The 55,410-nt window shown below is 43.9% G+C and overlaps 2 protein-coding genes across 2 annotated transcripts; both read left to right on the top strand.

Moving 5' to 3' along the window:
- Positions 1-7,566: 7,566 nt before the first annotated feature.
- LOC116678666 (uncharacterized) lies at positions 7,567-10,150 on the top strand (the record flags this gene model as incomplete). The annotated part of the gene is made up of 4 exons (XM_032508435.1): positions 7,567-7,686; positions 8,293-8,409; positions 8,506-8,647; positions 9,763-10,150. Coding segments are annotated over 4 exons (714 nt in total), but the record flags the coding sequence as incomplete, so codon positions are not given.
- Positions 10,151-17,533: 7,383 nt separating this feature from the next.
- LOC116678665 (NACHT, LRR and PYD domains-containing protein 12-like) lies at positions 17,534-54,252 on the top strand. Its single transcript, XM_032508434.1, is given in 16 exon segments — positions 17,534-17,644; positions 19,202-19,345; positions 22,184-22,327; positions 22,935-23,038; positions 23,817-23,831; positions 23,834-23,998; positions 24,001-24,153; positions 24,156-24,248; positions 24,251-25,619; positions 26,099-26,272; positions 32,963-33,136; positions 33,891-34,064; positions 44,293-44,466; positions 50,878-51,051; positions 52,859-53,032; positions 54,036-54,252. Coding segments are annotated over 15 exon segments (3,399 nt in total). The 5' UTR covers positions 17,534-17,644; positions 19,202-19,220; the 3' UTR covers positions 54,223-54,252.
- The last annotated feature ends 1,158 nt before the right edge of the window (positions 54,253-55,410 follow it).

The following is a 55,410-nucleotide window of genomic DNA, read 5'->3' as shown; positions in this document are numbered from 1 at the left end:
GTGTAAAGACTTCAGAACTGGAGTGATGTGATCCAGTCTCTTGGTCTTAGTGAGGACTGGAGTGATGTGATCCAGTCTCTTGGTCTTAGTGAGACTGGAGGGATGTGATCCAGTCTCTTGGTCTTAGTGAGGACTGGAGTAATGTGATCCAGTCTCTTGGTCTCAGTGAGGACTGGAGTGATGAGGTCCATCTCTTGGTCTTAGTGAGGACTGGAGTGATGTGATCCCTCTCTTGTCTTAGTGAGGACTGGAGTGATATGATCCAGTCTCTTGGTCTTAGTGAGGACTGGAGTGATGTGATCCCAGTCTCTTGGTCTAGTGAGGACCCGAGCAGCAGCGTTCTGAATCAGCTGCAGCTGTCTGATTGATTTTTTAGACCTGTAAAGACCCTGTTACAGTAGTCAAGTCTACTGAAGATGACAGCGGACCAGTTTTTTCCAAGTCCTGTTGACACATAAGTCCTTTAACCCTTGATATACTTAAGGTGATAGTAGGCTGACTTTGTTATTGTCTTAATGTGGCTGTTAAAATTCAGGTCTGAGTCCATGACTACCCCAGATTTCTGGCTTTGTCTGTTGTTTTTAAAATTGTTTGTTTGAAGCTGAGTGCAGACTTTTAATCGTTCCTCTTTTTTTCCAAAAACAACTACCTCAGTTTTTTCCTTCATTTAATTTCAGAAAGTTCTGGCACATCCAGTGTCGTAATTTTGTTTGATCCTTGTCAGTTTTGTATGCTATAGTCCCCTGGCGATAAGGTTATGTAAATTTGTGTGTCGTCAGCATAACTATGGTAAGTTATTTTGTTTTTCTCCATAATCTGAGCCAGTGGAAGCATGTAGATGTTAAACAGAAGAGGCCCCAGAATGGAGCCCATCTCTCACATACACATACACAGACATGTAGATGAAAACAAAGAGACTAAAGCATGTTTTCAAATGCAGCTGTTTAAAGGATCAATAAAGTATTTTTGAATTAGAAATTGATTTTCATCGTCATCATTTATTCTTTATTCAGATTGTGGAGCTGCAGTTTGTCAGAGACCAGCTGTGCTTCTCTGGTCTCAGGTCTGAAGTCCAACCCCTCCCATCTGAGAGAGCTGGCCTGAGTACCAACGAGCTGCAGGATTCAGGACTGGAGCTGCTGTGTGGTTTTCTGGAGAGTCCAGACTGTAGACTGGAGACTCTGAGGTCAGTTCCCTGACTCGGTTACTATTAGAGATCTAAATATCTTTAATTAACAACTGAAACTAATTCATGTCCACACACAACTTCCATCTACCAAGTAGTAATGTTCTGTAGTTCCTATGTTGATGGTTCTTGTAGTCCATTCAGTCTGCAGTCCCAGAAGACTTGTGCTTATTAACTGTTAAGCCATTACTCTGATTTCTGTTTGATCCTCTTCAATGCATGTCATTTATAATCATGCTGACACCTATATTCAATATACGGATCATAATTACTGTTGATGATGATGATGATGATGATGATGATGATGATGATGCGATGATGAGGTCAGGGGGGGTAACTCTATATGTAGACCTCACCTGGGACAGATGAGGTGTGTGTGACTGAGAGCAATATGGCAATTTACTTCACACACAAACACACTGACACACGACAGACCACACACACATACTCACACACACCCAAACAGACACACACAAAGATACAGACACACAGACACAGACAGACACACACCACACTACAGAAACACGTACACGACACACAGACATTCACACGCACACATATACACACACACACACAGACACACCTACAGAAACGCATACACACACACACACGGGCATGTAGATGAAAAGCAAGAGACCAAAGCATGTTTCTAAATGCAGCTGTTTAAAGGATCAATAAAGTTTTTGTTCAGTTAGAAATTGATTTTCATCATCATTATTGATTCTTTATTCAGATTGGAGAGCTGCACGTTGTCAGAGACCAGCTGTGCTTCTCTGGTCTCAGCTCTGAAGTCCAACCCCTCCCATCTGAGAGAGCTGAACCTGTGGGACAACAAGCTGCATGATTCAGGACTTAAGCTGTTATGTGGTTTTCTGGAGAGTCCAGACTGTAGACTGGAGACTCTGAGGTCAGTAGAGGGTTGGACTCAGTCCATGCTGGTCTCAGCAGTATTGAACTAGTTAGTATCAGTTAGTATCAGACTTAGATAGATAGCCTTTATTATTAGACTCATGGTCCATAAAATACAACAGCAACAACAGAAAACATACAGAAACACAAGACAGACACCAATTAAATAAGACAACTATACCAGTAATCCCATAAGGGGGACTGGTATCGCAAAGCACTGAACCTCGGGTCAATCAGATGTGAAATGACAGAGTTACAAGAAGAATTCAAGCGACCGATACATTTATACATCAAATTCCTCAGTAAAGCGGAGAAGGTAATAACTCCTGCTTGACAAAACAATTCACTTGCACTACACCACCTGCACTACACCACTTGCACTACACCACCTGGGTTTCCCAATTAGAATGCGCAAACAGTCATTATAAGCGACCCGCAGCTTATTGTAGCTCGCCTTTTTAAACTTGACCCACATGGGGGCAGTGTAACACGCTGTACAATATGCTTTAAAGAGGTTAATCTTGACACTAACAGAACACCAGGAAAACTTCCTGGCAAGTATGTTAGCCTGCATATATAACATGCGACGCTGCCTATACATGTCCTCATCATCTGACATTTGATCTGTTATGATGTGACCCAAATACTTAATTTGCATCCAACAGTTAGCACATGCCCCGCAAGATGGAAAGATGGAAAAATTAGGTCCTTATCCTCTTTCACTCTACAGATCATAACCAGACTCTTTTGCCATTATATTTCACGTCATATTCAACCCCATAATTGGAACATATATTTAACAGCTCTTGAAACCCTGCACTGCTAGGGGAGACAACAGTCAAGTCATCTGCATACATGAGATGGTTCACTAGCATGTTACCCATCATGCATCCTGTCTTACACTGTCTAAGCTGGTCAGACAGGTCATCCATGTAAATATTAAAGAGGGCCGGTGATAATATCCCCCCCTGACGGACGCCATTACCAACACCAAACGGAGTGGAGAAGACATCCCCCCATTTGATCTGTATGCTCTGATTGGAATACCAAAAAGCCAGGATCCTGATTATACCATTTGGTACTCCTCTTTGGCTCAGTTTTAAAAACAGCTTGTGGTGGTTAACTCAGTCAAAAGCCTTGGAGGCATCAATAAAACCAATAAAAACAGAGGATTTTTGTCTTCTGTAGTGTCCCACCATTTCCTTAAGTGCATAGATACATAGATCAGTGCCATGCTTGGCTTTGAAACCAAACTGGTTATCTGAACTATACAAATAAACACACACCTATCTAATAAAATTCTTTCCAAGACTTTTGATAATACACTAGCTAAAGCAATAGGTCTATAATTATCCACACTCCCCACCTTTCCTGCTTTGTCCTTAATGACAGGCACCAGAGAGTCTGGTAACACCCCATGAGACATTAACCAGTAAAACAAATGTCAAGAAGAACTGCAACCCTCGGGCTGGCCCACTTCAGGTGCTCTGCAGTAATATGATCAGATCCGCTAGCTTTATTATCAGCTAGCTGTGTAAAAGCTAGATGGATCTCATTGGCTGTAACTCCAACTTTTTCACTATAGACGACATGGCCAACTTCATATGGTTCACTTTTAACACAATTAAATAGGTCAAAGACTTAGACTTAGCTTTATTAATCCCTTTGGGATGACTCCCTCAAGGAAATTAAAGTTACCAGCATCCGATACAGCATGAGAAGGAGAAAAAAGACAAGAATACAACACAAACACAAGATCATAATGATACCCAGGACAATACACAGTACATGTGGTCACATGAAGGGATTTTTGGTCAAAAAGACAATCAGTTTAAATCCAATTTAGGTGGATTCGGTGGCATTGTCCGAATCAGTGTCCGTCAATCTCTCTAATTCTCAGCGACATCTGTGCGTCAAATTCATGTATTGTTTTCAAAAGCTCTTCTACCTTCACTGTCAATCCGGTGATTGCACGAAGCAGATCCACCGACTGAACCCCGATGGAGTCCACCGACTGAGCCCCGATGGAGTCCACCGACTGGGCCCCGATGGAGTCCACCAACTGGGCCTTGGAGTCCACCGACTGAGCCCCGATAGAGTCCATCCTCCTCTGCGCTTCCACAGTCTGAGATGTTACGACACAGTTCACCGTTCTGATCAGCCCTCTGATGTAAAACCTTCAGCTTCTCGTTCAATACATTCAAACCCTCTTTAAGTTCCCTGACAGCCTTGGGGCAATTTTACTGGCGGCTGTCTTACCAATTTTACAATGATTTAGGGAGATTTCAAATCCCAGGACCAGAGAACCTCCCAACAGAATTCCAATTATCCACAAATCTTCTACATCCAAGCAGACCGCTTGCAAAATTTTCCCAAGAATCGCGAGCGTAGCCTGCAGCTTATGTTCCACCGGGAAAGGTCGTCTCCCCCAGTGAAGCATGCTTGGCTGAAAAAATCTTGTCAATAGCGCTGAGTGATCAGTTAATCAAATCCATTTCAAAAGTTCCCAGGAAAACAGCAGGCAGCGGGGACAGAGAAAGAAAGTCTCCACACAACAAGTAGACAAAAACAGGAGATAGTAGGGGAGCGTAGGAGAGCAGGACTGCACTCGAGGAAGTAAAGGAGCTAGAAAACCGGAGAGCTACTGGAGAGGCAGCCGTCTTCCACAGCGCCTACATGATTAACGCACAGATCCAGTATTTCCTGTAGACCTCCAACCTTCTCAGTGAAGCTGTGAGAGGAGAGAGAGGACAGTCAGCCAATCAGATGAGCCAGAAGCTTGTTGTGATCATGTGTTTGAGTTGATGTGAAGACGACTGTTGTTGTTGTGTTGATGTCTGCAGGAAATAAATCTGGATTCCAGCTGACAGCATGACATCATGATCAGAGACATCAACCTGTCCAACCATCAAATCTGATCTCAGTGTTTCTTCTCTCATTTCAACACTAAACAGCTGATCACTTCATCTTAGTCACAGCTCTGAGATCAGTCTGACTGAAGGAAATAAGTTAAAGGTTCATCTGATGAGGATTTAGTGGACCTCTCCCCAGAAGATAACTGCTTTATTCATTTTTATCCCTTCAGGGTGGAGGACAGAGTCTACAGGGCTGCACCTGCCAGACAGGAAGCAGGTGAGTAAATATCTCAAAGAAACATAACGGGGCTGTTAAAGCAGGACCAGAACTGGAGACTAGCTGCTGGAGCTTTAAGGTTCTGGTTGGTCCAGTAACCACAGCAGGTCTGCTGCTTTCTTCTTCTCTGTCTTCAGTCTCTCATTTCTGTTGAATGTTATTGGAGAAACTCAGTCTTGACTTTGTACCGACCCACTTTGGACGTGGTCTGGACTTAACCATGATTTAATATCTCCATTGGGACTTTATTGAAAGTTGTCAGTAGATAGCAACAGGAACCATGAGGAGAAAGACCTGCTCCAAAGGGCTCTGATGGACCTCTGCTAGACCTTTATTAATGTGGGTCACCAGGATTTCCCAAAGGGAGTTTACCCTCTGCTGTGTCCTCTTGTCTCCCAGATCCGTCTCCATCAAAGACAGACCCTGATGTGTGTGAGGACAGCAGAGAGGACCAGCTGTCTCCTGATGGTCCAGAGAGGTTGAAGCAGCAGCAGCTTGTGTGTGGAGAGGCTCTCCATCCAGATGTCAGTCTTTCACTTTAACATTTAATTCATCTGGCAGTGGTCAGACTGGGGGGGGGGGGTCCTCAGTGTGACCCCCTCCAGGGTTTACTGTTCCTTTACCTTCTCCTCTCTCTCTTCTCTTCCTCTTCATCATCAACTCAGTCAATCTCTTCTCTTCTTCCTCATCTCTGAAACCACGAGCTGCTGTCAGACAGTCCTGCAGGCTTCATCTGTGCACGTATACTGAGGAAATAGTGCACGTGGAGTAGAAAGGGAAGTGGTGGATACAGAGGAAATAGTGCACGTGGAGTAGAACGGGAAGTGGTGGATACAGAGGAAATAGTGCACGTGGAGTAGAAAGGGAAGTGGTGGATACAGAGGAAATAGTGCACGTGGAGTAGAAAGGGAAGTGGTGAGGATCCTGTCACATAGACAGGACTGTGAGAGTTGGGGGGGCAGTTTCTAATCAACTCTTCTTCTTCTTCTTCCAGGAAATGTCCCCCTTCACAGCTGAGCTGCTGACTGAGTCTGGAGAGACTTCATACAGGTAACCCAGTCCTCCAATGCCCAGTCCTTCATCATTCAGCAGCTCCACTTTAATCTAATGTCCCCTTTATCTCTTTATACTGGATCAGGAGACTCCAGCAGAACTGCCCCCCCCCCCCCACGTCACCTGTCCCTGCTTCCAGTGCTTACCCTCCACTTTTAAAGCTCGTTCCCTTCTTCCTCCTGCAGCTGCTGCTTCTCTCTCATCCAGAGAGACTTTCTGAGTCAGCAGTGATCCCATTTCTAGTTTTAGGACTTTTTACCAGGACTAAAGCTGGAGGAGTTTTTGTGTTTGTGTTGCCGGGCAGATTACGCCTGACTTTAGCCCCAATCAGTTGCTGCCAACGTGTTTTAGAGCCTGGGTGGATGCTGACACGCTGTTTTAGATCAGCTGAAGGATCCCTGATCTGTGTGTCAGACGGTCGGATGATCGCAGGTTGTTAGTTCAGGAAGGAAGACTGAAACGTGGACAACTCTCCGTACGAGATGAATAAAACACAGAGCACGCTTTAACTCAGCTCACTGTTGGACCCACAGAGGGAGAGCTGGCTTGTGATTGGCCCTTCTGTGTCCCACAGGTTCAGGTGTCCTGGTCCAGGTGTGTTCCGGTGTGCTCTGACCGGACTGGTGTTTGTTATGTCCCAGGAGGCGGAGCTGCGGTACAACATTGTCCCATGGGATGAGAGCCTCCTCCATCAGCTGGCAGGATGGCTGCAGGGCCGCTGTTTGACATCAAGTGTTCAGAGGATGGAGCAGTCTGTCAGCTCCACCTCCCCCACTGTGACACCAAGGAAGGTAAGACAGGAAGTAGTACTACTGCACAGATGTGTACTCATGGGTACTAGTTATACACAAGACTTAACACGCTCTCCAGACAGATCACATGTGGAACTAATTAAAAAATAAGGTACAGGTGGGGGGGGGGGGGGGGGGGGGGGGGTCCAGAGTGAATGACCATGGGTTCCAGTAGAACCAGATGAAGGGTAGAGGTGTGTGTGTGGGGGGTCCAGTAAACCAGATAAAGGGTAGAGGTGTGTGTGTCTGTGTATGTATGGGGGGGGGGGGGGTGGGTCCAGTAGAACCAGATGAAGGGTAGATGAAGCTTGGACCAGTACCAGAAAGGTTAACAGGTCTCTGCCCCCCCAGCGCTGCTTGTTGACGGCCTGCTGTCTGTCGTCCACATCTCTGATGATGGGATGAGCATCTTGGAGCCGCTGAAGATTACAGACACTCATGTGGTCCTGAAGGTCCCCCACCTCTCTCTCTTGGGCCTCGTCTGGATTTCTTTAAAAATTTGTGAACCTCTCGCTGCCGATAGAGACCCAAGTTCTGCTGTTCCTCCGATCTTCGTACACTGCTGGTCCAGTACTCAATGTGTTGCTGCTGCCTGGCAACGTCCCTTTAAATGAGGTAACGCTGTCTGATGTTCTCCCCGTCCGCCTCAACGCTTTACTTTATCTTCCTCACGCTGTGGTAAACATCAGTCTGAGAGCTAGCGTTGTCCTCAGGCTAGTTAATTAGCTGCTATGTGTCTCAGGCTAGTTAATTAGCCACTATGTGTCTCAGGCTAGTTAATTAGCCGCTATGTGGCTTAGCCTAGTTAATTAGCCGCTATGTGGCTCAGGCTAGTTAATTAGCCGTTATGTGTCTCAGGCTAGTTAATAAGCCGCTACGTGGCGATGGTTAGTTAGTTAGCCGCTATGTGTCTCAGGCTAGTTAATTAGCCTCTATGTGGCTCAAGCTAGTTAATTAGCCACTATGTGTCTAAGGCTAGTTAATTAGCTGCTATATGGCTCCGGCTAGTTAATTAGCCGCTATGTGGCTCAGGCTAGTTAATTAGCCGCTACGTGGCGATGCTGTACAGGAGTCTTCCAGCCTTCCAAATGAAAACATGATGAACCAGGACCAACCCTTTTAATAATGGACCTCCAGTCTGATTGATGTGTTTTTATTCTGGACGTTGTGGACTCTTGTTGTTTTGCGGACTAAACTAAACCAGTAAATGTCCTGTTGAAGGTCAAAGAGCAATACGAAGACGCCGAGCACATCCCCATCCCTTCCTACTGTGATGTCAGATCTGGTCAGAGTTACAGTGTCCACTGTGAGCCTGGTGTCCACAGGATCCAGCCTGAAGTGAGTCCAGGGTCTTGTGGTGCTAACACCGTCCTCATGTTGAAGACATGTTCCCATCAGCCAGATCTAAAACTGTCTCGTGTCTTCTGGTTTCAGAGAGCTCCATTTCACTTAAGGTATGGACCAAATTACCATCCAACGTTTCAAGTTCTCCTGGAGACGATCCCAGAGGACGTGACTTTAATATTCCAGGACAGCGAGAGGACAGAAGTCCTGAAGTGTGACGTGCGTCTGAGAGGTGAGGGTTGACCCCCCTGCAGCAGAACTCCACTTGATGTCCCCGTTAGACCGCAGTCATACCAACCAATAGATATGGAAGCTCTGATATGCATTCAGAGACCTTCACATCTCGGTCATTATTCAAGCTGTTGGAATTCCTTCAAACCAATCAGAATCAATGTGGGCGGGGCTAAGCTCCGGACAGAGCCACTGTGCCGCTGCTCATTAGTCTCAGGAAGGAAGTTGTTTTGGTGGAACATGTCTCGTTCAGAAGTAGTTTTAGTTGTCAATAGAGACTCTGATTGGACAGATAGTCTAGCTAGCTGTCTGGATTTACCCTGCAGAGACCTGAGGACCAGGTAACCATAGTCCTCAGATTGGACAGATAGTCTAGCTAGCTGTCTGGATTCACCCTGCAGAGATCTGAGGACCAGGTAACCATAGTCCTCAGATTGGACAGATAGTCTAGCTAGCTGTCTGGATTTACCCTGCAGAGACCTGAGGACCAGGTAACCATAGTCCTCAGATTGGACAGATAGTCTAGCTAGCTGTCTGGATTCACCCTGCAGAGATCTGAGGACCAGGTAACCATAGTCCTCAGATTGGACAGATAGTCTAGCTAGCTGTCTGGATTTACCCTGCAGAGATCTGAGGACCAGGTAACCATAGTCCTCAGATTGGACAGATAGTCTAGCTAGCTGTCTGGATTTACCCTGCAGAGATCTGAGGACCAGGTAACTATTGCTCTGAATACTGCTCCATGGAAGAATAAATGAAGTAAAAATATGTTTTGAAATGAGCAGTGAGTAATGAATTGCTTCAAGGGGTCAAATAAAATACAACTCTTCTAGTGGGAAACAGGGAAGAAATGAGTGTATAAAGAAGGACAAAAGTGAGAGAGCCGGTGAACCCAACTGTGGACCAGGTAACTATAGCCCTTGGAAATCTGCCGCAGGTTAGAGTCCCAACACAGAGACAGAGGACGGGGACGGAGGTTAGACACAGAGACAGGTTAGAAAGACAAGTCTCCATCTAGGTAAACAGATGAAATATGAAATATGGATCTCTCCCTTTAGGTTTCTGATTACTTCTTAAAGGAGAACACAACCTAACAGTATTTCCCCATTTCTCCAGGTCCAGATGGTCCAGATCCACGGAGGAATGTCCCAGCAGAGGACACATTCTCCACAGAGAACAGTTATCCCCCAGAAGACATGCTGTTGCTGGTTCGGGCCCAGTTGGTGACTCGAGTGTCTGATCCAGTTCTGAACCAGCTTCTGGATCACCTCCTTCAGCGAGGTGTTCTAACTGACGGTGAAATGGACTCAGCCAGACCACGAGGCCGAGCAGACAAAGCCCGAGACGTGGTGGACACGGTGAGAAGAAAAGGACGTGAGGCCAGCTCGGTTCTGGTCTCTGCTCTCTGTGAGGTGGACCCGGTCCTCTCCAGAGAGCTGGGATTAATGTGAAGTACCAGACTGTGGAGAGCTGTGATGAACGTCTACAATAAGGGACTGGTCCACGGCGTCTCTTCGGAAGTCTGCTGGAAATAAGTGGACCTGGACTCTGAAAGAGATGGAGTCCAGTACAGACCGGATGGAGTTCTTGGTTTCAGCCACTTGACGGAGACACAACATCCCTGATGGACCAATAAGAAGCAGAATCAGAGACCTGAGGTCATTTTTACAGCTCATTGTCTGTCTGTTTTTATTTTCCATAAAAACTTGTAAAACATCAACCCTGGTGTCTCCAGTCAGGACATCAACATCATGTCTTTCAGGACAAACATCAACCCTGGTGTCTCCAGTCAGGACACCAACATCATGTCTTTCAGGACAATCTGGGCTGCAGTCCGGTCACTGGATGGTAAAATGGTTGGAGGACCTTAAAGACAAATTAAGAAATAAAGGGAACATGAATCTTCCAGATATGTATTGATATCATACCCAGAGCAGGACCAGCTGAGCCAGTCTCTCTAAAACCCGTCTCATATGTCCTGGGAGTCCCCCTGGGAAGACATAATCATCAGAACTTATACAGACGACCAAATACAGTGGGTACGGAAAGTATTCAGACCCCTTTAAATTTTTCACTCTTTGTTTCATTGCAGCCATTTTCCAAAATCAAAAAAGTTCATTTTATTTCTCAGTAATGTACACTCAGCACCCCATCTTGGACAGAAAAAAACAGAAATGTAGAAATTTTTGCAAATTTATTAAAAAGAAAAACTGAAATATCACATGGTCATAAGTATTCAGACCCTTTGCCGTGACCCTCATATGTAACTCAGGTGCTGTCTATTTCTTCTGATCATCCTTGAGATGGTTCTACACCTTCATTGGAGTCCAGCTGTGTTTGATTATACTGATTGGACTTGATTAGGAAAGCCACACACCTGTCTATATAAGACCTTACAGCTCACAGTGCATGTCAGAGCAAATGACAATCATGAGGTCAAAGGAACTGCCTGAAGAGCTCAGAGACAGAATTGTGGCAAGGCACAGATCTGGTCAAGGTTACAAAAAAATTTCTGCTGCACTTAAGATTCCTAAGAGCACAGTGGCCTCCATAATCCTCAATGGAAGACGTTTGGACGACCAGAACCCTTCCTAGAGCTGGCCGTCCGGCCAAACTGAGCTATCGGGGGAGAAGAGCCTTGGTGAGAGAGGCAAAGAAGAACCCAATGGTCACTGTGGCTGAGCTCCAGAGATGCAGTCGGAGATGGGAGAAAGTTGTAGTAAGTCAACCATCACTGCAGCAATCCACCAGTCGGGGCTTTATGGCAGAGTGGCCCGACGGAAGCCTCTCCTCAGTGCAAGACACATGAAAGCCCGCATGGAGTTTGCTAAAAAACACCTGAAGGACTCCAAGATGGTGATAAATAAAATCCTCTGGTCTGATGAGACCAAGATAGAACTTTTTGGCCTTAATTCTAAGCGGTATGTGTGGAGAAAACCAGGCACTGCTCATCACCTGTCCAATACAGTCTCAACAGTGAAGCATGGTGGTGGCAGCATCATACTGTGGGGGTGTTTTTTCAGCTGCAGGGACAGGACGACTGGTTGCAATCGAGGGAAAGATGAATGCGGCCAAGTACAGGGATATCCTGGACGAAAACCTTTTCCAGAGTGCTCTGGACCTCAGACTGGGCCGAAGGTTTACCTTCCAACAAGACAATGACCCTAAGCACACCGCTAAAATAACGAAGGAGTGGCTTCACAACACTCCGTGCTGTTCTTGAATGGCCCAGCCAGAGCCCTGACTTAACCCAATTGAGCATCTCTGGAGAGACCTGAAAATGACTGTCCACCAACGTTTACCATCCAACCTGACAGAACTGGAGAGGATCTGCAAGGAGGAATGGCAGAGGATACCCAAATCCAGATGTGAAAAACTTGTTGCATCTTTCCCAAAACGACTCATGGCTGTATTAGATCAAAAGGGTGCTTCTACTAAATACTGAACAAAGGGTCTGAATACTTATGACCATGTGATATTTCAGTTTTTGTTTTTTAATAAATATGCAAAAATTTCTAAATTTCTGTTTTTTTCTGTCAAGATGGGTTTGCTGAGTGTACATTACTGAGAATAAAATGAACTTTTTTGATTTTTGGAAAAAGGCTGCAATGAACAAAGAGTGAAAAATTTAAGGGGTCTGAATACTTTCCGTACCCACTGTACATTTTCTCAAAAGAAGTCCAGACACTTTTGCCCTCAGGATATTTGCTAATGCCAATAATCAACATAATAATGTCATATTTATTGATATTACACAGCAACGCTACACAATCATGTGTGAGTCTAAAACAGTTCTCCTATGTGCAATAATAAACATAAATAACATTATAATTCATCAAAACCTTTTCTCGACTCTAACGTTTTCATAAATTGAAGCATTAAATCTTCATAAACACGTTCATGCAGCTCATCATTAGAAAGCTTAAAGTCTCGTGATTCCATTAAGCTAAACACACAAAGCATAAGGTGACTTATAGCAGTTATAATCATAATCATGGCCGAGTTTAGACGGATAGAAAGCTGAATAGTTTGGTTTTTATGGGCTGTGATTGGTTCTGTCTTTGCCCCCCGTCTGCCACAGAGGAACTGAGCACACCGGCAGATTCTCTCTCTAAGGATTTGATTGACAGGTCGTGTCAGCCAATCCATCTAGTGTAACCCGAGCTTGCCCTAATAGAAGCCAATCATGTTGCAGGGTTCAGGGAGGACCAACGTGGGAAAGATTGACAGCTATTCCTTCCAGTTAAAACTAGATGTTATGAAACCGGCCTACCTGTTTAGCCAATAGGAAGACGAGTTGATTGATACCAAAGTTGACCAGAAAATGTTAACCCTGTGATGGCTCCAGCTGTGTCAAAGTAAAAATAAGAACTCAGTTATAACATTTATAACCATTTCATCAATTTATAATTACTTATTTCTATAAATTTATGTATGTAGTTATTTCAGGTATGTGTGTGAGTGATGTGGATGTGTTTTTTTATTTAAGAAGCTTTGTATTTTGCACTTTTTGGGCTTTTTTTCTGAAAGGAAATAAGAAATAAGAAAAATGCACAGACATATCTGTAGAAATAAATTCATATAAAATCAATTTTTTGAGTAAATTTTTTCTGGATTTTTTCTGTTTTAAGTTGAGACATGTGGCTCAGATACTATGTTAGTATACAGCCCATGTACTATGCTTACAGTAGTGTTTTTTATTAATTTTTCAGATGATTTACTTGGACGGAAATTGAGATTCTCTGTTCTAACCTCTGTAGCTCTGTGTCAGTAAGGCCTAGTGTCACACTGCCACTAGAGACTAAAGGTTGAGAGAGTTCCCAACGACCTCAGGGTCATCAGAGGTCAAAGGATGGTCTAGTAGAACTGTATCACTTTTATTTTGGTAAACATTTAGGCAAGAAAAGCATGGATTTACAAGAGGGTGTAAAGATTTCTGACTCATCCCTAATAGAACTGCCCTTGGTTTTACAAACTAAAAACTTCAAAATAATATTCCCAGTTCTGTTCCTGATCCATCTTTGTTCATGTCTGTGGGATTCTGTCCGGGTCCAGGTGTTGGCAGAGTTCACCGAATCCACAACGTTTACCGGCCAATCAGTTCTACAACGAGCTGGACAGACACACACCTAGACTCATCAGCTGTTCAGAGACAAGACCACCAAGACCACCAGGCCACCAGGCCACCAAGGCCACAAAGACCACAAAGGCGACAAAGACCACCAAGACCACCAAGACCACCAAGACTAGCAAGATAGCGGAGGAGCTAGCCAACCTCGTGAGGATTTATGACCTTCAGGTGAATTTTTAACTTTCTGATTCAGAACCAGATTAAGATTGTTTGCAGACCTCTGTAAGAGGCCATAGTGTGAGAGTCCTCTGTGCCCCGAGGTTAAGAGATTATGAACACATGACCACATGAACACATGACCACATGAACACATGACCACATGAACACATGAACACATGACCACATGAACACATGAACACATGAACACATGACCACATGAACACATGAACACATGACCACATGAACACATGACCACATGAACACATGACCACATGAACACATGAACACATGACCACATGAATATTAACCCCAACCAGCCCGTCAGACACCGCCTACCAAGAGCCTAGGTCTGGGTCTGGGTCTAGGTCTGGGTCTGGTTCTCGGTCTGGGTCTGGGCCTGGGTCTGGGTCTGGGTCTGTCCAAGGTTTCTGCCTAAAAGGAAGTTTTTCCTCTCCACTGTGGCCCTGTTGCTGCTCTGGAGGAAACTACTAGACCTGTTGGGTCCTTGTAAATTCTGGAGTGTGGTCTAGACCTGCTCTATCTGTAAAGGGTCTCGAGATAACGCTTGTTATGAATTGATACTATAAATAAAATTGAATTGAATTGAACACATGAACACAACATCATCATCTCATCAGAGACAGACGTCTGGACGAGATGTGTTCTATCAGAAAGAGGTACCTGAAGAACACACTTCATCAGTCCAAATAACTACTAAAATCCCTGATTATTTACATGGAGTCTGGTGGGTTTAGCGAACGCAATTTTGCGGACTTATGTTTTAAAAGGATCTTAATCTTTAACAGGAAGGTCGACCTCCTTAGAAATCCTTTCATGATGTTGTCAGACACTTAGAATATTAATCTGAGTCTGTCAGCAGCAAAACAAACACTTTATGAATATTATTAGAACTATTATATTAAAACTTTTTTATCTTAAATATTAGAACTTTCTGTCTTAAATATTAGAACTTTTTATCTTAAATATTTGATCTTTGTATCTTAAATATTAAGACTTTCTATCTTGAACCATCCCCTCTGAGGTGTAGTGTAGTGGAGTATGAAGTAGCAGCAGGGGGGTCTAGGATCAGACCTTGGGGGGGGGACAGCTCTAGGTCTAGTGTCCCCGTTTTAAGTTTTACAAAAATCTAAACGTGACGTGTGGGCACCCAGGTAGCTCAGTGGATAGAGCGGGTGCCCATATCCAGAGGCTTGCTCCTCAACGCAGCGGGCCAGGGTACGAATCCGGCCTGTGGCCCTTTGCTGCATGTCTCCCCCCCTTTCACATCTTCAGTTGTCCTCTCCAATAAAGGGATAAAACCCCAAAAAATAAACATGATATGTTTTGGCGGGAGACACGCTTCTGAGCTGAAGACGTCCCCGGATGTTGTCTAAGAAATCTGGTCCCCTTAACGTAATCAAACTCCCTGACAGAGTTTTAGATCCGACCGTCTTTTCATTTTGAATTAAACATCTCTGTCTTTTATATTTTATATCTTCCTTTGAGGAAGTGGTTGAATGTTTCACCTCACTCAGATCAGCTGGTCTGGAACTGAAGAAGTAGAAACTAAAAGTATGCTAACAGATGAGCAACATATGAGCATGTGTAAAGAACATATTAAAAACATGTATGTTGGTTGCAGTCTGAGTGCTGAGGGACCGTAACGTCTCTAGACCATCAGCGGGATCGGGATCCTGGAGGGGCCCAACTCATTCTGGTTTTATTTGGGTTTTATAGTCAGACGGTCCAGACCTCACTGACACTTGTTTTTAATTCATAATCCTATATTTCTAAAAGCTTAGGAAGTAAATGTAGTGAAGTGCTGCTGTGTACTACTTAGTTTTAAACGAGATCTTTGATTGGTGCATTTTAAAAAGCACATTGTTTTTAATAATAAAAACCTTAAATTGTCCCTTTCATGTTTTCTAACATGATCAGCTGATCATAATTGTGTAGCAATATTACAGTTTAGAATTATTTTGACTTCATGTCCCATGTTATTGAAAAATGTTGAACATTTTGAGTGAATCCCTGATTATAAGTTGAGGAATATCAATAATTATAAGACAAAGTAAAAATAATTTAAGGCAACTGTAAATGTAATTTTTATTTCATGTAAACTTAAAACTTTTAAAAACATCAGTAAAATATTTTAGTTTTATCTGTTACAAATAATTTAGAGTTTTGTGAACTTATTAGTGTTTACGCTGTGTTTTTGTGATGTTAGCAGCTGAAATATGGTGATATGATTAAAATGTCTATTAATATCTCGGCTCCAGCCTTCTACCCTCCTCCCTCGTTCTTTGACCCGTCTCTCGTCTTCTCGTCGACCGTCAACTTCTTGTCCTTCGTGTTAAAATTAAAAAATAACTTTTTCTGTCGTTTTTGGTGCTTTCTTAAATGTTTTCAATGCTTTTTTTAATCCATGATCAATGAACCTAAGTTTAATAACATTATACCTAATTTTGAAGTTATGAAAAAGCAGAATTGTTGAATATTGAATTATTTAGACTAATATTTAAGATCTAGCTCGTGGACCTCAGACTGGTTCGTGTCAACATGTCCATCCAACGTATTTTGGGACATTTTGGTCGTGTTTCTGATGTAAAAAGGTAGAAGGAGACCCGAGGACAACACAAACGTTGACCCTTCTTCCCTCGGTCTCTGACCCGTTATTCAGGACTTTGTCTTTCTTCCAACAATCAGTGAAGAAGGTTCTGGAGAGGCGTCTGGGTTTAGACAGAACTGGGGGGTCATTTATTAGGACGCTGTCCAACCAGACAAACCAAGGAGGACAGCAGCTGGATCATGTGCTGCCAGTAACAACAGGAAAGGATCTGAACCAGGATCCTGACTGAACGTGGACCTCTACCAGTCTGGGATCCTCCTGTGATGGTCTCTATTAGTCCCAGTCACTCCCAATGACTGCTTCCTGTCCTCTGATGGGACGGACCATTCAGAGACATGAGGAGGACTCACCATGACTTCTTAAACAAGTGGAACACTAGAGGTGATGAGAGGGAATGAAGTCGGCTGAGAATGTGGGACACACGAGGAGTTCAACTTCAACTTTATGAACATCAAGACAGAAGAAGACAGAAGAAGACAGGTGGACGGTGGACGGGAAGACCAGACCAGGGAAACAAATATTCATTTATTTAATCTACTCAAAGTTTGATATGATGTATGAATGAAATGTGTGGATCCAGACTGTAGACGGAATATCACATGTGACAACAAGGTGGCGGCATAGAGCTACTTTAAAAAAGCTGACATTCATAAAAACCAGAAAATAACAAATCATACCCTGAATACAATTTGTATAAAATGTAAGTGTGGATGCTTTTTTCTGTTGGATATATCTACATTTTTTTTTTTTATTTAAAAATTGACTTGAAACATGATGACAGATAACAATAAATACACGGACATGATGCAGGTCAAACTCTGTATCTGTGTGTTTGGTCTGCTGCATTAGGGTTAAAAACTGATCTGTGGTACATAAGTGACCCCACCCCCCCCACCCCACTGAGGGGAAGTCATGTGATTTCCTGTAACCAGAGAGGGGAGGAGCCACAGTGAGCGGGTGATCCAGGTCCAGGAGAACAGGGAGGAGACCCTGAAGGTGGAGGAGTTGAGTCAGAGTAGACTCCATTAGAGAGGAGAGGAGGAGGAGGAGGAGGAGGAGGAAGAGGAGGAAGAGGAAGGGTGAGTGGCCAACAGTTATTATTCTACTCTTAAAGTCTCTGACACCGTGTGTGTGTGTGTATGTTTGTCTTTGTGTCTGTCTGTCTGTGTGTGTGCGATCAGGTGATTTACTTCTTACTTGCAATGAACATAAAACCCTGTGGGGCTGTCCACATGGCTACCTGTCTTAAAGGGGCTGTCCACATGGCTACCTGTCTTAAAGGGGCTGTCCACATGGCTACCTGTCTTAAAGGGGCAGTCCACATGGCTACCTGTCTTAAAGGGGCTGTCCACATGGCTACCTGTCTTAAAGGGGCTGTCCACATGGCTACCTGTCTTAAAGGGGCTGTCCACATGGCTACCTGTCTTAAAGGGGCTGTCCACATGGCTACCTGTCTTAAAGGGGCTGTCCACATGGCTACCTGTCTTAAAGGGGCTGTCCACATGGCTACCTGTCTTAAAGGGGCTGTCCACAGGGCTACCTGTCTTAAAGGGGCTGTCCACATGGCTACCTGTCTTAAAGGGGCTGTCCACATGGCTACCTGTCTTAAAGGGGCTGTCCACATGGCTACCTGTCTTAAAGGGGCTGCCCACATGGCTACCTGTCTTAAAGGGGCTGTCCACATGGCTACCTGTCTTAAAGGGGCTGTCCACATGGCTACCTGTCTTAAAGGGGCTGTCCACAGGGCTACCTGTCTTAAAGGGGCAGTCCACATGGCTACCTGTCTTAAAGGGGCAGTCCACATGGCTACCTGTCTTAAAGGGGCAGTCCACATGGCTACCTGTCTTAAAGGGGCTTTCCACAGGGCTACCTGTCTTAAAGGGGCTGTCCACATGGCTACCTGTCTTAAAGGGGCTGTCCACATGGCTACCTGTCTTAAAGGGGCTGTCCACAGGGCTACCTGTCTTAAAGGGGCTGTCCACATGGCTACCTGTCTTAAAGGGGCTGTCCACAGGGCTACCTGTCTTAAAGGGGCTGTACACAGGGCTACCTGTCTTAAAGGGGCTGTCCACATGGCTACCTGTCTTAAAGGGGCTGTCCACATGGCTACCTGTCTTAAAGGGGAAGGGTCGGACGGTATTAATCATGTAAAAGGAGAACAATGGAAGTTTACTTTTCTATCAAGCAGCAAAAAAGTTTTAGTGTCAACATCGTAACGTCCTGCGATGTCACTACCGCGCACATCATATTGTTCAGCCCTAGTGTGTGTGTGTTACACCCGTGACTTGTTCAAACTTGTGTAATTGTGTGCGGCAGCAAAAAGGGAATGATTAAAACACACACACACACACACACACACACACACACACAGAGACACACACAGACACACACAGACACACTCCCACTGAGATGAAGTCGTGTGATTTCCAGTAAATGGAGAACAGAAAGAGAGGAACAGCCACTCAACAGAACCCCGTTGGGCTGGTGATTTAAGCTAACGTAACAGCATGTGGTTAGGAACTTCCTGTCGGTTACTTCCTGTTCTGGACTCTGAAGAGGAAGAACTCCAAAAGACACACATTTAAAGGTAACTGTGTTTGTGTGTGTGTGTGTGTGTGTGTGTGTGTGTGTACCAGACTGACTTCAGACCAGAAGATGAGTGGTTTGGAGGAAGAGGGGGATGGAGCAGAGTCTGGAGTATCCAGCTGTCTGTCTATGAAGACCCGGTCCAGAGGTCCTCCTCCAGACCTCAGTGATGAACCTGGACCCTCAGACACAAAGTAAGAGACTGCTACCAACTCCTTTAAAGACTCTGGTTCAGGTTTTCCTGATGAGGTCCTGTGTTTAGGACCCGACCCCCGACCCCAGTCGAGGACCCATTTTCTATTGCCATTTATATTCTTTTTCGATTTTGACTATTTTCAGGTGTCTATATCCTTAACTTTAGTGAATGTCCGTCCCTGTCCTCTGTCTCTATGTTGGGACTCTAACCTACGGCTAATTTCTGAGGACTATGGTTACCTGGTCCTCAGGTCTCTGCAGGGTAAAACCGGACAGCTAGCTAGACTACCTGTCCAATCTGAGGACTATGGTTACCTGGTCCTCAGGTCTCTGCAGGGTAAATCCAGACAGCTAGCTAGACTATCTGTCCAATCTGAGGACTATGGTTACCTGGTCCTCAGATCTCTGCAGGGTAAATCCAGACAGCTAGCTAGACTATCTGTCCAATCTGAGGACTATGGTTACCTGGTCCTCAGGTCTCTGCAGGGTAAATCCAGACAGCTAGCTAGACTATCTGTCCAATCTGAGGACTTTGGTTACCTGGTCCTCAGATCTCTGCAGGGTAAATCCAGACAGCTAGCTAGACTATCTGTCCAATCTGAGGACTATGGTTACCTGGTCCTCAGGTCTCTGCAGGGTAAATCCAGACAGCTAGCTAGACTATCTGTCCAATATGAGTCTCTGTTGACGACTAAAACTACTTCTGAACGTACACATGTTCCACCAGAACTTCCTTCCTGAGAATATTTAGCAGCGGCACTGTGGCTCCGTCCGGAGCTTAGCCCCGCCCAAGATGATTCTGATTGGTTTAAAGAGATGCCGATAAACCAGGGCACCCAGAAGGCTGTGTGGCGTAGCCAGACCTTCCTCCAGAGTGCTGTGGAAGAGGGTCTGGCTCAGCGAGACTGTACTTTAACAAACTGGTACAGATTGAAGCCGATTGTCTAAAGACTTTCACAAATCTGAAATGTGAAGCTTTTAAATCATTTAATGTTTCATCATACGAGCGTAGCATGTTGATGTTCCCTCGCCAAACAGGAAGTTGTTTGTAACCACTGCCCCAAACTGCTCCGGCTTCATTAACCCTCTGAGCCCGAGACACTCGCCCACGAGTAAAAACGTACCTCTGATTCATAGTTTAATAATTTTTGAACCATACGAGCGATTTACTTACTTTCGGTTGCGTTTGAATCCTGACGTTTTCGGCTTTACGGAGGTCTTTTCCGGGTCTTTCTAGCCTCTACAGGGGGTTTTCTATCCAGCCTGGAACTTCAGCCTCTTTGGGCTTTAAATCCATACTGTTATATCCAAGATTGGTCCACTTTATGTCCATAATTCATCGCGTTTTGGCTCATCTCTGCCGCTAGCTCGCTCCTCCGTCTCTCTCTGTCTGTCCTGTCTATTTTTCAGGAAGTGCATGCCCATATATGGGAGATAAAGTCACCCTCTTGTATGGAAGGCCAGAGGGGACAAAAATGCCTATAGACTCTACTGAAGGCCAAATAATGCAATATTTAGACACATATTTGCTTGTATAACATTACTGTGGGTGTAATATCAATAAATATGACATTATTATGTTATTATTGGCATAAGTAAATGTCATGAGAGCAAAACGTCTTGACTTTCTTTGAAAAAATGCATGTATTTTGTCAACTGTATAAGTTATGATGATTATTTCTTCACAGTGTGACTCCCAAGACATATGAGAAGTGTTTTAGAGGTTTTACTTATATGTCTGTGATATCAATACATATCTGGAAGATTCATTCATTTATTTATTTATTTATTTATCTTTAAGGCCCTACAACCATTTTTAACATGCAAGTGACCTCACTGCAACCCAAATATTCCAATAACCCAGTTTGTCCTGAAAAAAATGATGTTCATATCTTGACTGTAGACAACAGGGTTGATGTTTTTCAAGTTTTTTTATAAAATGAATCCAGACGGAAATTAAACTGTAAAAATGGCCTCAGGGCCCAGAGGGTTAAGGTCCTGGCCTGAGACATCTACATATTATTATTGTAATATAATAGTAGCGCCCCCTACTGGCCGCAGAAAGTTCCAGTGGTTAGACCTTCTAGAGGCTGGACCAGATCCTCCTCAGCAGGGTTCAGGAAGCCTTCAGACGCTGATGCTGCTTCTTTTTCAACAAGGGGAATTTTGTTGAAACGCGTTGCAACTTCCATGTTTCATCATGAGAGAGAAAGTTGTTGGAACTGGAACGGACATTGTCCGCTCTGCCCTAAATCTTTCATACAGGATGACAGTCCCGGCCGGAAGAGGTCTACATGGCTCTCAGGCTTGGCAGTGGTAAATTGGCTCAATAGGGCCCCCTACAACATATGAAAGAAGTAGCCCCAGCATTGTGATTCACCTAGATGTGTGGGATTTAGTAGGCATGTCGATCAGGTCCAGACTCACAGAAAAGCCTGTTGGAGCTGTACCCTAAACCCAGAGATGCTCACAGGTCTCTGAGCTCGAGTCCATGTCCAGTCTCAGGTGTCTGGTTGTTCTAATGGGTGCTGTGTCACTGGCTGTTATCCATCCAGGCTGCTCATAACACGGCCTAGCTATATTTAAGGAATTCAAAGCATGGAATCTGTTATTCTGACTCATTCATACTCTTCAACCTTATGCGTTATCATGTTATTCCCATTGCATGCTGGGATAAAGTCAGGATGTGAGAAAGAATCAGGAACATGTTGCAGTTCCAACATGGAGAGAAGATGGAAAGCAGCGTGTTGGTAGGAGAAACTAAAACAGGGACTCTAAAGTCCAGATACTCTCTCAGGTTGTCCTGAGACTCTGAACCTGTACCCTGTTCCTCTCAGACTGACTTCAGATCAGAAGATGAGTGATTTGGAGGAAGAGGAGGACGGAGCAGAGTCTGGAGGATCCGGCTGTTGGTCTATGAAGACCTGGTCCAAAGAACAACCTCCAGACCTCAGTGATGAACCTGGACCCTCAGACACAAAGTAAGAGACTGCTACCAACTCATTTAATGACTCTGGTTCAGGTTTTCCTGCCTATGGCATGTATTGATTGTTCTGATTTCTTTAAGTTCTATGGAGTCTCCGGACCATATGTGGTCCCTGAAAGCCAAGAACAGACCTCCATGGGCAGCACTGATCTAAAAGTTCTCAGCAGATTAGTCTAGCATCGCCAGACGGTGAATCAGAGAAATTAAAGCTTTTCTCCGATTCATTGGTAGAAATGCAGCTGTAGCAGGTATCTCACTAGCACTAATGTTCTCCACACTTACTGAGACACAACAAATGAAATCCATCTAAAAAAAAAGCCTGAAAGTCTGAAGTTAGACCAGAAGAACAGGAAGTTGTTGTTCTATGCAGATGATCAAATGAACGTGAGCTATTTCAATCAGCTGATACATGGTTAAACAAAGCCTGACATGAATGGACTGGGATGTTGATCCAGGCAATCTTCATCATGCATTTGATAGAAAACAGGTTTCAGAACCCAGGACCAGTCTGGACCTGGACCTGAGACATCACTGTTACATGCTGGTCTTTCACCATATTCACTTGTTTCAGCAACAATAGTGATGAAGACATGTCTCCACAGAGAGAGGAAGAGAAGTGATGATTCTGAGGAGGAGCAGCCGTCCAGATCCAGATCCAGAACCAGAGCTGGACTGCAGACAGCCAATCAGAGCAGCTCTACGCAGAGTAAGTCTGTCCATCTGTCCGCTGATGTCTTTATGTCTCAACACACCACTGCTGTTGGAGTACGGAGACATTTGTTGAGACATTTAACATTATAAATATTCCAGTTTTTACAGTCGAACAGCGCAGACATTTAACATCTGGTGGGGGGGGGTGTAGTGAAGGACAGAGTGGATTATGGACTACTAGGTACTGGAATGTGTCAGTGATGGTGAACCGGTCCTCGTTAGTACTGACATAATCCGTGTGGGAGCCATTTGGTTTCATGTGTATTATTTGCTGTTGTTAGTCCTCCCCCCCACCAGGGGTTGCCATGGTGCCGTCAATGTGGCTGTGGCTCAGGTGATTTAATCAATGTCCAACAGGGCCCAGGTGTTGGGGGAGAAGGGACCAATATTGTCTGAGAATGGAAAGAGGAATGAAGGGATCTGTGTTTGGTGTTTCCACATCTGAATGGACTCTATGTCTGAAACCTGCCTGAGTTTAAAAGACATGCTGACCCCCGATGGTTGGCATCGGACCACATAGTGCACGAGTCTTAAATAGATCCATGATCTACCCAGCACCCGTAGGGGACTGGTCTGATAAGCAAAGGGTCCCTACAATCCGGTTGGTACCCTTAAAAAGGAAGTCAGTAAATCCGGTACCCAGTCCTAATTTTAAGTCCAACTGAACTTTAACTGCATGTTTTAATATTAATACAGTATAAAGTCCTAAAAGAATCAGCAGCTTGTTCTCTCTCTCTCTTCTTGTTCTGTCTCTCACCTCTGTCCTTTTTTAGTGGACGTTGGTCGTCAGAACAGAAGTCCAGGCTGAAGGAGACATTTGAACATGTGACTGAAGGAGGTGAAACAGGAAGTAGAACCCTCCTCAGCAGGATCTACACGGTCCTCTACCTCTCAGAGGGACTGAGTGAAGAGGTTAATACCCAACATGAGGTGAGGCAGCTGGAGACAGCTTCCAAGAGAAGAGCCTCCATCACTCTCCGATCCAGTGCTGCGACATCTTTAAAGCCTCACCTGGCCAACAGAAACCCATCAGAGTGGTTGTGACGAGCGGCGTCGCTGGCGTTGGAAAAACCTTCTCAGTGCAGAAGTTCTGTCTGGACTGGGCCGAGGGGTGGAGAACCAAGATATCAGTCTGGTGATCCCTCTTTCCTTCAGGGAGCTGAACCTGATCAAAGATGAGCAGTACAGTCTTCTGGAGCTGCTCCGTGTTTCCATCCAACATTACAGGAGGTCCCAGCAGACCAGCTCGCTGCCTCCAGACTTCTCTTCATCTTTGACGGCCTGGATGAAAGCAGACTTTCACTGGATTTCAACAACGATGACGCTGTTCCTGATGTCACACACAAGTCCTCAGTCAACCTGCTGTTGACAAACCTCATCCAGGGGAAGCTGCTTCCCTCGGCTCTCGTCTGGATCACTTCCCGACCTGCAGCAGCCAATCAGATCCCTCCTGCGTGTGTTGACAGGGTAACAGAAATACGAGGCTTCACTGACGCCCAGAAGGAGGAGTACTTCAGGAAGAGAGTCAGTGATGAAGAGCGGTCCAGCAGAATCATCTCCCACATCAAGACCTCCAGGAGCCTCCACATCATGTGTCTGATCCCAGTCTTCTGCTGGATCACTGCTACAGTCCTGGACCACATGTTGACTACAGACCAGAGAGGAGAGCTGCCAAAGACCCTGACTGACATGTACTCCCACTTCCTGCTGGTTCAGACAAAGAGGAAGAAGCTCAAGTATGCTGAGGGACATGAGACGAGTCCACAGGAGCTGACGGAGGCCGACGGGGAAGTTCTTCTGAAGCTGGGGAGGCTGGCGTTTGAACAGCTGGAGAAAGGAAACATCATGTTCTACCAAGAAGACCTGGAGCGCTGTGGTCTGGACATCACAGAGGCCTCGCTGTACTCAGGAGTCTGTTCACAGATCTTCAAAAGAGAGAGTGGGATCTTCCAGAAATCAGTCTACTGCTTCGTTCATCTGAGCATTCAGGAGTTTCTGGCTGCAGTCTACCTGTTCCACTGTTACACCAACAGGAAAATCCTGGGAGAAGAATTTGATGATGATGATGATGATAATGATGAAGAAGTAAATTGGGAAGATGACCATTACCCATCCCTGGATGTCTTCCTAAAGGGATTCATGGAGATATCCCTTGAGAGTAAAAATGGCCACCTGGACCTGCTTGTCCGCTTCCTTCATGGCCTCTCTCTGGAGTCCAACCAGAGACTCTTAGGAGGCCTGCTGGGTCAGACAGACAACAGTCCAGAAACCATCCAGAGAGCCATCAACAACCTGAAGGAGATGAAGAGTGATGAGATCTCTCCTGACAGAAGCATCAACATCTTCCATTGTCTGACGGAGATGAAGGACCACTCAGTCCATCAGGAGATCCAAGAGTTCCTGAAGTCAGAGAACAGATCAGAGAAGAGACTCTCTGAGATCCACTGTTCAGCTCTGGCCTACATGCTGCAGATGTCAGAGGAGGTTCTGGATGAGTTGGACCTGAGGAAGTACTTCACATCAGCGGAGGGACGACGGAGACTGGTTCCAGCTGTGAGGAACTGCAGAAAGGCTCGGTAAGTCCAGATTATCATTTTAAATCAGTGTGAAGCTGAGGCCATCAGTATTAGAGGAAACATCCAGACTTTACACACATGAACAATAGAAAGCTTCCACACATCTGTAGAGCACATTCCAGCAACAGGGCAATTCAAAGTACTTTACATAAAAAACATGAAAATAATGACTTCAGTTGAGTCGTTAAATCATTTCTTAAAAAATAGAAACTACTTACCAAAAGATTAATTTTGATTGTTATTAATTTTGTAAGGGAAGAGGGATGGTTTAAAAATGTAATTTTCTTCATCTGAATGATCCAGTATCGATTCCACAGAACAGATCTCTGTCTGTCTGCATGGGGGTTTTGAAAAGGGGTCCCGTGACCTCTGACCTCAACATATCAGAATCAAACTTCAGACCCTTGTCAATCAAAATGTGATTTTCAGGATAAAAGATTTGATAATATTTTAAATGTTTTTAATATCTGTCATCACAGGTTTATTAACTCTGACTTCTCTGAGACTGAGTGTGAAGTCGTGGCCTCAGCTCTGAAGTCCAACCCCTCCCATCTGAGAGAGCTGGACCTGAGTAACAACATCCTGGAGGATTCAGCAGTGGAGCATATGTCTGCTGGACTGCAGAGTCCAAACTGTAGACTGGAGACTCTGAGGTCAGTTCATGTGTTGTAATCACAAACAGTGTATAACTCACTAGGGCTGTTGGAACACTTTCTGGAAATTAAATATAATTTGAATGGTAAAAAATAGTTTTATTTGACTGTGAATTTGAATATGAATCTTTAAAATATGTTGGCTAATGTTAACTAATCTCAGATGCTGGGGGGTGGGGTAGTTTGGGTGTGTGTGTGTGATCTCTGTTGATTTGGTTCATAGCTGTGGACTCGAGAAAAGGAATGGAATCACACACACAACACACACACACACACACACACGCACAAAAAGACAAACACACACAGATACACACACACACAATCACACGCACACACTTCTCTTCATCCCGTCAGTCCTCTGCTAACGAGCACGGACCACTTCCTGCCGTAGTCCCACTTCTGATGGTCAGCATTGTTCCAAATCAACACTCATGTTGAAACCCTGACAGGAAATGAGGAGCGGGATGAACGTGACAAACGCATTTTTCCAGCTGGCGTTCCTGTAGCAGATGAGGAGCGACCGGCTCGGCTCGCCGCCTCTCAACATCTTTTAAAGCATGGGTCTCAAACTCGCGGCCCGGGGGCCAATTGCGGCCCGCGGGATGATATTTTGTGGCCCCCTGCTTGACATCAAAGTTAAGTGTTAGTGCGGCCCGCGCGTTCTGAAACTTTTTGTCATTGCGCTTGTCACTTATGGGCTACCGTAGTGGTCTCCTGACAACGGCGTAACGGTTGTCAAGCTAGCTAAGTACCTGGGAAAGTATCAACGTTAGTCACTTGTTTGAAACGTGTTGTGTTGTTTCGGAGTGACGGAAAATATATTACATCACCCAGTTCCAATCATGTCTCTCTCAAAAAGTGCCGTAAAGAGAAAGGTTGGAGACGAGCACAGGCAATTTCAGGGAAAGTGGGAGACGGACTATTTTTTTGTTGAGCACAGGGGTACCCCTACATGTCTCATATGCACAGAGAAAGTTGCGGTGTACAAGGAATACAACATCAGACGTCATTACTCAACTAGACATGCTGAGGAGTATACAAAATACCAGGGAGATGAGAGAAAGAACCGGGTCGCCAACCTTAAAAAATGTCTATTGAGGCAACAAGATTTATTCAAGAAAGCAAACAAAGAGAAGGAAGCAGCAGTCGAAGCTAGCTACGTGGTGAGTGAGATGATTGCTAAGGCCGGGAAGCCGTTCAAGGAAGGCGAGTTTATCAAAAAGTGCTTGTTACTAGCTGCAAGTAAAGTCTGTCCAGAAAATAAGGGACATTTTAGCAATATCAGCCTTTCAGCTAACACAGTGGCGGAGCGCATTTCTGACCTGTCCGAAAACATTTATGATCAACTGCGTGAGAGAGCCAAACGTTTTTGTGCGTTCTCAGTCGCTCTTGATGAGAGCACGGACAACACTGACACTGCGCAGCTCGCAGTATATGTCCGTGGTGTTGACGACAATTTTGAAGTGATTGAGGAGTTGCTCGCTGTGATTCCAATGCATGGTCAGACCACCGCTCTGGAGATATTCCGCCAGCTGTGTGGTGCTATTGATGATGTCGGTTTGCCATGGAGCAGGTTTGCTGGAATAACAACCGACGGAGCACCATCAATGACAGGAAGGAAAAATGGACTGGTGGCACTTGTTCAAAGTAAACTGGAAGAGGAGAATGTGGAGGAGGCCATTGCTCTGCACTGTATTATCCATCAGCAGGCCCTTTGCAGCAAATGCCTGAGGTTTGACAATGTGATGTCTGTTGTTGTGAAATGCATCAACCATATCAGATCTAGGGGCTTAAAGCACCAGCAGTTCCGCGCCTTTTTGGAGGAATTGGAGTCAGAATATGAGGATGTGCTCTACTTCACTGAGGTACGTTGGCTCAGTAGGGGAAACGTCTTAAAGAGGTTTTTTGAGTTGAGAGCAGAAGTGCAAACCTTCATGGAGAAGGATGGGATGGCTGTTCCTGTGTTAAGTGATCCCAAATGGCTCATGGACTTAGCTTTTCTTGTTGACATCACACAGGAGTTAAATGTACTGAACAAGAAGTTACAAGGCCAAGGGCAACTTGTCAGTGCTGCCTATGACAATGTGAGGGCATTCTCCACAAAACTTGTGTTATGGAAAGCCCAGCTCTCTCAGACAAACCTCTGTCATTTCCCAGCATGCAAGGCACTCATGGATGTGGGCACATCATTCAGTAGTGAGAAATATGCTGATGCAATTATGAAGCTACAGGAGGAATTTGATCGCAGGTTTGCTGACTTCAAGACACACAGAGCCACTTTTCAAAGTTTTGCTGACCCCTTTTCCTTCGATGTGCAAGATGCTCCTCCTGTACTTCAAATGGAGCTTATTGACCTGCAGTGCAATTCTGAACTTAAAGTCAAGTTCAGGGAGGTGAGTGGAAATGCAGACAAGCTTGGACAGTTTTTGAGAGAATTGCCACCCACCTTCCCTGAGCTCTCCAGGATGTTCAAGCGGACCATGTGTCTTTTTGGGAGCACTTATCTATGTGAAAAGCTCTTCTCCACTATGAACTTTAATAAGTCAAAGTACAGGTCCAGACTTACTGATGGACATCTTCAAGCCATACTTAGGGTTTCAACTGTTTCTTCCCTAAAGCCAAATGTGTCTCAGCTGTGTGAGAGGAAGCGCTGTCAGGTCTCTGGCAGCAAGGAGTAGGCAAGAGAAGCCTATGTTCTGAAGAACCGTTCATGTTCAGAGGAACAGTTCATGTTAAGAAAGGAATGTTTAAATTCAGAGGAACAGGTAATGTTAAGAAGAAACATTCATGTTGAAGAACTGTTAATAAAGAAGATTGGATCAGTTGTGGTCCTTTTTTTGGAATACTTGAAACACTTTTTTTGTGGAACACTTGATGCGGCCCAGCCAAACCCAGACGCTACCTCCAGCGGCCCCCAAGTAAGTTGAGTTTGAGACCCCTGTTTTAAAGGGACCTGTGTGGATCTGAAATGAAGACAGATTCAACATCTGCACGGCCTCTTTCTCCTTCAGATGTTTTCAGGAACACGTTTCGCTCCACTCTGTTCCTAAAATACAAGATCCTATTCTGTCCGAGCCGCCATGACAGTCGCTTTGAAGTCCTCCAGCAGCCAGACCCACGTGACGCTCTCGTCCAATCAGCTGCCGTCACGGGCTCCCTTCCTTGTCTGTGTGCTCAATAAGGAAAGAAAACAAAGGAAGAAATATGAATTATTAGATTGAATATTTTTATATAATATTTTTATTCAGTATTGATGACGCGGAAACGGTAACTTCTCTGAAATTATATAAAACTAAAGTAAAGAGTCAGTTTTGTAAAATGTAAAAAGTCGGGGAAAAGAAAGGTTAAGTAATAATATCTGAAAAATGGACTTGAGTACAGCAATGAAGTACTTCCCATCTCTGATAAACACACACACACACACACACACACACACACACACACACACACACACACACACACACTCTGACATGTACAGTAGATGAAAGCAGAAAGATAAGATAAAATATTTAATAATACTTTATTCATCCCACAGCGGGGAAATTCTTTAGTTACAGTAGCATTCTCAACAATAACAGCAAAAAACAAACAAACAAGTAAACACAAGAAAAACAGGCAAACAGTAGACAATGAGCAGAAGCTAGACTGAAGTAAAGTGGCGTCTAATAAAGGTTTTGTAAAGTGTGGTTGCCATAGTACAAAGAAAATACAACAATATTGTAGTGTAAGTAAGTGACTTAAAAATTAGATTGAATATGTAATTAAAGTTATAAAGCAAAAGTAGGTACCCATAAGTTATATTCACCAGTGACCATGAATAATAATATGAAAAAAATTAAGTACTTGTAATCAAAAAATATAAATACAGATAAAAATATACAGAGAGTGTGTGGATTAAATGAAAAACAGGTGCAGAAACTACAACACTATCAGGTAGTGCAGGCGTTGTAGAGTCTGACAGCGGCCGGGATGAAGGACCTGCGGTACTCTCCTTCTTACACCGTGGGGTATCAGTCTGCTGCTGAGGAGCTGCTCAGGGACCCCACAGTGTCATGTAGGGGGGGGGGGGGTATCAGTCTGCTGCTGAAGGAGCTGCTCAGGGACCCCACAGTGTCATGTAGGGGGTGCGAGGTGCTGTCCCGGTCCGAGCTGCAGCAGACCTAGATAAAGGCATAAAGGATGGCAGAGGCCACCACAGAGTCATAAAAAGTCCTGAAGAGAGTCCTGCACACTCCAAAGGACCTGAGTCTCCTCAGCAGATGGAGGCGCCTCTGGCTCTTCTTGTATAGAGCATGGGTGTTATCAGTCCAGTTCAGTTTATTGTTCAGGTGAACACCCAGGAATCTGTAGCTCTCCACTACCTCAATGTCTGATCCCTGGATGCTCACCGGTCTTTGTGCACGTTTCCAAATGCAGCTGTTTAAAGGATCCATGATGTGTTTATTGAATTAGAAATTTATTTTCATCATCATCGTTACCAAGATCAGACGCAGCGGCTCACGGCTTTCCCTTTCAGTGTTCTTTTTTGATGTTTTTTTTTGTTTTTGTACTTCTTTTTCTCTTGTTTGTGTACTATCGGCTTTGCAAAAGTCCACTACACCCGCCAAGACCTTTTGGACATCGGTGACCGGCACCAGATAGCTTTTTCGCGTGATTCTCATCACAACAATAACATTCCTGTTGACATAGCGAGACAGCCCGGGCCTCCGTGGATTGTTGTCGGGGCTAGGAGGCGGCGAAGACGGCGCAGGGAGAGGAAGCAGAAACTCGGACGCAGGGCCGGCGTCTTGCTAAGGCTAAGAAAACAACCTCACAAGCCACCCCTTCCGAGTCTGTATCTCTCCAATGCCAGAGCGCTAACGCATAAAATGGACGACCTGCAATTACAACTCGCTGGAAATCGCTTTGTTCGTGACTGCTGTGTTTTGATTATCCCCGAAATCATCCCAGTGCCGAAGAAGTCTCCCATCACCAGCCTGAATGATTACCGTCCTGTGGCCCTCACCCCGGTAATCATGAAGTGCTTCGAGAGACTTGTTCTCCAACATATCAAGGACTACCTCCCCCCAGATCTGGACCCCTATCAGTTTGCCTATCGCACAAACAGATCCACAGAGGATGCCATCACCGTAGCTCTCCACTCTGCACTGAGCCACCTGGAGCAGCAGCAGAGCCACGTCCGGATGCTCTTTGTGGATTACAGCTCCGCTTTTAACACAATCATCCCGGACATTCTCATATCCAAACTGGTCCCTCTAGGCCTCCCCCCTCTCACTTGTGCCTGGATAAAGGACTTCCTCACAAATCGGCTCCAGACGGTGAGACTGGGCCCCCACCTCTCCTCCACTCGCATGTTGAGTACTGGCTCCCCACAGGGCTGCGTGCTGAGCCCCCTCCTGTACTGCCTCTACACCCACAACTGCAGTCCGGCCCACAACAACAACCTCATCGTCAAGTTTGCTGACGACACCACAGTGGTCGGACTCATCTCAAAGGGAGACGAGGCAGCCTACAGAGAGGAAGTCCTGAACTTGGCAGCTTGGTGTTCGGAGAACAACTTGGCTCTGAACACCAAGAAAACCAAGGAGATCATCGTCAACTTCAGGAAGAACAGCACCGACCTAGCCCTGCTGTACATCAACGGCGAGTGCATGGAGAGGGTCCACACCTTCCGGTTTCTTGGTGTCCTCATCTCTGCTGACATCTCCTGGTCAGCCAACATCACAGCGGTCATTAAGAAGGCCCAGCAGCAACTACACTTCCTGAGGGTCCTCAGGAAGTACGACCTGGACTCCAACCTGCTGCTGACCTTCTACCGCTCATCCATCGAGAGCCTGCTGACCTACTGCATCACAGTATGGTACGGCAGCTGCACCGTGGCAGACAGGGAGAGGCTGCAGAGGGTTGTAAGGTCAGCACAGAAGATCACCGGCTGCCCTCTCCCCTCCCTGACGGACATCTACACCTCCCGCTGCCTCAGCAGAGCAGAGAACATCATCAAGGACAGCTCCCACCCTGGCTCTGATCTGTTTGACCTGTTGCCCTCAGGAAGGCGCTACAGGTGCATCAGAGCACGGACCAACAGACTCAAGAACAGTTTCTTCCCTAAGGCCAAAACCACCCTGAACTCACATGTGCGCTGACTCCACTCCACAGCCCCAGACTGTCTTCTTCCTTCCCTTCGACTGTGCAATATCGTTATACTGCTACTGTCATACTGTTATATAATACCTCATAGGACACATGAATCTGTGCAATTTCATTTCATTCATTTCATACAGTGCAATATTTAATATTAACCTTTCCATTCCATTACTGTGCAATATTTACTTATTTATTATTAGTACTTAATCATTTTATTTCATCACTGTGCAATATTATTTATTATTTGTTAACACGTATCTATGTTTACACAATGTGTATTCAAGCTGATTAATATATGTGTACAGTTGCTCTCCGGACTCAGGACTTTGCGCCAGCACCCCCCGCAACTCTTTTTCTTTTCTCTGCACTACCTACACTTTATATCTTTGAATTTAGATTTAGATTTTTTTGATATTTGATATTGTTATCTTATGCTTTTTGTGTCAACGCTGTAAAGGGATTGCTTTAATCTCGTTGCACAAATACCGTGTACTTGTGTATAATGACAATAAAGGCATTCTATTCTATCATTTATTCTTTATTCAGATTGAGGGACTGCAGGTTGTCAGAGACCAGCTGTGCTTCTCTGGTCTCAGCTCTGAAGTCCAACCCCTCCCATCTGAGAGAGCTGGACCTGAGTCATAACTACCTGCAGGATTCAGGAGTGGAGCTGCTGTGTGGTTTTCTGGAGAGTCCAGACTGTAGACTGGAGACTCTGAGGTCAGTTCCCTGACTCTGTTACTATTAGAGATCTAATATCTTTAATTAACAACTGAAACCAATTTGTGTCCAAACCCAACTTCCATCTACAAAGTAGTAAATGTTCTGTAGTTCATATGTTGATGGTTCTTGTAGTCCATTCAGTCTGCAGTCCCAGAAGACTTGTGCTTATTAACAGTTGAAGCCATTACTCTGATTTCTGTTTGATCCTCTTCACATGCATGTCATTTATAAACATGCTGACACCTATATTCAAATAATACAGATCATAATTACTGTTGATGATGATGATGATGATGATGATGATGATGTCAGGTGGTGGTAACTCTATATGTAGATCTCACCTGGAACAGTTGGAGGTGTGTGTGTGACTAGAGAGCAGAAGGATAAACTATTTTTCATTTTTTGAGACAAACTGTTTTTTCTTTATGTTTAAAACAAGTTTTATTTATGTTGCAGTTGTGCAATAACTGAACGGATGATTGGGACTCTACAAACAAATGTTTTGAATTACTGACAGACACACACACACACACACACAGAAATATATATACACACACACACGCACACCCAGATGCACACACATACACAGAAACATACACCCAAACACAAACAGACATACACACACAGACACACATGTAGATTAAAACAAAGAGACCAAAGCATGTTTCCAAATGCAGCTGTTTAAAGGTTCAATAAAGTATTTATTGAATTAGAAATTGGTTTTCATCATCATCATTTATTCTTTTTTCAGATTGAGGGGCTGCAGGTTGTCAGAGACCAGCTGTGCTTCTCTGGTCTCAGCTCTGAAGTCCAACCCCTCCCATCTGAGAGAGCTGGACCTGAGTGACAACATCCTTCATGATTCAGGACTGGAGCTGCTGTGTGGTTTTCTGGAGAGTCCAGACTGTAGACTGGAGACTCTGAGGTCAGTTCCCTGACTCTGTTACTATTAGAGATCTAATATCTTTAATTAACAACTGAAACTAATTCATGTCCAAACACAACTTCCATCTACCAAGTAGTAAATGTTCTGTAGTTCATATGTTGATGGTTCTTGTAGTCCATTCAGTCTGCAGTCCCAGAAGACTTGTGCTTATTAACTGTTGAAGCCATTACTCTGATTTCTGTTTGATCCTCTTCACATGCATGTCATTTATAATCATGCTGACACCTATATTCAAATAATACGGATCATAATTACTGATGATGATGATGAAGGTGATGACGTCAGGGGGTGGTAACTCTATATGTAGACCTCACCTGGGACAGGTGGAGGTGTGTGTATGACTAGAGAGCGGTATGGGAAACTATACTAAACACAGACGCACACACACACACAGAAACACACACACACATTCAAAGAAACACACAAACACAGTATTTTTTTTATTCAGTATTGATGACACTGTAACGGTAACTTCACGGAAATTATATGAAACTAAAGTAACAAGTCAGTTTTGTAAAATGTAAGGAGTCAATGTAAAAAGTAGGCGCAAAAAAAGATTAACTAAAAATATTTATGAAAATCTTCTTGAGTGCAGTAATGATTTACTTCATATCTCTGATAAAACACACACACACAAAGGATCAATAAAGTATTCATTGAATTAGAAATTGATTTTCATCATCATCATTTATTCTTCATTCAGATTGGAGCGCTGCAGTTTGTCAAAGACCAGCTGTGCTTCTCTGACCTCAGCTCTGAAATCCAACCCCTCCCATCTGAGAGAGCTGGACCTGAGTTACAACAATGAGCTGGAGGATTCAGATGTGGAGCTGCTCTGTGGTTTTCTGGAGAGTCCAGACTGTAGACTGGAGACTCTGAGGTCAGTTCACTGACTCTGTTACTATTAGAGATCTAATATCTTTAATTAACAACTGAAACTAATTCATGTCCAAATACAACTTTCAAAGTCAAAGTCTGCTTTATTGTCAATTTCTTCACATGTCAAGACATACACAGAGATCGAAATTACGTTTCTCTCTATCCCACAGTGTAGACAAGACATATTTTAAAAATTAGGTCACAGACAAACAAAACATTCAAGTAAACAATATAAAGATAAGAAGGCATATACAGTGAAGAAAATAAGAGCAGCAGAATTTGTTGAGGATGTGCAATTGTGCATACAGTCAATATAATAGTGCAAAATTCAGGCCAATAAAATCTGTCTAAAATTTCATCAATTTCCTCTATCAAGTTGTAAATGTTCTTTTACTTCATATGTTGATATTTCTTGTGGTCCATTAAGTCTGCAATCCCAGAAGACTTGTGTGTCCTCACAGTGGTGCTGGAGGCCAGGGTGATGCCATCCAGAGTAACTATCTCTTTGGATAATGCGTCATTGAGGTGCTTGGGCCCCAGTGAAATAACGTTAGTTTTATCTGAGTTTAACATTAGAAAATTACAAGTCATCCAGGTTTTAATATCCTGAAGGCACATTTGAAGTTTAGCTAACTGATTAGTTTCATCCGGCTTGATTGATAGATATAATTGAGTATCATCTGCATAACAATGAAAGTTTATGGAGTGTTTCCTGATAATATTGCCTAAAGGAAGCATATATAAAGTGAACAGGATTGGACCGAGCACAGATCCTTGTGGGACTCCATGACTAACCTTGGCGTGCACAGAGGATTCATCGTTGACATGAACAAACTGAGATCGATCTGATAAATAAGACTTAAACCAGCTTAGAGCAGTCCCTTTAATGCCAATTAAATGTTCCAATCTCTGTAATAAGATATAATGGTCAATGGTATCAAATGCAGCGCTAAGATCTAATAACACAAGTACAGAGATAAGTCCTTCGTCTGAAGCAATTAGGAGGTCATTAGTAATTTAACAAGTGCTGTCTCTGTGCTATGATGAACTCTAAATCCTGACTGAAAATCCTCAAATAAGCTGTTGCTATGCAGAAAGTCACACAGCTGTTTGGCGACTGCTTTCTCAAGAATCTTAGAGAGAAATGGAAGGTTGGATATAGGTCTATAGTTGGCTAAAACATCTGGATCAGGGTTGGATATAGGTCTATAGTTGGCTAAAACATCTGGATCAAGGTTGGATATAGGTCTATAGTTGGCTAAGACATCTGGCTCAATGTTGGATATAGGTCTATGGTTGGCTAAAACATCTGGCTCAAGGTTGGATATAGTTCAATAGTTGGCTTAAACATCTGGATCAAGGTTGGATATAGGTCTATAGTTGGCTAAAACATCTGGATCAAGGTTGGATATAGGTCTATAGTTGGCTAAAACATCTGGATCAAGGTTGGATATAGGTCTATAGTTGTCTAGAACATCTGGATCAGGGTTGGGCTTTTTTAGAAGAGGTTTAATTACAGCTACCTTAAAGTGCTGTGGTACATAGCCTGTTAATAAAGATAGATTGGTTATATCTAGTAAAGAAGTGTTGACTAATGGTAAAACCTCTTTAAGTAGCCTAGTCGGGATAGGGTCTAAGAGGCAGGTTGATGGTTTAGATGAAGCCTACTCGGGATGGGGTCTAAGAGGCAGGTTGATGGTTTAGATAAAGAAATAATTGAATTAAATTGATAAAGATCAAGTGAAGCAAAGCAGTCTAAACATGCATCTGGTTTTACAGCTGTTTCTAAGGTTCCTGAGAGATAAGCCAGTTAAAGGCAGGTCTTGGTGAATTTTGCTTCTAATAGTAATAATTTTATCATTGAAGAAGCTCATAAAGTCGTTACTACTAAGAGCTATGGGAATACTTGGCTCAGTAGAGCTGTGACCTTCTGTTAGCCTGGCTACAGTGCTGAAAAGAAACCTGGGGTTGTTCCTGTTTTCCTCTATCAATGACGAGTAGTACGCTGCTCTGGCATTACGGAGGGCCTTCCTATACGTTTTAAGACTATCTTGTCAGGTTAAACGAGAATTTTCCAGTTTGGTGGAGCGCCAGATCTTCTCAAGTTTCCGCGATATTTGCTTTAATTGCGAGTTTCAGTGTTATACCATGGAGCTAACCATCTTGTTTTATTATCTTCTTTTTAGAGGGGCAACAGAGTCTAGAGTCATTCGTAGCGAGCCTGCTGCACTATCAACAAAATGATGGATTTGGGAGGGACTAATAGCATAGGAGTCCTCCGTTACTTTGGGACTTGGTAATGAATTAAATGCTAACGGAATCGCATCCTTAAATTTAGCTACAGCACTATCAGATAGACATCTTGTATAGGAGGTTTTACCTAACGGCGTGTAGTTCAGCAGTATAAACTCAAAAGTTATCAACAGTGGTCAGATAGGAAGGGATTCTGTGGGAACACTATAATGTTCAATTTCAACACCATACCAGAACAAGATCGAGGGTGTGGTTAAAACGGTGAGTTGGTTTATGTACACTTTGAGAGAAGCCAATAGAATCTAATAGAGAGATAAACGCAGTACTAAGGCTATAATAGAATCTAATAGAGAGATAAACGCAGTACTAAGGCTATAATAGAATCTAATAGAGAGATAAACGCAGTACTAAGGCTATAATAGAATCTAATAGAGAGATAAACGCAGTACTAACTATAATAGAATCTAATAGAGAGATAAACGCAGTACTAAGGCTATAATAGAATCTAATAGAGAGATAAACGCAGTACTAAGGCTATAAAATAGATCTAATAGAGAGATAAACGCAGTACTAAGGCTATAATAGAATCTAATAGAGAGATAAACGCAGTACTAAGGCTATAATAGAATCTAATAGAGAGATAAACGCAGTACTAAGACTATAATAGAATCTAAAGAGAGATAAACGCAGTACTAAGGCTATAATAGAATCTAATAGAGAGATAAACGCAGTACTAAGACTATAATAGAATCTTACTAGAGATAAACGCGTACTAAGGCTATAATAGAATCTTAGATTAAAGCATATAATAGAATCTAATAGAGAGATAATGCAGTACTAAGGCTATAATAGAATCTAATAGAGAGATAACGCAGTACTAAGGCTATAATAGAATCTAATAGAGAGATAAACACAGTACTAAGGCTATAATAAATCTAATAGAGAGATAAACACAGTACTAAGGCTATAATAGAATCTAATAGAGAGATAAACGCAGTACTAAGGCTATAATAGAATCAATAGAGAGATAACGCAGTGCTAAGGCTATAATAGAATCTAATAGAGAGTTAAACACAGTACTAAGGCTATAATAGAATCTAATAGAGAGATAAACGCAGTACTAAGGCTATAATAGAATCTAATAGAGAGATAAACACAGTACTAAGGCTATAATAGAATCTAATAGAGAGATAAACACAGTACTAAGGCTATAATAGAATCTAATAGAGAGATAAACGCAGTACTAAGGCTATAATAGAATCTAATAGAGAGATAAACGCAGTACTAAGGCTATAATAGAATCTAATAGAGAGATAAACGCAGTACTAAGGCTATAATAGAATCTAATAGAGAGATAAACGCAGTACTAAGGCTATATAGAATCTAATAGAGAGATAAACAGTACTAAGGCTATAATAGAATCTAATAGAGAGATAAACGCAGTACTAAGACTATAATAGAATCTAATAGAGAGATAAACACAGTACTAAGGCTATAATAGAATCTAATAGAGAGATAAACGCAGTACTAAGGCTATATAGAATCTAATAGAGAGATAAACGCAGTACTAAGGCTATAATAGAATCTAATAGAGAGATAAACGCAGTACTAAGGCTATAGATCTAAATAGAGAGATAAACACAGTACTAAGGTTATAATAATCTAATAGAGAGATAAACACAGTACTAAGGCTATAATAGAATCTAATAGAGAGATAAACGCAGTACTAAGGCTATAATAGAATCTAATAGAGAGATAAACGCAGTACTAAGGCTATAATAGAATCTAATAGAGAGATAAACGCAGTACTAAGGTTATAATAATGAATCTAATAGAGAGATAAACACAGTACTAAGACTATAATAGAATCTAATAGAGAGATAAACGCAGTGCTAGGCTATAATAGAATCTAATAGAGAGATAACACAGTACTACGGCTATAATAGAATCTAATAGAGAGATAAACACAGTACTAAGACTATAATAGAATCTAATAGAGAGATAAACGCAGTACTAAGGCTATAATAGAATCTAATAGAGAGATAAACACAGTACTAAGGCTATCATTCTCAACGTCCACATGAATATTAAAATCCCCTACAATAAGAACTTGGTCTGTTTAAGGACTAATTTGCAAAAACTCTCTGCAAATTCAGATAAGACTTCAGAGAACTGGACCAGGTGCTCGTACACTATAACAAATAGCACTGGTTCAGAGTCGGGACCAGGTGCTTGGTACACTAGAACCAAATAGAACTGGTTCAGATTCTGAACCAGGTGCTCGGTACACTAGAACAAATAAAAGTGGTTCAGTGATTTCCAACTTGGGTTGAAAGACTAAGAACAGACTTTCAAATGAGTTATAATTCAGTTTAGTTTAGAGCTGATTAGTAGACTAGAATCAAAGATAGCTGCAACTCCACCTCCTCGCCGGCCCTCGAGGAATGTGAGTATTAATATGACTGGGGGGTGACTCATTTAGACTAACATATTCTCCATCACCCAGGCAGGTTTCAGTAAGACAGAATAAATCAATATTAGAATCTGATATTAATTCATTTACTAGTCCCCCTTTAGAAAGAGAGATCTGATGTTTAAGAGTCCACATTTAATTCTCCTATTCTTTTGAACTATTGCACTTGTGGTTTTAATTGTTATGAGGTTTTCATGCACTGCTCCTCTTCTGTTTACCTTTGATTTAAATAATTTCAATGGTGGGGGGGCAGACACCGTCACTATGGGGTTTTACTAGGTAACACCTGGAATAAAGGAGCAGAGAAGTGTGTTAGACTGGGACTCTGCCTCCTGGTCCCAACTCTGGATTGTCAAGGATCAGGTCCACTAATAAACTTGTCAAGATTTCTAGAAATGAGAGCAGCTCCAGCCCAAGTGGGATGAAAAATATACAGATCATAATTACTGTTGATGATGATGATGATGATGATGATGGTAATGATGATGAGGTCAGGGGCTGGTAACTCTATATGTAGACCTCACCTGGGACAGGTGGAGGTGTGTGTGTGACTAGAGAGCAGAAGGACAAACTATTTTCCATATTTTGAGACTTTATGTTTAAAAACAAGTTTTATTTACGTTGCTGTGTCAGTTGGGCAAAAACTGAACGGATGATTGGGACTCTACGAACAAATGTGTTTATTTACTGACACACACATACACACACATACACAGAGACGAACACAGAAACCCACACACACAAACACATACACAGACAGACACACATACACACACACGCACACACAATCACACACACACACACACTGTCTAGTGCAGTTTGGCATCGTTGCTTAAGATGGCAGCGCGCACAGACGCAGCGGCTCACAGCTCTCCCTATTTGTGCTTCTTTTTGTGTTTATTGTATGCTGTAAGTTTGTCTACTCAAATTACGAAACACTACAGTCGTCTGGACCTGCTGGACATCGGTTTCCAATTGAAGGTGACCATCTCCGGCGACTTTTACCGCACTCACAACATTCCGGACGAAATAGCGAGACCAGCGGGATCTCCGTGGATTGTTATCGGGTCTGGCAGGCGACGCAGACGGCGACGCGAGAGGAAACAAAAACGAGGCTGCAGGGCTGGGCTACTGCTCAAGCTAAGGAAACAGCCACTTAAACCCCCGCTGCCGAGCCTCTACCTTACAAATGCCAGATCCATGGTACACAAAACAGACGATTTGGAAATACAGCTGGCTGGTAATCGTTATGTTCGTGATTGCTGTGTGCTTATCATCACAGAGACATGGCTACGCACGCAAATCCCTGATGCCATGGTGCAGCTAGCAGGCCGTACGCTACACAGATGGGACAGAAACAGTGACGCCGGGAAGAACAGAGGAGGTGGGCTCTGCATCTACGTGCATGAAGGCTGGTGTAATAATAGCACTATCTTGGACAGACACTGTTCTCCTGACTTGGAGTTTATGTTGGTGAGATGCAGACCCTTTTTTCTGCCTAGAGAGCTAGCCGTTATTGTCATCACTGCAGTCTATATACCACCAGATGCTAATGTAAACACGGCTCTCTCTCTGCTGCTAAATGCCGTCAATACCCACCAGCGCGCCCACCCCAGTGGAGTCCACATTATTGCAGGGGACTTCAATAAGGCAAATCTCAAGACTGTATTACCAAAATTCCACCAATATGTAAAATGCCCTACAAGAGGGGGAAACACTCTGGATCATGTATATTCTAACATCAAGCATGCGTACAGAGTTGTACCCCTTCCCCACCTGGGCCGGTCAGACCACCTCTCCCTGCTCCTCACTCCGGCATATACCCCCTCAGGCGACAAACAAGCCCACAAAAAAGACCATCACCACCTGGCCGAGGACGCCCTCCACGATTACAGGACTGCTTCGATAACACACAGTGGGAAGCCTTCTACCACGAAGACCTGGAATATTCACAGATACAGTATTGTCCTACATCAAGTACTGTATTGGGAATGTCACTGTGGAAAAGTGTATCTGGGTGTCCTCAAACCAGAAACCCTGGATGACGCGCCAGGTCCGCATGCTCCTCCGGCCCTGACTCAGCCTTCCGGTCAGGCGACAGAACATCGTCCAGCGCCGCTCGTGCCAACCTGAGGAGAGGCATTAGGACTGCTAAAGTTGAATATAAGAGGAGGATAGAGGAACAGCTCAACAACCCCAGGCAAGTGTGGCGGGGCATACAGACCATCACCAATTACAGAGGCTGTGCTGTGACACCCGGGAATTTGGATGCGGGACGGCAGAGAGCTGAACAGCTTCTTTGCCCGCTTTGAGTCTCAACACAGCATCCAGCCTCATCACTTCAACAACCATCACAACCCCCACTAGCTCCCAGCACCCCCCCCCCCCCCCACTTACTCTTGAGGTACAGGATGTGTGGCGGGCGCTCTGTGCAGTGAACCCCAGAAAGGCTGCTGGTCCAGATGGAGTACCTGGGAAGCTGCTCAAGGCATGTGCTTGGCAGCTATCACAGGTCTTTACAGACATCTTCAATCTATCTCTGGAACAAGCTGTCATTCCACCCTGTTTGAAGTCTGCTATAATCATCCCGATCCCTAAAAAGTCACCCACGACCAGCCTCAATGATTTTCGCCCCATAGCACTAACCCCAGTCATCACCAAATGCTTAGAGAAACTGATTTTGAAACACATCAAGCCTGTCTACCTTCCACACTGGATCCGCATCAGTTTGCATATCGGACTAACAGACCGAAGACGCCATAGCCATTGCTCTCTACTCAGCGCTGAGTCACCTGGAGAAACAGGGAGCTACGTTAGGATGCTCTTCGTTGACTTCAGCTCAGCTTTTAACACAATAATACCGGACATTCTGATCCCAAGCTAACCAACTTGGGGTGCCACCACAAACTTGCTCCTGGATAAAGAACTTTTTAGTCAACCGACCCCAGCAGGTGAAACGGGTCCTCACCTCTCTTCTTCCCGCACTCTTAGCACTGGCTCTCCACAGGGCTGCGTGCTGAGCCCATACTCTACTCCCTATACACATCCGACTGCAGTCCCGCCCACCCAGAGAACATCATCATCAAGTTCGCTGATGATACAACGGTGGTGGGGCTGATTACAGGGGAAACGAGGCGCCTATAGAGATGAGGTCCTGAAACTTAGTGAGTGGTGTGCATCAAACAACCTGGCACTAAACATCAACAAGACCAAGGAACTCATCCTGGACTTCAGCTGCACGGAGGAGCGACAGGAAGCAACTGCAGAGGGTGACAAACACTGCACAAAAAATAATTGGCTGCCCTCTGCCCTCTTTGACTGCCATCTAAAACTCCCGTTGTCTCAGTAGGGCCAGAAACATCCTGAGGGACACACTCACCCGGCTCCCATCTCTTTAACCTGTTGCCCTCAGGCAGGCGCTTCAGTGTCAATACGGGCCAGAAACAATAGACTCAGGGACAGCTTTTTCCCAAAGCTGTCACCATACTCAACCTACACTCAGACTTGCACTAATGTATGTATATGTATATTTATGTATGTGTTATTAATGTGTGCACTTTTAGAGAGTGCTCTCCAAATTTCATTGTACTGGTACAATGACAATAAAGGCTTTCAATTCAACTCATTCAAAGAAAACACACACGTGTACTCATACTCACAAACAGACACACACACACACATAGACACACACACACAAAGAAACAGACCCACACTTTCACAAATACACACAGACACACATACAACCAGAAACGCACACAATACCACAAACAGATACACACACAACACACACACACCACAACCCTTCTCATCCTCCCGTCAGTCCTCTGCTAACGAGCACGGACCATTCCTGCTGTAGTCCCACTTCTGATGGTCCAGCATTGTTCAAATCAACACTCATGTTGAAACCCTGACAGGAAATGAGGAGCGGGATGAACGTGACCAACGCAGTTTTCCTGGCGTTCCTGTAGCAGAGAGAGCGACCGGCTCGGCTCGCGCCTCTCAACATCTTTTAAAGGGACCTGTGTGGATCTGAAATGAAGACAGATTCAACATCTGCACGGCTCTTTCTCCTTCACATGTTTTCAGGAACACAGTGTCGCTCCTCTGTTCCTAAAATAACAGATCCTGTTCCGTCCGAGCCGCCATGACAGTCGCTTTGAAGTCCTCCAGCAGCCAGACCCACGTGACGCTCTCGTCCAATCAGCTGCCGTCACGGGCTCCCTTCCTTGTCTGTGTGCTCAATAAGGAAAGAAAATAAAGGAAGAAATATGAATTATTAGATTGAATATTTTTATATAATATTTATTGTGATTCAGTATTGATGACACGGAAACGGTAACTCTACTGAAATTATACGAAACTACTGTAACGAGCCAATTTAGTAAAAAGTAAAAAGTCGGCACACAAGGTTAAAGTAAAAATATCTAAAAAATCTACTTGAGTACAGCAACAAAGTACTTCCCTTCTCTGATAAACAGACACACATGTAGACGAAAACAAAGAGACCAAAGCATGTTTCCAAATGCAGCTGTTTAAAGGATCAATAAAGTTTTTATTGAATTAGAAATTGATTTTCATCATCATCATTTATTCTTTATTCAGATTGAGGGGCTGCAGTTTGTCAGAGACCAGCTGTGCTTCTCTGGTCTCAGCTCTGAAGTCCAACCCCTCCCATCTGAGAGAGCTGGACCTGAGTACCAACGAGCTGCAGGACTCAGACGTGGAGCTGCTGTGTGGTTTTCTGGAGAGTCCAGACTGTAGACTGGAGACTCTGAGGTCAGTTCCCTGACTCTGTTACTATTAGAGATCTAATATCTTTAATTAACAACTGAAGCTAATTCATGTCCAAACACAACTTCCATCTATCAAGTAGTAAATGTTCTGTAGTTCATATGTTGATGGTTCTTGTAGTCCATTCAGTCTGCAGTCCCAGAAGACTTGGCTTATTAACTGTTGAAGCCATTACTCTGATTTCTGTTTGATCCTCTTCACATGCATGTCATTTATAATCAGCTGACACCTATATTCAAATAATACGGATAATAATTACTGGGGGGGCCTAGCCAGTCTCCAGACCTAAACCCAATAGAGAATCTTTGGAGGGAGCTCAAACTTCGTGTTTCTCAGCAACAGCCCAGAAACCTGACTGGTCTGGAGAAGATCTGTGTGGAGCGGGGGCCAAAATCCCTTCTGCAGGGTGTCAGACCTGGTGAAGGGCTACAAGAAACGTTAGAAACAAAGCCTGCTGGACCAGATATTAATTAACATTGATTTTCTCAGGTGTTTAAATACTTATTTGCAGCTGTATCATACAAATAAATAGTTAAAAAATCATACATTGGGATTTCTGGATATTTTTTTAGATTATGTCTCTCACAGTGGACATGTCTTTCACAGTGGACATGTCTCTCACAGTGGACATGTCTCTCACAGTGGACATGCACCTATGAGGACTATTTCAGACCCTCCATGATTTCTAAGTGGGAGAACTTGCAAAAAAACAGGGTGTTCAAATACTTATTTTCCTCACTGTATGTTGCAGTTTGAACGGAGGATTACGACTCTACGAATGATTTGATTTACTGCTCCTACAGACACACACACACACACACAAAAACACACAGAAACACACACAAAAACAACAAACACAAACACAATCACACACTTTCACACACACACACACACACACACAGAGTAACACACAGACACACAGAAAAACACACGGAGAAATCAACACCGGCACACACACCCTTCCAGGGACACACACACGCACAGAGAGACACCCACACATTCACGCACACACCCACACGCTCACGCTCACACACACTGACACAGAGATACAAACAGAAGCACACACAAACACAAACAAACATTCACATAAATATACACACAGACACACACACACACAGACACACATTCAGAGACATGCACATACACAGAACCACACCCAGACATGTAGATAAAAAAACAGAGTCCAAAGCATGTTTACAATTGCAGCTGTTTAAATGATCAGTAAAGTTTTTTTTTAATTAGAATATGATTTTCATCATCATCCTTTATTTTTTATTCAGATTGAGGGGCTGCATGTTGTCAGAGACCAGCTGTGCTTCTCTGGCCTCAGCTCTGAAGTCCAACCCCTCCCATCTGAGAGAGCTGGACCTGAGTTACAACGATCTGCAGGATTCAGATGTGAAGCTGCTGCGTGATCTTGTGGAGAGTCCAGAATGGAGACTGCAGACTCTGAGGTCAGTAGAGGGTTGGACTCAGTCCATGCTGGTCTCAGCAGTTTTGGACTAAACACAGTTAGTATCAACGCACAGATCCAGTACTTCCTGTAGACCTCCAACCTTCTCAGTGAAGCTGTGAGAGGAGAGAGAGGACAGTCAGCCAATCAGATGAATATCCTGTCAAAAAATGATGCAGAAAAACTAGTCCATGCATTTGTTACTTCCAGGCTGGATTTCTGCAATTCTTTATTATAAGGCTGCTCGAAAAAGTCCATAAAGACTCTTCAGCTGATCCAGAATGCTGCAGCACGTGTTCTGACAGGAACCAGGAAAAGAGACCACATCTCTCCTGTTTTAGCTTCTCTACATTGGCTTCCTGTAAAATCTAGAATAGAATTTAAAATCCTTCTTCTCACCTACAAAGCTCTTCATGGTCAGGCACCATCTTATCTTAAAGAGCTCATAGTACCTTACAACCCTACAAGAGCACTACGCTCCCAGAATGCAGGGCTACTTCTGGTTCCTAGAGTCTCTAAAGGTAGAATGGTAGCCAGAGTGTTCAGCTATCCAGCTCCTCTCCTGTGGAACCAGTTTTCAGTCTGGGATAAGGGACCAGAGCGTTCAGCTATCAGGCTCCTCTCCTGTGGAACCAGGTTCCAGTCTGGGTCCAGGGACCAGTGTGTTTAGCTATCAGGCTCCTCTCCTGTGGAACCAGGCTCCAGTCTGAGTCCAGGGACCAGAGCGTTCAGGTTCCAGTTTGCACTGAGTACCTATCTCTTCCTCCTCTCTATCTGTATGCAACCTCATTCCATTTATTGCATGTTACTAACTCAACTTCTTCCCTTTCCCGGAGTCTTGCGCTCTCCTCTCTCTCTCTTGCCCCTTCCCTCTCTTTTCCTATCACTTCCTGCTGGCGGTTCTGGTTCTGGATCTGTGGTTGGAGTCACCTGCTGCCTCCATGTTCCTGCTTGACACCCTTTGCTACAATTCTCCATCTCTTCCCTCTCTCTCTCTCTCTCTCTCTCTTTATACCCCCTTACCCCAAACCGGTCTAGACAGATGCCCCCCACCCTGAGCCATGGTTCCGCTCAAGGTTTCTCCCTCTTAAAGGAAGTGTTTCCTTGCCTCTGTGGCCATAGTGCTTGCTCTTGGTGGGAACTGTTGGGCTTCCAGTTCTTTATGGAAAGACCTGGGAGAGAAATAACATCCCAGACTCCGGTCTAGACCTGCTCTTTATGGAAAGCGCACTGAGATAACTGTTGTTGAGCCAGAAGCTTGTTGTGATCATGTGTTTGAGTTGATGTGAAGACGACTGTTGTTGTTGTGTTGATGTCTGCAGGAAATAAATCTGGATTACAGCGGACAGCATGACATCATGATCAGAGACATCAACCTGTCCAACCATCAAATCTGATCTCAGTGTTTCTTCTCTCATTTCAACACTAAACAGCTGATCACTTCATCTTTGTCACAGCTCTGAGATCAGTCTGACTGAAGGAAATCAAGTGTTAAAGGTTCATCTGATGAGGATTTAGTGGACCTCTCCCAAGAAGATAACTGCTTTATTCATGTTTATCCCTTCAGGGTGGATGACAGAGTCTACAGGGCTGCACCTGCCAGACAGGAAGCAGGTGAGTAAATATCTCAAAGAAACATAACGGGGCTGTTAAAGCAGGACCAGAACTGGAGACTAGCTGCTGGAGCTTTAAGGTGCTGGTTGGTCCCAGTAACCACAGCAGGTCTGCTGCTTTCTTCTTCTCTGTCTTCAGTCTCTCATTTCTGTTAAATGTTGTTGGTGAAACTCGGTCTTGACTTTGTACCGACCCACTTTGGATGTGGTCTGGACTTAACCATGATTTAATATCTCCATTGGGACTTTATTGGAAGTTGTCAGTAGATAACAACAGGAACCAGGAGGATAAAGACCTGCTCCAAAGGGCTCTGATGGACCTCTGCTAGACCTTTATTAATGTGGGTCACCAGGATTTCCAAAAGGGACTTTACCCTCTGCTGTGTCCTCTTGTCTCCCCAGATCCGTCTCCGTCAAAGACAGACCCTGATGTGTGTGAGGACAGCAGAGAGGACCAGCTGTCTCCTGATGGTCCAGAGAGTTGAAGCAGCAGCTTGTGGTGGAGAGGCTCTCCATCCAGATGTCAGTCTTTCACTTTACATTTAATTCATCTGGCAGTGGTCAGACTGGGGGGGGGGGGGGGGTCCTCAGTGTTACCCCTCCAGGTTTACTGTTCCTTTACCTTCTCCTCTCTCTCTCCTCTTCCTCTTCATCATCAACTCATTCAATCTCTTCTCTTCTTCCTCACCTCTGAAACCACGAGCTGCTGTCAGACAGTCCTGCAGGCTTCATCTGTGCACGTATACAGAGGAAATAGTGCACGTGGAGTAGAAAGGGAAGTGGTGGATACAGAGGAAATAGTGCACGTGGAGTAGAAAGGGAAGTGGTGGATACAGAGGAAATAGTGCACGTGGAGTAGAAAGGGAAGTGGTGGATACAGAGGAAATAGTGCACGTGGAGTAGAAAGGGAAGCAGTGAGGATCCTGTCACATAGACAGGACTGTGAGAGTTGGGGGGGCAGTTTCTAATCAACTCTTCTTCTTCTTCTTCTTTTTCTTCTTCTTCTTCTTCTTCTTCCAGGAAATGTCCCCCTTCACAGCTGAGCTGCTGACTGAGTCTGGAGAGACTTCATACAGGTAACCCAGTCCTCCAATGCCCAGTCCTTCATCATTCAGCAGCTCCACTTTAATCTAATGTCCCCTTTATCTCTTTTTACTGGATCAGGAGACTCCAGCAGAACTGCCCCCCCCACACACACACCCACACCCACACACACACACACACACACACACACACACACACACCACACACACACACACACACACGTCACCTGTCCCTGCTTCCAGAGCTTACCCTCCACTTTTAAAGCTCGTTCCCTTCTTCCTCCTGCAGCTGCTTCTCTCTCTCGTCCAGAGAGACTTTCTGAGTCAGCAGTGATCCCATTTCTAGTTTTAGGACTTTTTACCAGGACTAAAGCTGGAGGAGTTTTGTGTTTGTGTTGCCGGGCAGATTACGTCTGATAAAGCTGCATATTGGAAATATTTCTACATGTTACTCTGCAAATGTCTTAGTTGTGTCCAACGCTGTGAGAGTGAGCCGATGGTGATCGAAAGTATCTTCTGTCATCATTAATCCACGGGGGGGGGGGGGGCGAGACTAGCGATGTAGCATCTACAGTTCCATAAGCTCGACACGATATCAACAAGCAGCGACTAATGATCAGATTAATAATCAGCACCAACAGCACTCCTTCCTCAGATGATCACATTAATGTGGGACACAGCTGCAGCGTTAGCAGTTCATACATTAAGAACCATACCTGGTTCTCCATCTGCCAGGACTCCTGCAGCCTTCCTTACAGTATTTAATGTTGGCCTGTTGGTCGACCTGTTTTATAGTTCCCGCTGTGTTCAGGGTCTGGCCAGAGATTGGGGATCCAGTGCATTCTCAACAGTGTGAACTACAAGCCTGTAGTCTTTAGACCTCCGTTCCCGGTAGGAGTTTGGTGAAAAAGGCTTTGGCATTTACCACAGACCTGATCTCTTTGTCCGGGGATGCATGTTTCTTCTGTTTCAGGAAGCAGTCAGGCTGTGGAGTCTTCTCTAGGACACATCTGGACCTGTGTCCCCTCTATTTCAGAGAGAGTTTGATTCCCTTTCTGTGGTCCCAGCTGTAGGAAACAGAAATCATCCAGGCTCCTGGTATCTAAAAGATGCAAAACCTCAATATTTAAATGATTTCAATGTGGAATCACATCCCCCCCCCCCCCACCTCTATTGTCACCCCATTAGGTTTCATCATAGCTTGATTCATGCCGGCCCGTCATTAGGATCTCGCTCAATACTGGACCAGAACTGGACCAGGTAGTTCCTCTTTAGTGGAACGGTTGAGGGTGGATTCTTGATGTAAACATTAAGACTTTAATAAAAGGGACGGGGGGGGTGGGGCTCTCTCCTCGCTCCGTTGACTTGTATTGTGTGAAGGTTCCTCCTCTTTATTCTATCTGCTAGAAAACATCAGAACCAGCCCTAAAAGCTGCTAGGTGCTGATCTTCACCACCAGAGGACTAAATAACCCAGAACTTAAGTTTTCATAAGCTGGCGAGCTGAAAAAATTAGTTTTCATAAAGAAAGAAGTGGATCCAGACGTGAGGATTCAGCAGAAAGAATGGGAAGACTGTAGGATCCCACAGCATCATCACACCACCCTGTGTGTTAGCTTAGCTTACAGACAGAAGCAGAGAACACCCCCCCCCCAGGTGGGCGTGGCTTTCAGAGTATGATGTGATGCTCTCTGTCTCTATGCAGCAGGTCAGAGGGAACCTTGTACAACTCTGTCATCTCCTTCATATCCAAAGGGAAATATCCCAAATCAACTTTAAATATGTGAATGAGAATCAAATGTACCAGGAAGTGGAGGCGAGCCCCCCCCCCCCCCCCCCCCCAATATCTCTAATTATTGTTGGATGTGAGAGAGGAACCAAACATCTCCATACTCGTTAAATAAAAGCTGCACCTTTACCTGGTCTAGTTTCCAACGAGGAGCATCTTTAGAGATGGGCCGAGCTTTTTAGAGCTCGTTCTTCTCCTTTCATCTGGTCGCCCAAAACATTTCTTAAAAAATAGAAAGAACTTACCAAAAGATTAATTAGGATTGTTAGTATTGTCGTAAGGGAAGAGGGATCATTTTCTTCATCTGAATGATCCAGTATCGATTCCACAGAACGGATCTCTGTCTGTCTGCATGGGGGTTTTGAAAGGGATCCCGTGACCTCTGACCTCATCATATCGGAATCAAACTTCAGACCCTTGTCAATCAAAACGTGATTTTTAGGATAAAAGAGTCAGATTTGATTATATTTTAAATGTTTCTTATTCTCTGTCATCACAGGCTTATTAACTGTCACCTCTCTGAGACTGAGTGTGAAGTCGTGGCCTCAGCTCTGAAGTCCAACCCCTCCCATCTGAGAGAGCTGGACCTGAGACACAACATCCTTGAGGATTCAGCCGTGGAGCGTCTGTGTGCTGGACTGCAGAGTCCAAACTGTAGACTGGAGACTCTGAGGTCAGTTCATGTTTCGTACTCACATACAGTTTATTTGACTACTGACATTACTATTTGAATATGAATCTTCATAAATATGTTGGCTAATGTTAGCTAATCTCAGATTTTTTTTCTATCCACATGCTTTTGATATCACGTCTGACAAACAATCACTTATGTGAGAGGGTTGTGGGAGTGAGACACACAAAGAAATACATGGCATTTGGGGGCCTGAAGAACCCAGTGCTAACTCTACGTACCGAGTAATGTTAGTACGGGAGGGGGTAGTTTGAAAATGACCTTAACAACCACATCCACCTAGCCAGAATGCTAATGTTTTCATTAGTGAGCTAGCTCTTGTTTCCTTCATGGAGACAGCTAAAGGTCATGTTAGCTTCCCTACAGCTGTTAGCGTTAGCTTCACTTCATATACCTTCTAACAGCTGGATTCTCAGTAACGGGACAATCTGCAAGGAACAGGTTGGAGGAACGTTAGTGACAGCACCGTTAGCCGTTAGCAGCACCATTAGCATCGTGGCTAACACTACTGTTTCTTAGTTAGTGACACATGGTTGTGGCTGTGCTTTCCAACATGATGTCATTGTTCTAACCGAGCACCATTAGACTTGTTCCATCATGTTTCATTATAGAGATCTCTGTTGATTGGGTTTGTAGCTGTGGACTCGTGGTGGAAAAGGAATGGAAACACACACACACATACGCATACACAATCACACAGAGACACACAAACATACACACAAAAAGACAAACGCATACAATGGAGTTCGGAAGTTTGGGCACCCCAGGTAAAAATGTTTATTAATGTGCATAAAGAAGCCAAGAATAGATGGAAAAATCTCCAAAAGGATCAATTGACAGATTAGACAGATTAGACATTCGTATGATATGTCATCATTTACACTTTCAAAATAACAGAAAACAAAAAAATGGCATCCACAAAGGCTTGGGCAGAGTTATCACCTGGTCTTTTCAAACGATGATTGAGAACAATCCATGACACTGTCAGGTCTCAGCTTTCCAAAGGGGGGGGCATGCAAGAAAATCTGCAGGGGGGCAGTACATGGTATTAACTCTGCAGGGGGCCCAAACTTTTGCAGACGCCATTTTTTTTGTTTACTGTTATTTTGAAAGCGTAAATGATAAAAAGGAATCTATCTTTTTGTGACATATTATATGAATGTCTAGTCTGTCATTTGATGCCTTTTGGAGATTTTTAATCTTTTCTCGGCTTCTTTTTGCACATTAATACACATTTTTACCTGGGGGGCCCAAACTTTCGAACCCACTGTATGTATATGTAAGGGCGGCTGTGGCTCAGTGGTAGAGCGGTTGCCTGCCAATCGGAGGGTTGGTGGTTCGATCCCCGCCCCTGCAGTCATTGTCGAAGTGTCCTTGGGCAAGATACTGAACCCCAAGTTGCCCCCGGTGCTGCGCATCGGAGTGTGAATGTGTGTGAATGTTTATCTGATGAGCAGGTGGCACCTTGTACGGCAGCCCCCGCCACAGTGTATGAATGTGTGTGAATGGTGAATGTTTCCTGTAGATGTAAAAGCGCTTTGAGCAGTTGTTAAGACTGGAAAAGATGTATAAATACACACATTTACATTTACATATATATTTGACAAATGTAAGGCGTAAAAGTAAAAAGTCGGCTCAAGAAAGATAAAGTAAAAAAGTCTACAGTTTGTACAGTAACAACGTACTTTTCAAATCATAGTAGTTTCCAAATCCAAATGTTTAAAGGATCAATAAAGTATTTATTGAATTAGAAATTGATTTTCATCATCATTATTTATTTTTTATTCAGATTGAGGGGCTGCAGGTTTTCAGAGACCAGCTGTGCTTCTCTGGTCTCAGCTCTGAAGTCCAACCCCTCCCATCTGAGAGAGCTGGACCTGAGTCTCAACAACCTGCAGGGTTCAGGACTGGAGCTGCTGTGTGGTTTTCTGGAGAGTCCAGACTGTAGACTGGAGACTCTGAGGTCAGTTCCCTGACTCTGTTACTATTAGAGATCTAATATCTTTAATTAACAACTGAAACTAATTCATGTCCAAACACAACTTCCATCTATCAAGCAGTAAATGTTCTGTAGTTCATATGTTGATGGTTCTTGTAGTCCATCCAGTCTGCAGTCCCAGAAGACTTGTGCTTATTAACTGTTGAAGCCATTAGTCTAATTTCTGTTTGATCCTCTTCACATGCATGTCATTTATAATCATGCTGACACCTATATTCTAATAATACGGATCATAATTACTGTTGATGATGATGATGATGATGATGATGATGATGATGATGATGAGGTCAGGGGGGGGTAACTCTATATGTAGACCTCACCTGGGCCAGGTGGAGGTGTGTGTGTGACTAGAGAGCAGAAGGACAAACTATTTTTCATTTTTTGAGACAAAAGTTTTTTTCTTTATGTTTAAAACAAGTTTTATTTATGTTGCTGTTGTGCAAAAACTGAACGGATGATTGGGACTCTACGAACAAATGTGTTGATTTACTGACACACACACACAGAAATACACACACACACACACACACACACACACACACAGACAGACTGCTCCTACACACAAACATACACACTCACAGACACACATTAAGAGACACACATACATACACAGAAACATATAAATACACACAGTATTTTATTTCAGTATTGATGGTGTGAAAATTCATAACTTCACTGAAATTATATGAAACTAAAGTAACGAGTCAGTTTCGGATAATGTAAGGAGTCAGAGAAAAAAGTTGGCGCAAAAAAAGATAAACCTAAAATATCTATAAAAATATTCTAGAGAGCAGTAACAAAGTACTTCCCATCTCTGATAAACACACACACACACACACACACACCGACATTTAGATGAAAACAAAGATACCAGAGCATGTTTCCAAATGCAACTGTTTAAAGGATCAATAAAGTTTTTATTGAATTAGAAATTGATTTTCATCATCATCATTTATTCTTTATTCAGATTGAGGGGCTGCAGTTTGTCAGAGACCAGCTGTGCTTCTCTGGCCTCAGCTCTGAAGTCCAACCCCTCCCATCTGAGAGAGCTGGACCTGAGACACAACAAGCTGCAGGATCCAGGACTGGAGCTGCTGTGTGGTTTTCTGGAGAGTCCAGACTGTAGACTGGAGACTCTGAGGTCAGTTCCCTGACTCTGTTACTATTAGAGATCTAATATCTTTAATTAACAACTGAAACTAATTCATGTCCAAACACAACTTCCATCTAACAAAGTAGTAAATGTCTGTAGTTCATGTGTTGTATGGTTCTTGTAGTCCATTCAGTCTGCAGTCCCAGAAGACTTGTGCTTATAACTGTTGAAGCCATTACTCTGATTTCTGTTTGATCCTCTTCACATGCATGTCATTTATAATCATGCTGACACCTATATTCAAATAATACGGATCATAATTACTGATGATGATGATGATGATGATGATGACGATGATGATGATGATGATAACAGTGGGTGGTAACTCTATATGTAGACCTCACCTGGGACAGGTGGTGTTTGTGTGACTAGAGAGCAGAAGGACAAACTATTTTTCAACGTCTGCTAACGAGCACGGACCACTTCCTGCCGTAGTCCCACTTCTGATGGTCAGCATTGTTCCAAATCAACACTCATGTTGAAACCCTGACAGGAAATGAGGAGCGGGATGAACGTGACAAACGCAGTTTTCCAGCTGGCGTTCCTGTAGCAGATGAGGAGCGACCGGCTCGGCTCGCCGCCTCTCAACATCTTTTAAAGGGACCTGTGTGGATCTGAAATGAAGACAGGTTCAACATCTGCACGGCCTCTTTCTCCTTCAGATGTTTTCAGGAACACGTTTCGCTCCACTCTGTTCCTAAAATACAAGATCCTGTTCCGTCCGAGCCGCCATGACAGTCGCTTTGAAGTCCTCCAGCAGCCAGACCCACGTGACGCTCTCGACCAATCAGCTGCCGTCACGGGCTCCCTTTCTTGTCTGTGTGCTCAGTAAGGAAAGAAAATAAAGGAAGAAATATAAATTGTTAGTTTGAATATTTTCATATAATGCTTTTTTTAATTTAGTAACTCCACTGAAATTACATGAAACTAGAGTAACCAGCCAATTTAGTAAAATGTAAGGAGTCAAAGTAAAAAGTTGGCACAACAAAGTTGTCTAAAATATCTAAAAAACATGTAGATTCAATTTCAATTCAATTCAGTTCAATTTTATTTATAGTATAAATTCATAACAGAGTATCTCAAGACACTTTACAGATAGACCACACTCCAGAATTTACAAGGACCCAACAGTTCTAGTAGTTTCCTCCAGGCAGCAACAGGGCCACAGTGGAGAGGAAAAACTTCCTTT

This window comes from Etheostoma spectabile, unplaced genomic scaffold, assembly GCF_008692095.1.
Source record: "Etheostoma spectabile isolate EspeVRDwgs_2016 unplaced genomic scaffold, UIUC_Espe_1.0 scaffold00007636, whole genome shotgun sequence".
NCBI classification, from domain to species: Eukaryota; Metazoa; Chordata; class Actinopteri; order Perciformes; family Percidae; genus Etheostoma; species Etheostoma spectabile.
This window is presented reverse-complemented; position numbering and strand designations above follow the sequence as displayed.